This window comes from Melanerpes formicivorus, unplaced genomic scaffold (assembly GCF_026170545.1).
Source record: "Melanerpes formicivorus ecotype bairdi unplaced genomic scaffold, bMelFor1.0.p_v2 SCAF_4, whole genome shotgun sequence".
Lineage (NCBI taxonomy): Eukaryota > Metazoa > Chordata > Aves > Piciformes > Picidae > Melanerpes > Melanerpes formicivorus.
The window spans coordinates 21101964-21171279 of record NW_027142356.1 but is presented as its reverse complement, the minus strand read 5'-3'; the positions used below and the strand labels follow the sequence as shown (position 1 = coordinate 21171279).

The window sequence follows — 69316 nt, the reverse complement described above, 5'->3', positions numbered from 1 at the left end:
AGCACTGCTGCTATGTTCCTTCCTATATTGAGAACAAAACATTGTTTCAAACTGAGCTGAGGAAGTTCCCACTATGTTCACCATAGGACAACAGCCTCAAGGGGAATGGCTCTGACATTTTGGGGATTCTGTAGGACCTGAATGGAGTCCAAATTACAGCAGTGAATTGCTATGCCAGGGGCTTCATGTTCAAACTGTTTGCTAATACAGGAATTTCCCCATTCAACCTCTCACTGAGCCCTTCAAAGACTGAAGCTGAGTGGTATTTTTAGCTCAGACATCATAATGAAATAGAAATATCTCCACATTTAAAGTGTGTGTAAGCGTGATTGTACTATTAAACTGATTATATGGATGGAATAGATATCAGAGGGAAATCTAATTTCTTCCCTCAAAGTGATATGCTGTACTAACCAGATTAACATGCAGACAGAAAAGTAAATGTGTCTTTTAAGTCTAATTACACCTGGGAATACATCTTTACGGTGCAAATTTTATGTGACTGTAAATACTCTTTGCAATTATGGATGGACATAATTTGGTACTTAAATTGTTTTGTTTAAAACATATTCTTTATATCTTGTTTCATTTCCATCCTTAGATTAAGAATATAATTTCTTACCCTGAAAAACTTTAAGAAAGACATATTGTAACGGTGGCAGAAAAATGTGGCATAAATGCTGGGGAAGTAACGAAGGACTGCTCCCACAGTTTCCTAGCCCACATCAATTTGCGTGACCTTTGACTAATTCAAGTAAGCTTCAAATATATCCACTTCTTAAAATGAAATGTAAGTTTGAACGTCCTTAGAGCTTCCTAGAAAAAAATAGCCTGGAAACTAATACTTCATGATCCTCTGTTTGAGGGTATTGATTGCACTAATCAATATCCAGTGAAAGGACTTTTAATCTGCTCTGCTTCTAGTCAAACAGAAGTACAGTGAGAGTTCTGCACTCACAAAAACTTCAATTTGGCAGGGTATGTTAAAAATATCTTTAGACTTCCTTCCTTTCCACCCGCAGCTATGGAGCTGATTATAGCATCCTTAAATCCTGTCTGAATCTGCTAATTTTGCCCAAAGAAGTGATTATAAAGCAATATTGAGTCACCCTGTATATCTAGGGAAGCTGTAAAACCTAATTGCAATTATGTGCTGAACCCTTGGTGAAAGAATGAGGTCATGCAGAATGTGTAAATGGTATCGAATCTTGAAAACTAAAGCACTAACAGAGGTGGCAGTCAGATTTTTCATCCCTTATTTTCCTCTTCTTGGATTAAGATATCCAGGTTACTAGAAAATGCATTTGCTTCTCTTTGGGACATGCTGGAATTGTGCCTGAAAACCAGTTGTGCTGGGAAAGAGAAACTTTGCTGAGATGTGACAATTCCAGGATAGATTTACATAATGTGAGCGTAAATTTGTAAACAATCTCCATGATGCTTGTCACACTGTTTAAATCTATTTGCATTTGTACTGTTTCTTGTTTTCTAACTCTGCACAGTAAAAAGTTACTTTGCATTATAGGATAATTTAACCTACACAGAAGGAATGTTTTTGGGGACAGTTGCACCCAAGTGCCACATACTGAGGGAGACAGACTGACTGCTGACCCTAAGGGGTTTGGTATCAGATCTCAGCTTCAGTGCCCTGTTTCTAGTTGCCCAACAGGAGATTCCATTCCAAAACACAAGTAAAGAAAAAACAATCTTGACTCATCAAATAATAGTGTATATTGTAGGAATTCCTGGCTGATAAAATAAATCTATGCAGTCTGTGTGTTGCCCTAGAGTGGAATTAAAAAGGACAAGGGCATGTATAAGTATGAAACCTTGCATTTCTAAAACTGGACTTAGTAGATGACATTCTCTCAGCAGGAACAGTGTCATGATGCCTCAGCTTCTGTACTAGCATTTGCTCTTCCATATTTGAAGAGATATTATTCTAGTTTTAGTGTTTTATTATACTCTGCCAGTTTTTGTAATTCAAGTCCTCAAACATTTTTCTGTCTGCTATGGAGAATTGTAAGACTACAGAAAATGAATTTCCTGGCTAATTAAAAGTTTTGTAGGGAATGTTTTATTTAGCTGCGGTGCAACATGTGCCATTCAATTCATCACTGTTGAAGGAAAGTTCTGGTCTATCAAGGTTTGCTATTCAAAGCAGAACTGCTCATTTTGGTACTGAGTGAACTTTTTGTCTCCTTTTGGTTCTTGTGTATTTAGAAATCATCCTTGAACAAATCTCCCTAAGGAAGAGGCCTGTGTGATAGCAACTTGAAACTGAGCCCTGAAATGAAATTACATTTAAAATTAAATTACATATTTGTTTACAGGAATGTTTTGATTGATTAAATGCCTTAGGACTGCCAAGGTTCCTGTGTTACTAAAATAATTTTAGAAAAATTGTGATTATGTAGCATCTGTTTACTCCCATTCATTCACGTCCAGTCTGATCTGCCAGGAGGGTCCTCTCTGACCTCCTGGAGTGAGTACTGCCTCTCTGATTTCATCTGTTCATTTAGTTGTTGAGGAGTCCCTCTGTTACAAATAAAAGCACAAGGCCGTTAGTGTGGTATAGGAAGGAGTGTGACTGTTGGTGATAGATGTGGCACCAGAGGAATCTGTGCTGTTCTTGGCTGAAGCCACTTCCAGGCAGGAAAACAATAGCTTGTTTTCTTCCTTCATCTTAAAACCTCCGGATTTCAGGGCAGGAATTCCATTATACTTTGGATGGGTGGAAAAGCTATAATCAAATGCCTGTGGCAGGTAGACAGGAAGTTTGCAATAGTCTATCAAAGCAGGAGCAGCAAGAAAAAGACCTTAAAGATTCAAGAAAAACAAAACTATTTTGAAGTGTGTTTTAAGGAGCAGCACCTATCGAAGCTCAATCAACACTCTCAGGGTTGACAGCTCTGCAGCCATCCCTGCTGTTGGGAGAGGAATGAAAAGTCAGGAAAGAGAGATTAGCTATGTCTGTCATGCAAAATAGCAGAAAGAAAATTGCTTTGTGCTCTCAAACCACAGTATTTTTTTAAAATCAAAATCTTAGAAAAAGTGAGTATGTGACTTAACTCTCTGAAGTTATATACTTTAATGTTTTCTAAGCACATGAACTGTTACACTTGGCATAAGTCAGAATAGGACATGCACTTGTAAAAGAAATGCACACATTTAACCTGTTCTATTTGAAATTTATTTCAAGTTCTATTTGAAAGCTGCTGGTAGGGCCTTGACTTATGTTTATTTTAATTACTATTTTCTTTCCTTAGAAACATCCTAAACTTTCACTCAAGTAAAATAAGAGATAGTAAACTCCAGTACAGAAACAAAAAAAGTGAAGGGGGGAAAAAAAGGGCAATTGGAAGAACTTGCTTGGTAGAAAATTAGTGTTTCTGATTGTGTATACATCCAACTTTGAGCAGGGAGCCAAGGCTTGGCTTGATGCTCACAGATAACTTTCTGGAAAAGAAGGAAGTTTTGCATCATCTGCTCTCTCAGCTCTTCATGAAACACACTATTGAGCTACTGATTCTTTTGCAATCCCTCTAAAAGCCTACTAAAACAGGAAAAGGCAAAAGAAGAAACTTAGTCTTTGTTAGACCTCAAATATTGTATGGTGGTGCATTTTCTATGTAGCACGGTGCAGGACTTTTCCATGACTTAAGGTCTGTAAGCTGCTGCTGAAAGAAAATAATCATGTAGATATCTTGGGTAACAAGCATTTCTAAAGGAAAGTTTTGTGTGGTAAACTTTTTGTTTGCTTGTGGGGTTTATTTGTCTTGTTTTAAAGTCAAATTTCAGTTGAGCTTACAGTTTTGAAGCTTGAAAAGAAGAACCTGTGAGTTATTGAATCACCAGTTTTCATTAAAGAATGAGAAGGCTTCTAAAAGTGACTTTAAATATTTCAAATAGAAAGTAACTCCTGTGTCTTGTTCCATGTAGACCTGTTCATTGCACTTTACGATGCATAAGACCTAGACCTGAAATTATAAGACCTAGTTATAAGACCTAGGTCTGAAATTACGGATATTATCTGTAAAACGTTCCTTAAAACTCTAAAATAGATCCAAGCTTCTATGTAAACAAAAATATAACAGCATTCTTACTGGGATGGAAGCCCAACTTTCCCATCTAATACTTTACAATCCTCTGGCCACTTCTTTGTTAATTTCTGTCTCTCTTTGAAATACTAATCACCTACTATAACAGTAAGTGAGATGGGGTTCAGTTTGTTACAGACATATAGTCCAGTAATGCTAATATTGACTTGCGTGTCTGAACTTCTTCATGTAAATTATCCCAGCAAGGTCATCACTGAGGACAGGAATACCCTAACCACAGTAAATGTGGAGTCAATGTATTCTCACAAAATATCTTTCCTTCCTGATTTGAATACACTTTTAAGAAATTCATTTTGTGCATTTACACTGAGAATCACTTTCCCAAGTTTATATATTCACAATTGTAAATATAGTACTTGATTAGAAAAGGAATAACCATGACCCAAACTTTTAATAACAATCAATCCTTTCAGACTGAAAATTTTCACTTATTTTATATTGGTATCTCTGAAATATTTACCTGGAAAAAAAATTAAAAAAAAAAAATAAAATCTTGTAATATGTTTTCTTCCACTACAGAAAAACAGATATTCAGGAGATATCTGAATGTTCCTTCAAACTGGTAGTCTAAAGAGGTTGTTTCCAACTAGCTTTCCTGTCTGCTTGTTTGTCTTTATTGCTCTACAGGGATAAAGAGGTTTACTTTTAGTTCACTTTTACAATTATTTAGTCTGAGTTCTTGTAAAGTGATGCAGTCTTAAGGAAACTGGTTAAAACCAGTGTGGTTTTTTTGTTGTTTTGTTGGGTTTTTTTCAAAGCTTCTGAAAAGTCTTGTTGACCAGGAAATTTCTGAGGGGTTGGGTAAGATTATGAAGTCATCAGCCTAAAGAGGAAACTGCTGCTGGCAATTATGGGTATATTGAGCAACTGCATTTTCAAGTAATCCTTGTTTGTTTTTAGCTTTTACGGTAACCTTTCATGAGGCTTCATGTAGCCAGTGTTACTTGTGTTGGGTGAAAACTTGGCTGTGAGATTTATTTTCATTTTGTAAATCCTTTTGTCTTTTCAGACCTTTTTCAGACCTTTTCATTACCTGTGTATGCACAACGGAGCAGAAGTTGAATACCAAAAGCAGGGAAGAGCAGAGTACTTGTCTGCATGGATATCAGGAATATATGCAGTTTTAGTTGGTAGTAATGGGAATTTGGCAAACAGTTTTTATTTTTCTCACATCCTTTTCCTTTCACGATGTTCCTTTGGGACTTGCTCATAAAGAACTCCAGGAAGAAATTTCCTGAAGTCCCTCAGAAAATTTCAATTTGGATTAAAGGTTATGCTTGGCACCAAGTCCAGGACCAATAATGAATACAAGGATGGACTGCTCGGTACACACTGCTATTATTCAAGCTTACAAAGGCAGCCAGGCTCCAGTATAACAGGAATCTGAGATTATGCTTTCATCTATCAGTTTCAAATAATTTAAATTCAAACATTTATGCCAACGAGGATATAAAAAATTCATACATGATAAAAGTGACCCTGTGGGGTTTTGTTTGTTTGATGTGGGTTTGTTTTTTTTGGTGGGGATTTGGTTGTTCGGTTATTTGGTTTTGGTTTGTTTGCTTAAAAAGAATTAATTCTAACAGACTTTAAGCACTGAACCATTATTTTATTATTTATGAATATGATCTCAACTAAAGATAATCTGGAAGATACAGAGAAAAAGATACTTTAAATTTTCATATCAGTAGACATTGTAAGGTTTTGAATAAAGAAAATCAGCTCATGTTAAATGAAACATTAGACTTCACAAGGGATATTTCCATTACTATGATTTTTCAGAAAGTCTTTTAGGTTATAAAACATAGAAAATGTGTGAATAAATTCTCTGTGTGGCTTTGAAAATATTGCCTTGTAGCTTAGAGGGCACTGGAATGGGGTAGTTTCCATATGGAAAAATTCTGTCACTGGTGGGGCTTGGGCATCTTTCATCACTTCTTTTCTGTGGAAAACAAGAAGAGGTAAGGGGAGTTGCTTGGTCTGGATAGGAGGCAAGGTAAGTATAATCTTTTTGGTGGTGCTCAGCAACAGGACAAGGGGCAACAGGCACAAACTAGAATGCAGGAAGTTCCATCTGAACACGAGTAAAAACTTCTTTATTTTGTGGGTACACAAGCTGCCCAGAGAGGCTGTGGAGTCTCTTCTTCTGGAATCACTAAAAATCTGCCTGGACTTGTTCATGTGCAGGCGAACTTGCTTTAGCATTGGGATTGGAGTAAATGATCCCCAGAGGTCCCTTCCAAGCTCTACCCTTCTGTGGTTGATTCTGTCATTCTGTAATCCCCCAGATAAGAAAGAGGTGGAACATATACTGATAGAATCTGTACTGTCTATTTAATATGTATTGCCTATTAAAAATGTGCAGCCAAACTCAGTCCTAGCAACAAGAAAAATGTTTTAATTTAAGCAAAATAAATAGGTTAGAAATAAGGAGAACCAGTTAGTGACTTAAAAAGAATATTTAACACTTTCCAGTGAGAACCAGTTAGTGACTTAAAAGAATATTTAACACTTTCCAGTGAATTATAAACACAAGAATTAAACTAGCTGGTGAAACACAGCTTTTGCAAGTGAGAAAATACATCAGATGTGATGACAGACCAAACAATAATGTTTTCTGCCTGAGTAGGACTTAGCTCTAATTGGAGTCTAGTTTCTTTGGAATTCCATTCAAGTCAGAAGTCAGAAAATTTGGTAACCTAAACTAGTAAACTCCCATTTCAATGATCAGTGACATATCTTATCACCATCATGACAACTGCCTGAAAATGTCTTTCTCTGCCTTCAGTCCTGTGGGCAGATATTCTGTAAAGCACTAGCAATGTTCACCATGTTTTTAACCACTGATATTTTCTGTTATTTTTGTGTGTAAGGTATTGTCTAGATAACTGGCGTTATTTGAGATCTAAACAGATTGTCAGTCTTGCTTTTAAAGCTATCTGCCGGTTAAGCTATCCTCATAATCCACCTGCATGTCAAATTCAGGAATTGTGTTATAATATCCTTAGATACATGGAGATGCCAGGGATTGTGTAAAAATCTCTTTGCTTTGCCAGAGCAAATAAATGAAGGGAAATCCCTGAGGGTAATAGGTGAATGGAACAGGTGTGATAACTTTACTTCACATTCACTCTGCCTCATACACAGGTGCCATGCAAGAGATTTCAGTGTCTTTATACTTAATCAATAGTCTGCTACAGAAAAGTATATTTTCATATGTGAGCAGCTGAATTCAAGTCATATAAATCCTAAGGCTCCTGAAAATTATACAAGATGACAAACACAGGATAATTTACTTTATTTTTTTTTTTTTTTCCAGTTGAGGCATACTGATCAAGTTTAACATCACTTGAAAACAGAATTGCAGTTTCATACTTGTAGTCTTTTACCTAGTAAAGTGAGATTTTTTTTCTCTGCTGAAAAACACTAGAGAAAGAAAGAGAGAGAGAGAAAGAAAGAAAGAGAGAAAGAAAGAAAGTGAGAAAGAAAGGAAGAGAGAGAGAAAGAAAGAAAGTGAGAGAGAGAGAAAGAAAGGGAGAGAGAGAAAGGAAGAAAGAAATGTGTGACGTGTGATGTGTGTGTGACAGGAAGGAAGGAAGGGAGGAAGGGAGAGAGAGAAGGAGGAAAGAATGAAGGGAGGAGGGAAGGGAGAGAGGGAAGAAGGAGAAGTTGCAAACTGGATGATTTCCAATTTACGTGGGTATAACTGAATACAGAATTAGCTCAGATTTGTCTTCATTTAGAAACACAGGCCCTCATCCAGATACCATTAAGAATAATGAAAAGTGCACTTCACTGATTTCACTGACAGTGGATCAGGCCCATTAAGAAAAATTAATTTGTTATCAGACTACTGACAGTTTCTATGTGGTCTGGAAATGATGCAATCCTTTGTAGACCAAAATAACATGTTTTTGGAACTTCTATATGAATTCCAAACAACAAAAAGAATCGTTGATAAGTAATTCACAATTAAGCTAGTGCCTGCATGCTGTTGTGTTTGTTTTACTGAGCAATACTGCTGGCAGAGTATAATATGTCTCTTGGTTATCCACCAAAAGGTAAAGAAAAGTATGTGCAAAGACTGGGATTGTATTCCCAACCTATCAGTCACTGTGACTGCACTAACTTTAAAAAGAAAACAATTACCTGTGGTATACTTCCAATAGATTACTCCTATTCCACAGTCTAGGGAGAAACAGATAAAAACCTGGTATTGTCTTTTCCTGACACTAAATGGCTAATATGAAGTTAACTCAAAATGACTGTTTAGCTCTGGGGAAAGAATAGCTGCACATTTTTTATTTAGAGTACCAGAGGGGTTGAATTTGACTTGCACTTAGAATTGGAATATTGCAGGATGTGCCAGTGTGAGTGCTGTGTGGGGAAATTATTTCTCTCCTGGTGGAACTAAGGTTGAAGCCACTTATGAGTGCCCTTGATTTATCTCACTTGCAACATTACCTCTTCTTGCATGTATGGAGCAAATCAGGTATTTGCTCATGTATAATTTTTCAGTAGACACCATGTGCATATATAGTCCTAGGGCCATACAGAATTAAAACACATCAAATGCCTGTTCTTTCTGTTTTGCTTTACATCACATAGTAATGTCAATGCAAACCTAGTGCTCCTTAAAATAGGATTGTCTCTTCTGCTGTTCAGAAAGGAACAACACATCTAGAAAGTGTCACCAATTTGCATAAGCCTAACCAGTAAAGCCCAAATCTCAGCCTAGTCCATGTCCATGAGTGGATATCTATGTGTTTGTTTTTTTTTTACAGAAATGCCTCTGCTCCTTAAAGAGAGCAAGAGATGTATTACAGGAAAGATGAGATTTTAAGTTTGGTTTTTTTTCTCCAGCAACACAGTATTTTTATGACACACCATGTTTACTAGCTTTTGAAGAATTTATGCTTACTGAGGCAGTGAAAGCAAGAGTCTCACACAAATTCTGGGAAGATTTTAGCAGAGAAAATGCTAATAGTAACTTCACTGCGAGTTCATCTCAGGAAAAAAAATGTACAAATAGGCCAATTCATTTAGGAGATGACAAAACCTGACCTCACATCTGAGTTGAATTCACTTCTGGGATGCAAGAGCATTGCAGTTCTGTCCCAAGGCAAAGTCAAACAGCTTAACTTTGTGTGGTTTTCCCTGGGACACAAAAAGGAAGCACTTCTTTCAGAGCAGATCTCTTGCTAAAAATCAGTGGCCAGCAGCACTGTTTCCTAGAAGATCTGAATGGGAGATGCGCGGGTGGAAAGAGCTGGAGCTGCTTTGGATGGCTGGATTGCTACATGGTCAATGCAGGCCAAGGCATCACCTAGGTTTGGGTGTTTTGTTGACTGAAATTCAAATGCAGCTCATATTTGAACTTAACCACCAGTAAACATCACTGTCCAGTTCTTACGAAAAAATAGAATTTAAAAATAAAGATCTTTGATGTGGCCTATTTTATGGTTATTCTAATATAAGCTTTTGACTACACATGTTTACACTCCTATGTTTGCTTTTGTTTATTCTTTACCACTTTAAAAACATCACTGACTGCTGCTCTGAACTCATGTTGTAAATAGCTGACTAGCAACAAAGTTGTTCTGAAGGACAACAAAAACAACAATAAAAAATCCTTTAGCTGACACTGATGACATAACTAGACCTTGAAAACCTGGATTTTTCATTAACTGTGGCTAAGCAAGGACTGTCCATGCTTTTGAACTAGTCAACAGGTCTCTTTTTTTTGTTTGGTTTGTTAAGAAAGTTCAATGGAGCATTCAGGGATAATGGTAATGGTGCAGAGAGACATGGCTTTTTCATTCTTAGTACCTCACAATGAGCATCTCAAGATTTCTGGGTTTTCCTGTGATCTATATCTCTATAAAGCTCCAAGACAAGGTACTTATTAAAGGGAAATATTTGGTTAATTTTAATGTCTTTAATAAAATAAACAGCAGTTAAGCATTGTCACACAGTTCTTAAATCCATCTTACGCAAAAGGTCCAGGACCTGAAGTAGATTTAAGAAAACTCTGAAAAGGAAGTCACTTCATTTTTGAAATTACTTCATATTTGAATTGACTAATCTAGTTACTGATCTGAAAATTCAGAGAAATCCCTGATTATTAGTATTTGTAGAATTTAGACAAAAATTTAGAGGCAGGAGTGCAGAGAAGGGGCCCAAATACAACACTGGAACTGTGAACCTGATGCCTATTCAATTTTGGGAAGCTATCATGAAAAGAAAGGAGGCACGTGAAATTTTAACAAGGGACAGGGCATAACACAGTTGTTTCATCAAATTGTATACACCTAAAAGAGGAGGTGCTAAGAAAACATGCAATATGGGCTTGTCAAAACACACCAAGTCAACTCGTCTTTGACAGTGCAGCTAGCCTACTGTACAAGTGAACAAAGTAGTTGTGAAATAACTTGTCATTAGTAAGCCTAGGCTTTATTATCTATCTCAGCATAAGCAAACATTCTAGTTTGAACCTTATTAGTGCTAATTTAACTTCCTTGTCATCAGCTTTTAGCTCAACATAACACCACAATTTGTTCCCTCTCCCTTAAGCAGCATTCCTGATGCCTGGTACACTGGAGTCACAGTTCAGCTGGGAAGGTCTTTAGCTTGTGATTGCCAGCCTAAACATCTAACGTAAGAGGTGTTACTCAACTCCTTTATGCCAGTTGTCTAAAAGGGCTTTATCTAGAGGCCTTTAATTCCAACTGGAGCTTTAGTGATGGGCCCACCCAGGCGGTTTGGAACAGACTCCTACATGCTGACAATGAGTGAGAGAGTCCTGATATCTCCCACATGCTGTGTGTTAGTGCCCAGGCCCTTGTGCAAGAATCAGAGAGTGGTATTGGGCTGGCTGACAGCAGTTGTTAAGGTTAGATTAGTGCAGGTGCTGAAAGACTGGACTGGGAAACTCCGTAAGAGGAATTGAGTGAGGAATACAGTGGGGCCATAGTGAATGGCTTTGACTAAAGTAAGGACAGTTTGTGTAGTAGATAAGGTCCAGGCAATATGAGGTCAGAGAGACTAGGGCTTAGCTAGGGATGTATGTCTGAGATGTGGAGGTGTAGGAGCTGGAAACAGTGCTGGACAATAGACTGCTGTGTTTGTGTCACACCTTGCTGCAGCATGCCACCATTGAAGAACCACAGCAAAACATTCAAGAGGAGCATCAAAATGGCAGCAAATGGCAGCAAAATGTCTCCTATAATCTGTCTTCCAAGACTGGAATCAGATGATGTTCCAACCCAAACTATTCTATCATTCGATGATCCTATGTCTTGTAGGAGAGAAAACTATGCTAAGGATGCAGTAAAAGGTCAGTAGGTTCTTAAATATCAAATGACCACAAATGCTAAACCCTCTGGCATCTCTGTTTGCAGTTAGACATAAAAGAAAGAACTAGCAGCACAAGAACTTTCACCACAGCTTTTTTGAACTTTCAGTGCTAGATTTATTTTTAATGTTGATGTAAGGTACTTAATTTACACTGTACATTTTGGGCATAATGTGTAAAATACTAATTTCCACAACAAGCTGTCATTGTAGGATAAATGGGATTTATAGAAGGATTTCTGGCTAACATGTTTTTGGAAGTTTCTCTTCTGGAAATTATTAGTTGCTATTATAATTTCTGAGAACCCACGTAGTGTAATAACTAGGCACCAAGTATATAATTATGATTACTCTGAAGTGTGTTTTTCAAGCTAGGAGGACATGGCCTTTCTTGTATGCTTAATTGTATTCAAACCATTCAGAAGTATGTTCCATCAAGAGGGCTCATGTTGCAGTGATGGATCCAACCCCTAATTTTCTCTAATATTCCCTATTTAAAATTTCTCCTTAAACAGTGTGTCACATACCGGCATTTGTGCCTCAGGCACCTATTCTTGCTGAGGACATTCATTCTCCAGGGCTTCCACTGCTGTATAGATAATAGCTCTTCCACATTTAACAGTCTTCTTTTCACTCCTTACCCAAAGAGTCAGCAGTTGGGCATCACCAGTTCACTGGGTTTACTGAAAGAAAAGTAGCAAGACTTTTATTTCAGGTGAATTTAATAGTGCCTTATAGGATCTTCGAAGGCAGAGTCTTTAACCTGCATGGATCCATCACACTGGTGTTAAGTGTGAAAATCCACACATTCTCCTAGGCACTGCATTTATTATGATGGTGTCCCTTCTCTGAATTGCTAAATCTGGATGAGGAAACAGGTCCTAAAGTTATGGCTTACTATAGCACAAATGTAGAGAATATCAGGGTTTTTTTAGACTGACAACCAAATCTTGAGAATCTGCTGAAATAGCTATCTGAAAGGCAAAAAGGATAGGTTTTTCTTCAGATATCAGGCAAATTATTAATTTGGGGACTTAAGCCCAGTTTGGAGTTGGAACCTGGGATAGGCACAATTCCTTATAACACCATGACAGTGTGCTAGAAATGTTCCAAATACTGCAACTGAGCATCTTGTGGATTGTAAGAAATTTGCCCTGTGGGCCTGTGGCACCGTATGTCTAGCAGGTAGCTGACAGCTGTTCAGACTGAGTGTAAATCAAGAAGAATTTAAGTAAAATGCAGATACTACAGTAAAGCACATCAGCAATGTGACTGAGGCAGAACGCATACCCTATAGTGGGCAAAAGGAAATATGACAGTGCAGTCTATTCTCACTTTTATCCTGAGGAACAGCTAACATAGTCAGCCAGGAAGAATCTCAAATCACACTAAAAACTCTTATTAGCTGGAATTGCCTTGACTTGCACAGCAAAGACATCTGTCTCCTCTTTTTATTTTGTAAGAAGAAGAAATAAAGGTAGGTACTTAATCTTTTGTAGCACTTTGCATGCAATAAGTGCCTTTAGAAAGTGTTTATGAGTCTGTATTGCAGCAAGTATAGAATATGTTGTTGAATGACATTTCAGTAATTGCTCTCTTTCTGGTTCTTTTTCAAGGTACAGCTATATTCTTTATTGATTTCTATAGATATAGCTGTGGTATAGTTATTTCATGAGGCATACAGCTCGTGCCTGTAGCATGCTGATAACAATTGCTAATCATGCATTAACTCTTCACAAGTCATTTACATCTGCCATTTATGCATGAACAAACACTGCCTCTGAGAACTTTGAAACTGACATGCTAATCCTTTTAACTGCTGACTTCTATCTCAATTCTTAAATGACAGTATAATCCACAAAAGAAATTATACTGGCACTAAATGTGTTCAGCCAATTAATAATTATGCAGCCATACAGTTTAACACAACATATACGTTAGATGTATATGCATACAAATAGTCATCTTTTGAATTATTTTTTTCCCCAGAAAAATTCTGGGACAACCTTCCTGAATTATCCAAGGTTTATTATCTTACATGCACAAAAATGAGCCTGAACAATTTTAAAGAGAGATTTAGCTGGTCTTCTAATATTACTATAAATAAAGGATTTTGTACAAAACCTTATAACCCTGGGCAATCTGTTCCAGTATTCCTTTACCCTCATGGTAAAGAACTTGGGGTCATTGACATAGTACTTTCATTTTAGCAATAACAAAGCAGGGAAATAAAACCTTGATGTCATACACACAGCTTGACAGTATTTTGCACATGGAGATCCGTCAGCAAAGGCATAACTACATAAGAAATGCAAGCAATAAAATGCATAAGCCTGCAAGGAATCTACATTCTGAGCAGCTTATGCAATCCAAATTTTCTGTATATCCACGACAGTTTTAAGACACGTTTCTACGTCCTGTGAAATGCTGCTACTATTATAATCAATATATGCCATTGCTGTGTTGACTGTGTTGACAGCTATTTATCTACAAGACACATAAGGCCTGTGCAACCTGTGCTGGATTCTATAGTCCTGCTCTGGCAGGGGGTTGGACTTGATGATCTTTGAAGGTCCCTTCCAGCCCCTAACATCCTATGATTGTATGATCCTAATATAACCCAGGCATATTGTACTTACCTACTATACCATGTTTGAAGGGATACATAATTCAAATATTTTTTGTTTGATTAATTTTAATAAATGGTACACTTAATTGTGCATGCAGCTCTCTCAAAAGCCTTTATTTTAGAGCTTCCACCAAAGCATAATAGTCTGGATTTGCCAGCATTCAGACTGACCCTGTAAGGATCATCTGTCACACTCAGTATCTGTAAAGGAGAGAGAGATAAGGGAACTGGAACATTAAGGAAGACAGGCTAGAATTTTCTTCATCTGATGGTTCATCTGTTACTTTGCTCACTGCTGAGTTTGCTCCTTTAAGTTTCTGTATTTCAAAATGGAATGAAAATCACTAGTCGTTCTAGAAGTAAGGGCATAAGGAACCTTCCACAATTCTGGGCATTGGTACCAGAAAGGAGACACCTTTCATACCAAACACTTTTCTAGTCCCTCTTTCCTACAATGACCTACGATGCAAAGAGGGTATACACCTCTTTACAACAGCAGAACAGGAAAAAAGAGCAAAATGCTTTCAGCATGCTTCAGAAAGCAGTCTTTCTTAGAAGCCTTGTAAACCTCTATACTTTCTGGATATCACCAAACCCCTCACCATGTGACAGGTGATTGAAGTAAAACACTTCTGTAATTACAAAGATTGCAGAACATTAAATCCTTTTTAAAATTGTATTTTCTGTTTGTGCGGATTACATCAACTCAGTTTATAAGAAAAACTAGTTTGGCAAGCATTGAAACTAATGAAGTCTGATTTCCAATCAATGTGGGGCTTGAGGCTGCCTGGATTTTTGACCTAATTAATCTGAAAGCTAAGGCTGTTAATAGAAATTTTAAAATACATACTCACTTTCCTGGAGGGAAAAAAAAAAAAACAACCAAACAACAACAACAAAACAATAACAAAACCAACAAACCAACAAACTTGATAAAGGCTTCAATAACATTTAATCAGCTATTTGACATTACAACGTCTGGTTTTCAGCCATAATTCCTCCTGTAGTAAAGTAGGTACTTTATGAATTTTATATTTATTTGTGTTCAAACAATCTGTAACACCTTTCTCCCAAGTGGATTTTCTGATGTCTAGTAACCACTCATGCCAGCCTGCATTCTTTCCCACATTTTTTGCCTTCTGCAGGAACATTAGATGAATCTATCTTCCCAGCTAGCTCACTTGGCAAAATACACAGGACTTCATCTCTCTGGGCTCTCTGATCTTTTTTTTTCTTTTTTTTACTGTGGTATCCATCAGTTGAAATAAATTATAAGTTTTCAACAAGCTGTTTGAAACACGCACACATACAGAATGTTATTACACAAAACTCATTACCTTAAGAAAATAGACTAAAAAAAGTGACAAAGCAGAATAAATTCTGTCTTATACAGCTACAACATATCTTTCATGTGATTGAACAGTGGATACGGACTGATGGTTCTTCAGCTTTCCATGTTCCATTACTGCATACCGAAGGATTAACATCCCTGGGCTGATCATTAGGAAACACCTTGTTGTATTTTGCATATGGTTTACACAGCGATTTTCTAGTGATCAGGATGATATCTAAGATCAGGAATTCCTGGGAATTAGTCCTGAAAAAGAGAAATTAACGTCAATAGATATTCCCAACAGTGGACACAGAAGCATTTGCAAGAAGAGGAAAGAAAGCAAAATCCACCCTTGCACTCTGAAATATAATGGAAGCTGAGACAGAAGTGGATCTGCCCTGATACATTAATTTACTAGTAAACTTCTCTTTGGCTTACTTTTCCTCAATAGGATCTCTGAAGTGCAAAACACCACCAAAATCAATCAGCAGAACCTGTCCCATTACTTATGATCAAAGAACTTGCTAGTACAAGGCTGTTGTAGGAGGCATTTTTTGCCAGTTCTTGCCATTTGGACGTTGCTAGGTTGGCTGGCACTGCAATGGGATATTTGAACAGTGTGTGGGCTGTCCTTCAAAGTCCTGTAAGCATGACAGCTTTGGCTTCTTCTGGCAAGTGCTGAGCAAGAGGGTGTCATGAGCAGTGTGATTATTCTGTCCCTGCCAGACTGACAGGAAGGTGCTGCCAGGTAAGAAACCAGTTCTCTGTGACCTTGACCAGGTTTTATACAGTGAGAGGCAGAAGAGGCATTTCCCACAAACCCTTCCCTGCCAGCACTTCCCTGAGAGCTGACATCTATTTCATTTAAGTGCACAAAACATGACTTACTGAAGTATATCTTGCAATATCTTATATTACTTGTGAAGCATAAAAACCATACTGCTTAGATATCTTACCAAAGCGTGTCCCTTTTCTTGTTTTGCCACATATATTATAGAAAGGTATTAGCTGTATGATCGTATTTAATGTGAACCTGAAGGGCTGGACTGTATTCATTTTCATTTCATGCCTTGTGATGATGAGTTACCTCAAATATTCATCTGTCCTTAGGAGTTTACAACCATAGCTGCATCAGGAAGCACTTGAAAATGCCAGTGGATTTGCAGACAGCCCAAAGGTGGTCATTAGGTGCTGCGCATACAAAAGGAGGTAGCAAGCAGCCAGGCTCTGTGGCTGCAGGAAGCATCAGGCAGAATGTGGAGCCTACTGTGGCTGCAGTGGCTCAGGCTACTGTTCCTGACAGTAATTTGTTTTTCTGCTGCTGCTACTGTGTGCACTATAGATGCTTGTTCTGCTCTTGTTAAGGCCTTCTTAACACAAACAGGAGACACATCCATCCTCATATATTAATCATATTGCTATCTTATTTTTCATGTCCCTATCCCCAGCATCACAACAAAAGTGCAGAAAATTGGAAATGGCAATAGATACCTGGTCTCAAACACATCTATGCCAGTCCTTCTAGAACAAGTATAGCATCCTGGTTTCTGTTTCTGAGGTAAAGTTCAGAACAGTGTTTTAAAAATTAAGCTCTATTTTTTTTTCCCTTTTTTTTATTTCTTTTTTTTTCCCCCCTCCCGTGGAGACAGTGTTATGGGAAGGCTCTGGGCTTTGATTTGTGTTTCAGGAAACAACTAAGAATTGTAAAATCATAGAATTATTTCAGTTGGAAAAGACCTCCATAAGCATCAAGTTCAACCATTTAACAACTTCATATTGTTTAATTTGCATAGTCCTGTATTTGATCTGGGAAACTGTGTCTTGAGACATCTCTGGCCTTAAACTGACCCATGGCAGTAGATTTTTCCAACTGCATGTATATATATGTATTTATGGCAGTATATGTATACTGCATGGTAGAAAATTCTGAAGGACACGAGATTATTTTTAGAATGTGTCTATAATTCAGTTAGGGCAGGAACATTACTCAGAAGGTAGAGCGGAGGTACCCTACATTTGGATATTAAAGAATCTGCGCTCTGCTTGCTGCCCTTTGTGTCATATGCACCAGGTCATGTGACCACTTCTTTCTCATTTGCCAAAGAAGTTACTTTCTTCACATTTTGTCTGCCATTACATTGCTGCCTAAACCCTATCAGAGCTTGCAAGGTGTTGCAGAAAGTGTGTACTGTATTGCCCTTCATCAACTTGGAACCATTCCGAAGAATAAAAATATTCTCCACTCTTTTGTGGATGGAAGCTCTGTCACTGTATACCAGAAGTGATAAGAAATAAGTCTGAAAAATAGAGAAGATTTGAAAATGCTCATAATTTTCAGTGAATTGGTTGCTAAAAAGAATGTGAGACAGTGGGGACGCAATCTCTTTGAACTGTAATGGGAGGCTGGGCATTTGCTAACCTTAGACTACTTGTCTGTATAATGATGTTCGTCCATCTACAAACTTTAGGCCATATAGCTAATGTAAGCAAGAAGTTCAACATGTATTTGCTTATGTCCAAGAAGCTCCAGAAATAATTTTATACATGAAATTTCCATCTGTGAGGTATCCATTTATAACACATGTGAAGTCTATAGCATCTGGAAACCCAACATTCTTTGTACCAAGGATGCACATCTATCCCCAAAACAAGTCTTCCCACTTTTTCACACAGAGCCTTCAATTTAAAAGAAGCAAAAGTAACTATTGAGAAAAAAAAAAAAAAACCATATATGGATATATAAAACGAAGGCAGTATTGCATCCCGTCTTCCTCCCATCCTCCTCAACCCTTCTCTGCTACCCCTTTTCCCTGCCAACTCTATTCAGCGTCTTTGGACACAGCTATCGGCTGCGTCCCTCTCCCGCCGGACACCGGGGTAATGTTTCCCCAACTCTTCCTCACATCACACTGTCCCGTCATTGCTTCGTCTCCGGAGGCGGGAGGGCGCGGGGAAAGCGATGGGTGCCAGCACGCCGTCTGCTTCCCCCGGCCCTCCCGCCGGAGACGCCGCTCGCCCAGTGCCCATGTGCGGGCGGGCGGCCGGGACATGCTCACTGGGAGAGCGCCGCGCCGCCGCGCCCGCACATGCTCATTGGTCGCGGAGGGCACCGTCGGAGGTAGGGGCTGGTTCCGCCGGTGGGGGAGCCGCGCTTTCGCTCCGACCGGGCCGCGACATGGCCCACCGCCCGTTCCCCGGTCGCAATTGGCCCTGATAGCGGAGGTCGGGAAGGCAGCAGCGGACCGTGTGGCGGTGAGCGCTGGGCACCGGCGGTGAGGGCCGTAGCAGTGGTGGGGCTGCGTATGCCTGTGGGACCAGTGCCCCACGGTGGGGCGGGTGGGGGCCCTGCCCGGGAGCCTGCTTTTCGCCGGGCGGAGCCTCCAAGGCTCCGTCAGCACCTCGGCCAGCGCCGGTAGCGGCGGGGCCGGGTCGAGTGGTGGGGTCGGAGTGAGCGGCGGCGGGACTCGGGAGTGCAGCCCCGAGGGCAGCGCCGGACACGTCCCACAGCTGCGGTGGGAAGCGATCCCTGCGGAGAGCCTTGCCCGTTTCGTCCTCCCGTTCTCCTCACGGTGGTTCCGCAGCACTCGGCAGCACGGAGGCCGCTCCCTCCGCGGTGCTGGGGCCGGTGGGAGGCCTCTACCCGGGCCGGGCAGGCGGGAGAGGAGGTAGCGGAGCGACAGGGGCAGCTTCGCCACCGTTACCTGCCGGGGAGTACTGGGGCTGCGGCTCCCGAAGGGGACCGAAGCATCCCAGTGCCCGCCGCAGGTGGGGGGCGGGAGAGAGAGGCAGCCACTGCTCCTTAGAAATATTTTTTTACAAACTAAATAAAAGTAAAAGGTGCAGTTGGTGCTGAGGCAACTGCAAGGTTTCTGTGGGCCTAAGGAAATGCTTGAGAATAATCTGTGGGATGGGAAACAAATGTAATATGCTCGGGGCTTGGTGGGGCGGTGACCAGAGGCAGGTGGAGCTATCTCTGGCCAAACAAAACCCCCAACTCCTGGCCTTCGGGGTATGTGCTTTCACTCATGAGAAGTTGCAACGGTACACTAAACACAACATAATAAAGCACAGTGTTGCTGGTTGTGTTTAGTCATCTTTGCAAGGCCCTTTCAGTGCTGGCTCTGCAGTGGGAATACTTTGTGCAAAATAGCCATTCGTATTTAAATTCTGTCCATATAGTTAAATCTGCAACCCTTTCTCATAACATCGATATGATTGCTATTTCATCTATGCAAGGTCACAGAGGGCTGGCAAGTTGTCTGTCTTGCTAAATGACTGGTTGGCCACATTTAACAGTATTGAATACAATTGATACATGACACAAAAATTTCATCAAAAAATGAGTAACTGTTTCCAAGTTTCAGAGGTTTTTGCATTAAGCAGCCTTTGAAGGGCATCACATTTATTTCTTAGACAGAGTGCAGCAAACTTGCACTTAAATCTGTTCTTCTCTGTCACTCTCATTGGAAAGCTACCTGACTCTCAGAAAATTGCCAAAGTTGTTTCTGTATCAGAGGTATACCTCAACAGATTACTCTCCCAGAAGACAACTAAGATCAAGCTTTTAATATTTTTTCTTTTAAACAAAAACCAACCAAACACATTTGTTTACTTCTTGTAGGTTGTGTTACCATTTGCTGTATCTATGCCTAACATAAAACTCTTTCTTTTATTTTGCCACAGACTGAAGGTTTCTCTGAAGATTAATCTTCAAGATGAAGTTCTTACTAGTAGTTTTCTTTTTTGTCTCATTCTCCTTATGGGTTGAAGAAGTCTATTCCAAAGAGAAGTCTTCAAAGAAAGGAAAGGGGAAAAAGAAGCAATATCTATGTCCATCGTATGTTCCTTGTTTCTTTTATGCTTTTGTGCAATGGTGATTTTGCCATATTTTTAATAGTGGAAATTACATGGCAGTTGAAGTAGAAGGTGATGATTTTGTGTTGAAATAATGGGGTTTGGGGTTGGAATGGAGGGATGAGCATTTGACCAGCCTCATAACTAAGTTCTGTCAATGAATATGTTTCTTCTGCAGCTGGTCCTCTGTTTTAATGAAAAGAGAAATCTAAGCCATCGTAAAAATTGTTTCTCTTTGCAGGGGGTGGGTGGAATTCCAACCTGGTGTCTCGCTATTTATGTGGGGAAATAGTAATGTAGTCCCATGGTGCCATGCTGTTTAGCATTGTGTTGCAGGTGCACTGAGAAAAACTAGGAGAATTTAAAACTGTTGTATGGAAATTCGGTTTCTGGTTAGCTTTGTTCTGTAGGGGAAGGATTATCCTACATATAGTCTTATTGCACATTGAGTAGAGCTAAGATCTTCAGCATCTTCCACCAATTATTTACAGTACAATAACTTCTATGGAGATGGATTGATTATTGCCATAAAGTGTGCACTATGGAATAATCTTTCTGCAAATATACAGCAATGGAATTTCTTGACTGAATAGAGAATATATTCTGGACAGCTATGATTACCTGCTATTAAAACTGCTCTCTCTTTCTAATGCCTACCACAATTTAGGTTGTGATCCATGGTACAGTTACAAAGATTTTATTTGTGAATTGTGAATGGTCACTTTTTTTGGCCAGCCTTGGTCATCCTTTTAGTGTTACAGTGTAAATAGCTGAGGAAAAAAATGATGGAATATAATAAGTTGCCAAGAAGTGTAGAAAAGCACTATGCCTCAAATGGTAAAACTCTTTAGGTAAATTTAAACCACATTTTTTTCTTTGCCCATAAAAGAAGATTAGGAGATGAGAATGACTATTTAATGTTAGTAGACTGTTTCCAAAGGGAAGGGGAAAAAAAAAGAATAACCAGATGGAGCACGTTTCTCACATTTATCATTTTTTAAGTATTTGCAGTGATGTTTATTTGTAACCCAATTTTTTAAAGAAAGTTTCTACATATGGTGAGTGTTTTATTTTTTTATTGTTATTTTTTGTATCAAACCTGGAAAAATGAGATAGATCTTAGGATTAGAATACATTAAGATGCAAGTCTCAGGTGTGATTGTGACTCATCTGAAATGACCCCCACCCATTCTATCCGCTTTGTAGAGTTAGGCTGAGCTCTGAATGGAGCTTTTGGTCTGAGTGACTGTGAGGATTTGTAGCAAGGAGAGAAATGTCATCATTCCCAGGACAGGTATCAGAATGGAAGTCCTCAGAGTATGAGTTACACAGTTGGGAACTTAATCCAGATCTTCCATGGTCTAATGGAAACAGCCAGCATTTCCCCCCTGTTCTTGACTTGGTCTTAATGAGAATTCAGAACATTGGTGTCATTTTATACTGGCAACTGGGTGGATTTTTTTTGGCTGTTTTCCTTTTAACCACAGTACTTCTCTGTATCCTGTCCTTTTTGATACCACTTATCTTGCAACCATTAAATATGATTTAACTTGTCACCAATATACTTGAAAAGCACTGAATAGATGCTATAAGTTTTGAAGTGATACTTTTACATTGTAAGCAGTTAAAACTTTCCACAAAAATACTATCAGAATCCAGTATTTGTCTGATGTATTGCATGTGCAGTGTTGCTACCCAGAATTAATTGCCATAGAACTAAGCCCTGTGGGATTTTCTGAATACTGAACAAGTTGTCTGTATCTTACTTGGCTGAAGTTCACAGTTTGAGAGACAACCACTTGTAATAGCAGGGTTGCAGGATTGCTGCTTCTGTGGCTGGCACCTAAAAGATCTCTCATGTGAATAAGCAATGAAAATCAATTCTGTCTTTCAGAAAAAGATATCTAGTGCTGTCTTAGCTCAGGCTACTGCTGATGGCAAACTTTCAATCATCCTAATTTTTTTATAATCTCCCTCTTCTTGATTTGGTGACACTCTGCATTATAAAACAATGCTGCCTACTCAATAATTATTTTTTTTTTCCTGGGGAAAAATGTAAAGAATATTTCCTCAGAGACAAACCAATATCCAGGACAGTGGAGTGGGAATTAAGTGACACTATAAGAGTTTACCCAAAATAATCTGAAAGGTAGCAGTTGAATGAAAAATTTGTTGTAAATCGTGAAAGAAATCTTTTGGAAGAGTGTATTGTATCTTGTTAGAAGTCAAGGAATAGGATTTTGCTTCACTTATGAGGTGGAATGAAACAAAATCCTAGTGAAAGTATACATTTATGAGTTTGAATCTTAGTATACTTTTAATTTACAGTTGTTACTGGTACAATAAAATTTAAGGCTTAATTATAAACAATTATTGCTTTTTGTTTCCTTACAATGTGTGAAAAGCTAAGTCTTACTGTCTCAAGAGAACAAACCCCACATTAGTAGTTGTATGAATAACAGTCTTCTCTTCACAAACTTTGTAATGAAATTGAGATGCATGCAGATAATTTTTCAAGGAAAATTTATACTGAATCTGAATCTGAAACTTACTGCCTGAGTTCCTTAGTCTGATGTTAAGAAATGGATGCTTAGAAGACTGGTTTGGGACTTGGGCATTAATTTATTTATATGAAAATAGAGCATACCTGAACTTTTCCATTTATGGCTTTCTAGAATACAATCCTTTCACCAGATGTGCCCCTCCGGCATTAAATTAACTGCTATTAGAATAAGGAGAAAACAAGCTGATTAGAAACCCCATAAAAAAGTTCATTATTGTCTAATAAACAGGTATTTGCTTCCTTCAGTTTCAAAAATTCTACTTTGTAACTTCTTCATTGTGATTATTCAGAGCACTGTACTTCTCGGAGCTTTATGTGATAGAGACTTCATTGGGTATTTTCTTTTCATTTATGCCTGAAATTGTTTTTCCCCTTTTTTTTTTATCAAGGGGTTTCATGATGTTTGATCACTTGGTTCTTAGTTTGATTTAATGCTTGCTCAGAACAGATGTAAGACTTCGCATCTTACATTTAGAACTTTTTTTTTCTTTCTGACCTCAGGCTTTCCAAATGACACAGACTAATTATACTTGTGTCTGATTCCTGAATGTTCATTGATTAACAAAGAAATTGATATATTAGGCCTAAAATCCTCTAATAGGGCATTTTGCAGCATAAATGTGAGCGGCTGGCTTCCACAGATGTGTAGTGCAATAAAATATAAAGCAAGCTATTTCTTTATGGAAAATATTTATTAAAAAGAAAAGGAAGGAAAGAAAGAAAAAGAAACAAGTCCACTTCTTCAAGAAAAGAATTATGATTTTTGTGGATTACAGTCATCAGTTTGCAAAGCTTATTTTGAAATTCACTATACTGAATACAGATGATTTTGATACAGCAACAGGTGGATTTAGTCATTTCATCTCTTTTTTGATGGAAGGCTGCCCATCCGCTGTGTTACCTTTGTTACTTCATATTAGCAACTTCATAATTTCTTGTAAACATGGTGGACACTTAGCTGTGACTCTTTCTAAGAGCACTGCTGAAAAATGTTTTTCCTTTTGTTACATCATGTGAAATACTTCAGTTATGTTTGAGCTGCTGTTTCAGTATTTCAGTATTTCAGTATCACTAAGGTTGGAAGAGACCTCAAAGATCATCAAGTCCAACCTGTCACCACAGACCTCATGACTAGAGTAGTTGTTATTCTCCTTAGTTCTGAAGGTCTCCTCTCAAAACTACTTGTGAGATCTCTAGACAAATGCAGGAAGTTTGCTTATGACAGTGCTATAGAAGGCATGAAGATAGAATAGTGTCAGGCAGCAGTTAACACAGTCAGTTGTGGCTGTGCTCATAATCCCAATTATTCCTATTATGGTTTTAGAATGACTGAACTGTTGACTTGCACAGTCAACAGCTTCATTTCTGAAGATCCCCCGGGGTCTTTAATGCTACTGCAGTGCTAAGAGTATAATCTCAATCACTAAATCTCATTTTTTTTGTCTGGATATCACAATTGTGCTTTATGCAGTTTTCTATGTGAAGACCTACATCCATGTAGATTAGATTAATAGAGTAATTAAACACCCTGTAGTATCTGTAGAGCTTTTCTAACCCACAAATCAGGAGTAAAATCATATTTTGGCTTGTATTCAGTAAAGCTTATCAGCTTCTTCAGGAAACTGTGAAATGGCCCTCTAAGCCCTCCAGAAAGCATGCCTTGTGCCATCTGCCAGGGCAGAAGCTTAGAAAGGTCACAGATGCCAAGGTTCAATAAACAGCTTCTTTGAAAAAAATAACAACAAAAGACAGTATAACTAGGGAAAAGAACCTTTGATGTGTTTAAAACAGTTTTCTGAAAGCTTATCCTGAAATTTCTTTTGGTTATCTGCCAGCTTCTGACACACTCTTCCCGTAAAGACTTAAATAGAAGTTAAAAGTGAATCTTGTATCTTGGATCCTTTCCACCCTCCTGTGGACAAGGACTTTGTAAATTTATGTCCAGATTTTGGGTATGCATGGCTTCTCTGGCTGTTGTATGTGTAAATGTAAATCTAATTGTAAATGTAAATACAAATGGTGGGAGAATGGAATCATCTCTGGCTTCATGCCTGTCTTGTAGAAGACACTATTGATAGTTTTGAACATTTTCAAGTATGATGGGAGGATTGATACAGTTTGTGGGAGAAGATGGAATGAAGTTGAAAGACAAGCCTGAATTACATCTCACAGTTATTCTGAAGATAAGTCCTTTGGAGACTCCAGGTCTGGTTCCTGCAAAAATTCTTTTGCCCCACAGTAAGAGCAGCTGCTCAATGGTTTCATTATTCTGTAGATCGTAATTTTCATGGAAAGCTGTGATCCTGGACAGATAGGGCCACATTGCAGGAAGTTTTTGGAATTTGTTTTCAGAATGAATAAAACTTCTAGAGATTAAAATATAAAGCTATATAACTATATATACTGGAGGTGGTTAGCAGGAGACTTGATGCAGTACTCGGTGCCATGGTTTAGTTGATTAGATGGAGTTGGATGATGGGTTGGACACAATGATCTTGAAGGTCTCTTCCAACCTGGTTTGGTCTATTCTATTCTATTCTATTCTATTCTATTCTATTCTATTCTATTCTATTCTATTCTATTCTATTCTATTCTGCTATATAATCTAAGTAAAACAATAATTAAATGTAGGAGGCTGGCTCTTGATCAGTAATTCTCCCTCTCAGTGGGCAGTGTTTGTGCCATTCTGAATGCTCCAGTGACAAGACACTACAGCTGGGGGGGAAAGTTACAGACTTCATTTCATGTACAGTCTCTGGACTGAGAAAATACTTGGATCAGCAGGTTAAACTACACCCCCTAAACCTAAGCATGAGGGAAACTGTAGGACTAAATTCTATTCTCAGCTCCACCAAATAGATGAGAATTCATATAGAATGTATCTCCACTTAGGCTTTCCACTTACATCTACACTTACACCACCATAAAGGTGGTTGGGGTTTTCCAGGATTCATGTATTGTCTCAATACTTACTGTATTTGGAAAAAAGACTTGGACAAAGAACATCTGGATGCTGATGATGTTTCATGTGTGCATACAATATAAGGACACAACAGGACACCCATTATTCACAAGGGTAATTTAGGTGACGAGGAGTTCAGTAGGATGCAGAGGTGCTTAAGATAGGACCAAACAAGCTTATTTTAAGAAGTGGAAGCACTGTTAGCTTGCTGTGAACAGTACTAGTCAGGCTGGGTGAAGTATCATTGGGGTGTGCAATCTCTGTAGCAGTCAGGTGAATCAGTTTGCTTTTCTGAAGCTTAGGGAACAATAAGAGGGTTCTTCAGATCACCGTATAAACTCTCCTTAAAGTGCTCAACCGTGCCTGTTTTGAATGTGAAACTAAAGCTGGATTGGAGGCTTCTGATGGACAAATTCTGAAACATTGACATTAATTGAGGCCTTCATACCAGCCAACTTCTGCAAGATTGCTTACGTGCTCACATTAGGAGACTCTGCTCTCTTATCTATCTAGAAGAGAAAATGAAAGACAAGTTATTTCACAATTTAAGTGCCAAATCAGAGTGTCTTTTTCAGCTTCCACTATGAAGGGACCTTTCTTTATGTCCATCATACTGCATCATCTCCAAATTTAGATGCTGAAGTTACATATCTATTTTCAGGTGTTTAGCTGTCAACTGCATTTATGAAGGCACCAGAAACAGTCATTCAGAGTTCAGTTCTTTTGATGTAATTTTAGTGATATCACTCTGCATTGGAGGCATTGTAATTATTCTTCCTAGTGATCGAGATGTCACTTGGTACAATTTGAAAATGTAGTTATTAAGCATACTAGACATCACTGAGATCACTCAATAATTACATACTATCTTGTTGGTTTGCATTAACCTGGCTTTATACTTCTTGTTATTGCACTCAGAAAATCAAATGCCTGCAAATCAGTTTATATCAGTTGTACAATCCATGGTGAGATGGCAGATACTGTGTTTCCAAAACTGATTGTTACCATTCTCAGGTATACACTGCCATGTTATGTGACTAAAAGTCAGTTTCCATCACATAGATTAGATAAACTGTACTAAAATCTGTTGTTTCAGCATTATATAGGTGTTTTTTTCTGGAGATAACTGAACAATGTGAGCTAGGATATATATTTTTATCTGTCAGGTTATCCAAGCTGTGCTCTCTAACACACACCGGCAACAGAAGCAGCACGCTTCGTGACCAGACTGCAGTGCAGTGTAAGATGGTGTGTGAATATGTCTCTATGACATGTCTTTCTGCTTTTTCCTGCTTGTCACCCCGTAAATAAAAAGTATATTTATGTTCTTTTCTAAAACTGGAGATTCCTCAGCATAATGGGACCGTAAGAATAGGAATCAAGGCAGTAGGTGAGTTAATACAACGTCAAAGATTTTAATCCCACTTGTAGAATATTAAGTAGAATATATGTTTATATTCCTTCCTCCATTCATCCTCCTGTGTCACTGCATGTGACAAGACCTCCTTGTAACTTCAGTGAGCTCTGAGAGAGTAAACCCATAGAGATATAATGCCTTCTGACACATTTGCTGAACACAAATGTAATGAAGCTATATAAATTTTAAACCAACTGCAATGTACGCTTCCTTTGCCGTGCATATCTGCTTATCTTCTGGATTTTGATTAGTGAATTATGAAAATAATTCTCCGTTGTCATCTAATGAAAATGTTAATCATGTTCTTCAAAGGCAGTGGTAAAATATGTAGAGCTGCAGTGGGAGAGGAGATGGACACCTTACTGTATGTCCTGTGAAATACAGTATTTAAAGTAATTCTTTTACTCATTAGTGATGCCAGAAGTTACCTCCTGAAGACCAGAGAGGGGCCAGTCGTATCACACAGAGTTGTTATGCTGAAAAATAACTTCTCTTTGTTTTTTCTCTCTGACTTCTAAAAATACTGTGTGTAGAAGTAGGAATTTTTTTGAGAATACTTCTTGGGTTGTTTTTTGTTGTTTTGGTTGGTTGGTTGATTGTTGGTGTTTCTGGTTTGTTTTTTTTTTTATCAGAAAAAAAATTAGAAATCCTATTTTGGGTTTGTTTTTTCTGTGTGTTTGAGGCTTTATTTTTTTTTTCCACCCCAGAATTATTATTTAGGCAAAATTCTTGTTAAGGCTGTTTCTGGTTTTACTATTATTTGCTTTTAAATTTTCTTTATAGCAACTGTTGTAACTGTTGAGGCTTCCGTTGCCTTACCCTTTGGTATTCACCATATCTTGCTTAGTGGAGGTCAGGAGGAAGTTTTACACAGAGAGAGTGATTGCCCATTGGAATGGGCTGCCTGGGGAGGTGGTGGAGTCGCCATCACTGCAAGTGTTCAGGAGGAGACTTGACAGGGTGCTTGGTTGCATGGTTTAGTTGATTAGGTGGTGTTGGATGATAGGTTGGATGCGATGATCTTGAAGGTCTCTTCCAACCTGATCTATTCTATTCTATTCTATTCTATTCTATTCTATTCTATTCTATTCTATTCTATTCTATTCTATTCTATTCTATTCTATTCTATTCTAATTACTGTGAAAAGTGCTGCCACATTTCCAGGTCTTAATGTTTCCCAGCAGGTCTGCATACATTCAATACAAGTTGAAATAAATGTATTAGGATAACAGTGCATGCTGCAACTGGTGGAAATTGTAAGGGAAATCTTAGCCTATTTATCAGATTTTCACAAATGTGAAAATTGTAGGTTGAATAATTGGCAAGTAACTTCTGAACTGGTGTGTTATTGTATGGAAATCAAACAGCCTTCAGCAAATTGAAGTTCTGTTTCTTTTAGGAAGAGAGATCTCAGCTGAAATTCCATTTTTCCTATGTCATCCATATATTGGCAGATTAACAATTTGCCTATTGTTAATTCATTCCAGAATAGCCAATTAAGCAGGGCTGGTAGTGGCTTTAGGTAAATATCTCAGTAGCATGTATGGGCCTTGCCTGTTTCTCCAAGCACTTAACCCATCCCATTCACTGTTTCATTAACTCACTCTGCTCATCTATCACTCTGAAAGTGGCATAACCTCTTAACTCACCCAAACTTACACATATAATTTAATGACAGGTATTTTCGTCAGCAAGGATCTCTGAAGGAAATCTTGTCCTTGTGACAATGTTTAGTCGCATGAGTGCTGTTCAGTGATAGTAGTTCAGTGACAGCATGCTGTAAAAGATCACAGTGAAAATATAACTGATACTCAGCAGAACTTTCCCAGTAGCTATTCAAATCACTTCATCTAAAGTCACCTTTAAAAAAATACCAGTTACTGACTCTCTGCTTCTTCTCCCAACTCAGACTAGCCACTGCTGTTGAATTTCACTTGATTCTTATAGAAATGAGCATAAATATGTGCATTACACTTGTATAAGATCAAAACACTACCCAAAACCTTGTGGAAGATGTGGTCAAGATGCTCTTTGCGAGACAGCAGTGCTACCACCTGTTCTTCCCATCACTCTTCCCAGCACAGTACGTCTTCTTTGCCTGATTCATAGGCGACCTTTGAACAAACAGCCTGAGCAGATACTTTCAGTAACATCATCTCACAAAACTACCACCTTGTTCCTCTTTATTGTACACAGAATAAGGGTGTACTAGTGTAAGTTACAAGGTATGTTACTAAAAGTCAAAAATTCCTTAATTAGTAGTCTCATTGTAAAGCCATAGTAGGTGCTACCCAGCAGGTCTTGTTCATTTGCTTCTGCTGTTTCCTGTACGATTTTAGTTTAAACATTTGATTTTAAAGGTGGGGTTATTCATAAAAGCTTTGCAAGGGCTAGCATCTGGTCTTCAGTTTTTAATCAAATGGTGATACCATGTAGTGGTGATAGTTATTAATTAATGCATTTCCCAGTAGCCAATAAGGAAGATGCTGAACAGGAGCTACTATAATTTGGCACTCTAAAATCAGGTCTGATAAATTCACACAACTTTAAAAAAGCCCACAACCAAACAACTGGTCAAAATCCTTTTTGAGAGTTAATATTTCCTTCAGCAAATGTTTGGATAATGCTGGAGTCCCGAAGGACATGAAGGAAACTGAAGGATGAGAAGCAGCTAGCAGTGAAGTGAGATGTTATGAAGAGTAACTTCCAGGTCTGTCAAGCTGATATTGATATGGGAAAGAATAATTAATAAAAGAAATTGAGCAGGGTAAAGGAGGCAATGGCAGCTGATACTGATTATGGAAAACATTTATCAATAATAGTGTTGATGTATGTAACTTACACTTCTCTAGAGTGTTTGTCTTATTTTTACATGGTGTCTTGATTACTAAATTATAATGACAGAAAGTCAGCAGAATAATCATAATAAAATGGATGAAAAAGCAATTACAAGAGAGGATTCAAAATTGGGGGAACATCACTGAACAGGTTCTACAGACAACATAAAAATTCGTTATCAACCTGCTAGGTGCTTAAACCACATGGGGTGGGAACTAATGCTTATTGCATTTTATTACACACAATTTCATTTTACTCATGTAGCTACATTTATCTGTCACAGGTTCTTTTTAATTTCAGTGATGGTTTTAATTTAACATCCAGCACAATAGCAGCAAGGTAAATGGAGATGTTTAAATTCCCCCTGCAAAACCAGAGGAGAGTCCAAAGCCTTGTTTTCCATAACAAAGCTTTTATTAGCACTTTTCAGAGAGATTATGCAATGGCTCCAGCTCTCTGTGGAATAGCTGATGCTGGCATCCAAGAGCAGGAGTCTGCCAAAAGCCTTTGCATGGTTTGGCACCTATGAAGTGGCTGTCAGTTTACTTATGTTCCTAATCTGACAGTCACTAAAAATAGTTCAGATGTCTGCTTTCTACTGATGAAGAAACCGTGTCCCTCTGGATATTTACGTTAAGAGGGAAAGGAACAGTTAGTGCACTGCAGTTTATTTACTTCTGAGTTTACAGTTAAGAGTGTACAGTGTGGAACTGAACATATTTACTCGTGAAATGACATTTATGGCATGACTTTAAGTTTAAGCACGCAGTTGTTTCTGTCTTAACAGTAACAAATGCACTTTTTTTTACAGCCAGCAATCAGCTGAAGACCTTGCAAGAGTACCTGCTAATTCTACCAGCAATATCTTGAATAGGCTATTGCTTAGCTATGATCCTAGGATAAGGCCTAATTTCAAAGGTTTGTCAGTTGTTGTTTTTTTAATCTTTGGAATATAGCTTTTGTTCTTTTCACACATAGAGAACTTATGTGGAGATAATATTTACAATGTAAATTTTTGTGTTTATTTTTTAAATGGAAATATCCCTAGATAGTGTGAAGCTGCAGAAGACATTTACCCCTTTGAGCTTAAAGGTAATATCTTAGGATTTCCTGATCATAAAGAGTGTCATGCTTTATTGTTATTACTACTACTACTGTTAATTTTAATCTTTTTTTTGTTAGTAGAATTAGATTTTGTATTTTTTTAATGCCTTTTTTATCCTTACATTTTAGACTTTAGTAGTATTTCTTTACAAGATTTTCAAAACTTTCTGCAGACATCCTTAAAGTTGTTAAATCCTTTAAATATATGTTAGTAATACAGCTTACACACTTAGGACATTCAAATAAGTAATGAATTTAAACATGTTCTCTGACTTTAAAACATCTCCTTGGTATTCATATGTCGCAGAAATCTTCCATGTAGGCAAATGTCATTTCCTTACATATGCAGAAAAGGTTGGAATACATATTCTCTGCACAACCTCTAACAAATAATGCATCTGTAAGTTACACTTTCCAGGAATTAGATTATTTCCTTGCTGGAAAATGGCATAGACAATTTTATTACATTACAGACACTGCAGTTTATGTAAATCTTATGTTTAAATATATGTATCTTAAGAGATATTTCAACATACATGTCAATACTATTAGAAATGTTGAAATCTGTAATCTTTATTGTGCTTTTGACCATTTTCAGGTCTTTTACTTTATAAATATGTATTTTATAATGTATTGTATAATTTCTATTTATAAAATATGCTGTATTTATAAAATATAGTATAAAATATAGTATATTTAGTAATTTATATAGAATCATAATCCTATATATGAGCCTTGTAAGAAACAGTAAACATTTAGCCTCTGCTCTACCTGTTCTTCAGCATGACCAGCTTGTAATCACAAAGCATGCTGCAGATTTCTTTATATTTTTGATTGTCCTGCTGGCAGTCTGGTAAGAAACAAGATGGAAGGAAAAGGGAGGATGTGTAGTGTTAACTCACAGGGAGGTGGAAGGAAAAGAACATTTTTTGACAAGTGGTTTGCCTGTGTTAAAACATTCTTCACACATGAGTGATTTTCTTGGATGGCACTTCCTATTTAAATCTGGATGAGATAATACACTCTTGGCTACTAGTGATGTGGTGGGTGCTCTGTCACATTCATCAGGCATTAAATAAAGCATTATGCTTATTGCATAACCAAAAGTATCACACTTAACAGGTCTGATTAAAAAAAAACCAAAGCAAAACAAAACAAAGCCATCCCACAACACAAAGTGACATAGCTGCAAAAAGTGAAATTTTATCTTGGTGATTTTCTGGTGAACCATGAGAACAAGTCTGAATTTATGCATTACATGTACACTGAAATATTTTTTACAGGCAAGCAAACTAGTAGGTGAAGCATATACAGTTTTGTACTGCATTTGCTTACTCTGTCAAAATAGTCTTCACGTATTTTTATATTCTCTTTAGTTGCTGAAAATAGGAAGAAACCCACTGAATTAAGTGTTGGTAACTGTGCAATTGAGATCAGATACATGCATCTAGTGTACATACTGACACTCTCAACATAAAGGTGCTAAATAAAAGTAGTGGACTATGATTAGTTCCCCCAACCATCAGGCCACTTCTATGTGCTTGGTGATAACTCTCTGTTAACACCATATTAAATGACTGCCAATCAGTTCCCAGAGGGTGACAGAGGGCAAATGTAGCAGCTGTCATGCCATTCCTCTTTAACTACAGGAATCCTGGCTGTGTAAAAGAGGAAAAAGTTCAGGTCATCCTGATATCTTCACAGCTACTGGCGTCTAGAAAGTTTTCTTGGCAAATTGGTAGTCCCTTTAAAATGGAGTAGCTTTCCAACTCTCTAGCACTAAGGCTAGATAGCTGTGAAAGCTGCATGCAACAGTTTTTATCTGCCTGTATTCATAATTTACAGTTATGTACCTGACTTGCACAAAAAGGTATCCTCTTACAATATAAGTAAATGTCTCATCATAAATCATAAGCAGGTAATTTGGGATGGCAGAACATCATTATGACCTTGACAGTTAAAAAATGTCCACCACTCAAAATGTGAATTGCCTCTATCCATTACACTGTGTGCAGAGGTAATACTGGATTGTGCATTCTGTGATAACAGAAAATCATGGAATTCAAAAATTATTCAAATTTATGATCTGTGAAATGCTTTAAGCTTAGCACTCTGGACTAAGGTTTCATTTTTTCTGTTTCCTTATCTCTAGGTTGAAAAGGCTCTCTGTGATTTCCATTGACTTTCAGTGGAAATAGATTAAACCATAGCTTTTGAAAGCTGCGTATATACTAACTTGAAAAGATAAAATTGTGTGACCCTTTAAGAAGACATTTCCCATTGTGATACCAGTGTAAAGGAGCTTTAAAAGAAGGATTATGCACTGTTACTGGACCATGCAGCTCACTAGAATTTTTTTCTATTTTTTTTTAAAGGAATTCCAGTCGATGTTGCAGTCAATATCTTCATTAACAGCTTTGGGTCAATTCAGGAGACAACGATGGTAAGGCTGAAATGAAATTAACATAGCACACGTGGAGATTTTCTTATTAAATTAAATTTCAGTAGAAATGATTGTTATGATTGCAGACTCTGAGAACTGAGATAATGGCATTAGTCATAGACTATGCTTTATGCCATAAATCTGTAAACCTGTTTATATTTGCCTACAGATTGTTGCAGCTTTCAGAATCTAATGTATATGAAAGGAAATCCATGGTTTCTAGGATGCAAGAAATACACTTATTTCTATAAATAACTCAATTCTGGGGAAAAGCACATTTCTTAGTATGACTTCAATAATCTTCCTTAGAGATAATATTTAGGTTACTTGGAGTATTACTAAAGAAAATACTAGGACTCTTTATGAGAGAAAAAGAAGATACATGCATGAGGCTGAAGCATACAGGTTCTGTCTTTTATGTAGATAGGAGGATAGGAGTAAATTGTGCAGGAATAGGAGGAGTAAAGGCAGTAGATCACAAATGACCGTACTCTTATTTATTTACTGTGTGAAAGAGAGATTAAGTGGGGATGCATTCTAAAAATGCATTTTCTGTTCAGTCAGAAAATTTCACCATGGCAGTAAGAGCACCAAATAATCCTTGTTACATTTTTGACTGTCTCTGTTTCTGGAGGAAATAAAATTTATTCCAAAATAAGGAGTAGTTTCAGGAAAGCTGTTTCCAGTATTCTGGGAGTGGAAGATCTTTTTTTGCAATGGTATTTTCAGTAAGTACTGTCAGAAATATTGCCAAAATAATTATATTTAATTGTTGAAAGTGTTCTGATCTAATAAGAGGCTTTATTTTGTGTAAAAAAGAGGGGAGTACTCCATGTCTTGCCAGTATGTGGAAAGCCATGCACCCAGAATTGGAGGTCTGAGCTGCTCCCTGAGCATCCCATTTAGAAATAACTTTGGTGATCTGCTGTGTGGAAAGCATTGAGTCACTTCCCAAAATCAGGCTGCTTTTTTAAATGCTGTGACTGAGGCAACACTGCTACTCATAGTGGCACAGAAGCAATGAACCATAATAATAGAGCACCTTTTGTTGTTGATAGATCTAAGTACCCACTTAATATTCAGAACCAGCTTACATGGTGTTCTCATGATATTTCAGCAGGACTGCAGAGCCACTCAGACACATGTGACAGATAAATCAACTTTTGAACAGCTTGGCCAGAAATTTCTGTTTCTGTAACTGGAAGTGAATAAAAGATTTAGATTTAATTGCAAATGATAGTAGGTCAACTAATGGCATTAATGGGAAGTGATATTAAAACAAAGCAAGTAAGTATGCTGAAGATACCTCGAGGTTTATTTCCTGAAAACAAAAAGGATACTGAAGTTTAAAGAGGGGCAGGGAGGAAGAGCAGGAAAGTAGGAGTTAGAGAAGTGTCTAAGATGTCAGGTATATTTGGCCAGATAACTCTTTCAAGTTCCTGAAATTTATTGCATGCTTTAAAAATTTACTTTCACAGAGGTTTTTTTTTAGAGTTCACCCAGATCCAAATAGTAACAAGACATGACTGTAAATTAAGTATGCTGTCTATAGCAATGCATGTGTCTGGGAATTCCTGATATGATCACTCACAAATTTACTAGGATGTTCTGCAGGATTAGTCATGTTTTCCTCCATATGTCAGAATTGCAGACACCTTATTTTAATATCCTTATTTTAACTTATTCTTTTATTTAATTTTCTATGTCCAGCTCATCACCATGTTTATGTGAAGTTTGTATTACTTTTTCTTTGCCTTAACGTATCACAGGAAGTACTGATGAAGGGAATGGTCAATCTATTCTTCCATATGTCACTTGGGAAACTCTTCCTGTTGTAATGGACTCTGGGTCCTGTGAGCATTTAGGAGCCATAGCTCACTAGAGGATAGGCTGGAACTTGCCTTCAAAATGATCTGAGTAATGCACCAGACAGTAGAAGTGGGTCACTTAGAATGGGATAAAACTTCTACTCCAGAATCACAAGAAAAGTGTTTCCTGGAGCTGAAGCACCACATCTATGAAGGTCCAGAGGGGCATCTTGCATTCAGAAAGGAGTAACATTTGCAGGCAGTAACAGAACTGTCTGTGTGGAAGAAGAGAGCAGCTGTCTGCATTTCTACTGTTTTAGGCATTGGTTTGAATCATGAGGAATATTGATGTCTTGACTGTCTCTAAAGTTACCAGAAGCTACTAAGCTGGTTGGAGAAATAGAATTACTGATACCAACGTCTGTGAAATTATTTCTAGGTATTTCAGTCAATGAAGTATCGTGATGATTTTTGGTTCTGTAGATATTTCTGGATGTAATAGATGAATTCATAGGTTTTCACAAACTCTATGTGAGGGTAAAGTGTTCTGACATAGCCATGCTATGTCATGGGTGATGGAAGGGTGGAGAAAAATAGCCATGGGTGCTAGGTGATTTGAAGTGATGTGGTGGGAGAAGGCCCAATAAACAAATGTGTGAAGGGACAGGGAGAAAAGGCCACATGGCATGCTGATCTCCTTCTGTTCAGGAGGATGTTAAAAGAGATGTAGAAGTAAACGTCTTCAACAAGATGTACTGTATCCCACTCTCAGAAACAGACAACTCTGAGATTAATATCTGGAACTTCTTACTAGTCAACAGACTCCCAGATTTTCCCTCTCTTTGATTCTGATAGTTCCTGATGTTTTGGGAATCCCACAAATTTATTTTACATTTTCTTTTCCCCTTGCAGTCCTTCTGGTCCTATGAAGTTGACTCATTCCCAACAAAAAAGATTATCTCCCAGTGGGGCACGTTTTACTTACTTTTAAGTGAGAAGATGATTTCCTGATAGAAAAGCATATTTCAACAGATTTTATTTAATATTGGTTTGAAGCAAGATAGGACCAATAGTGTGTATCCTATGCTCAAGAGCCTGTTAGAAAAAACTGAAGTTCAGATGTTTGCTGTGTCTTGGTCATGGTATGTTGGTGAATACATAAAAGAATTGAAATATTATCACAAACATCAAACATGTTCCCTGGAGAAACTAAGCAAAATGTAGTTGACTACAGAAAGAATAAGAATTTATACATCTTAAATGAAGCAGAGCTTATATGCTACTTTCCAGTAACCTCCCTTTATCTTGAATCCTGTAATTTATTTCCTTCCAGCTCATTAGACTACTTGTCTAGTATCCTTATACTAACTCTGCCTCTGATTTTACATGCATTTTCTTAGACTACAGATTTGTGGGATAGTAAGGTGGTTATGTCATAATTAGAAACTGTTATAGACTGGATAACCAGGCAAAGATTTCTAGGGATAGATCCTTTCTGGTATAAATACTCATAGGGCTATAATATTTTGGCTGTACTGATGGTCTGACCCTCCATCTACAGAATTTATATTCAAGGTTTGTCCTTGCAGTGTAACCTCCTTTCACTCACTTAAGTGGCATAACACTACTTTCTCCTTCTCCTTCAGTTTAAAACCTTGCAGAAAGGTCTTTTTTAATACTTATGTATATAAAGGAAGTATTTATTTCCTTTTTTAGTCTCTATGTTATTAAAAGACAGTGTTACTATGTTTCCTTTATTTGTATGAGTGCAGTTCACACAGAAAAAGTTTTCAAGTTAGCAGAGAGAAATATATTGTCTGTGCCTGATTTGTGGCCTGAGGAGTTTTTCTGGCCACATACCCACTATTTAGTTGGTTGCATTTGAAATTTTTCCTAAAATGCCTCCCCTTTCAAACTCCTGACTTCTGTTGGAGTTTCATGGGAAAACAAAGCCCTGTAACATGCTTCTGTGATTCTATTTACCTGCCAGGTTCTCCTACCTCTAATGCTCTTTTTCACTCCCCACCTCTAGTTTCAGGGTTTTTTACTGCTATTTGACTCTCCTTTATAATAAAAGGCTGATCATTCTGAAATATTCAAAGAATGTTTGCAAAATGTATAGGGAGTAGACCATGTGCTCCTTGAAGATCACTTCTTCAGCTCCTGTCAAGCCTAACTGTAGTGGATGTACTAAATCTTAAAATTCATTGCCCAGATATGAGAAGACTGGTTGCATACTTCCTTCAGAGTAAATTTATACCAGATCAGTCTATACTGCTGCCGGATGCTGTAGTAGTTCATAGTCTTCTGAGAAGAAGCCCTTCCACACATCATTGCCTGGCTAGCTACACTTTTGTATCCTGACATCGCTTTGTTTCATTCTACATTTTCTATATTGCCTCAAGTATGTGATGATCTTCCTCTCCAAGTACCCCCTGCCATGAGTTTGTAATCATTTAGGTAGGTCTGGGCAACGGGCACAGACTAGAGCACAGGAAGTTTCACCTAAACATAAGGAAACATAAAGAAAAAACTTCTTTACTCTGACAGTGACAGAGAGATTGTAGAGTCTGCTTCTCTGGTGACTTTCAAAACTCACCTGCATGTGTTCCTGTGCAACCTGATCTAGGTGAACCTGCTTTGGCAGGGGGGTTGGACTAAATGATCTTCAGAGGTCCCTTCCAACTCCTACTATTTTGTGATTCTGTGAACCTACCTATTTTGGGTTAAAGAGATTTTATCTTCCATTGACTTACATGGCAACAGAATTAAGTTCTATTAATATGTCGCAACTTCTCATTGTTTGGTATATGTAAGTTCATTTGTAATAGAGCGAGGTAGGAAATAGAACTGCCCCCACCTGATCTTACTTCCAATTCTTATTTTGCCAGTGCATTCTGCTTTTCAGTGGTGTAAACATCCTCTTCTTCTGAATGGGTAAGCTGAAGGGAAGCATTGGACACTGCTTATCGTTTGCCTATGGCTTTGAGAAGACACCTTATTTTTGTTAAAATCAGGGTAATGCACTTGTGGGGAAATTAATTTTGGAGTAATTAATAGTTTAATGCTTGTGAGCATGAGTAGTATGCAGTATTTATCTCATATGGTTTAAAGTAACTGTTATCACTGCAATAAGAAGTGTATATGGAGTGGGAACTTCAGCAAGAAGCAAGCAAAGTCTATTGTCAATTACATGCATGTAATTGGAAAGACACTTTCTGAGATACTGACCTGAATTCCTTTTCTCTTCCAAAGCTTTGCTTCCAGTACAAAGTCACTTCATATTGACTATTATTTTATACTTCTTTACTTTGACAAGGAAATAAAGGTGTTTACATAAATAAGAGTCAGACTACATTGTTATTTTTTTTCCCAAACTGGGTTGCCAACAAGTAACGTATCTCTCAGAACTATGCATATTAACAAATATTGTGTCATCTATCTCTCAGAACTATGCATATTAACAAATGCTGTGTCATCTCCTTCTACTTAGTTTGGATGCTTTGCTTTTCCTTACAATACAGTAAGGAAAAATATTACACAGTACAATGTAATAAAGAAATACCTGGGCTGATCTGAGTGGTGGACTGGACATGGGAAAGTGGGCACTGTATTCCAGTTAACAGGGTAAATCAACAGGATAAATTATTGTGCTCGAAGTCTTAGCCCAGTAAACTCTGGAGTTAGCATGACTGTCTCAACATGGCACTTCCTTTGGACAGTAAATGTGCATTCATTGTAGTAAGTACAACAGAAAAGAAGTCACATCATATCGATAGTAAAACGTGAAAGAGGGCATTAAACTTTAGAAATTAGTTTGTTATGCAGAATACATTGACAAAACAAAAATAGGTGGAGAACCTTCACTCTCAGATTTCTAGCACTTTGCTATAATTGTAAACCAGTATCGGTGTTTTCACTGCTCTAAGTGACACAACCCTTATCTCAGAATGCTTTGTACCTAACAGACAATTAAAAAAAAAAAAAATCAAAACACACTGTTGAAGGTACTAGGAAGACTGGAGACAGAAATCATCTTACATATAGAATTTATGCTTTTTTGTTTTGTTAGTGTTTTTACTTTATATAAAAAATATCTTGATTCTTTTTTGTCCTGTATGTGATCTGTCTGGCTTGCATAGTTACATAAAAGAGAGGCCCTAGCTTAAATGTAAAAAGCAAAAAGACTTCAAGGTAAGTCTGAAAAGTCATAACTGACATACTGGGTCAGATTTTTTTCCTTTGGCAGCACACAGCTTTCACTAAGGACAGAATGTGTGCAGGTACTGTTTTGCCCTGAGACACATGCTACTCCGATTCCCCAAAGCAAAATTAGGTTCTCATTGAGTATAGCTCTACTACTGACCATCCTTGAGAGAGTGTCCTACTGTATCCAGAAGGAAGTTTCACCTGCATAAAGGCTTAATTTTCTCTCTTTGAGACCTACTCTGTTACTGGCTTTTCTACATGCTACACAAGCTGGTACCTGTTTTTCCTCAGTTGCCAGGATAGTCCCAAGTCACCATTACAAGGTCTGAGGCTGCATTCTGGTTGTGTAGTGCAAAAATCTATTATCTATCTGGTCTGTTTTCTGCTTCTATAGTGAGATATTTTTCCTTCAGTGTGCCACTTAACCAAATTGAGAATAAGCTGGAAGTTACACTCACAGGATATCCTCATAGAAGTGATATTTTGCCTGCTGCCTGCAGCAATTTAGCATAGTGAAGCTATGGCCTCCCTCTGCCCTGCTGCATGCTTTCTTTTTGCCTAAGGGGACTACTATCAAGGGGATGCAAAAATGGTTGATGTGAGATCATTTGGTCCTTCAGAGAGACTTACTGTATTCAAAACATGAATGAGACAAGTTGTACTTATTAATAGTTAAGTCTATTAAACTTAACACTAATGTTATTTGAATAGTGATTAGTATCTTTGTGATAGAGAAATCAGGGCATAAATTGCTTTCCTCTTCAGAATCTGGAGGAATGGGCTTCTTTTTTCTGTGGGTTTCTGGCTAGACTTTTGGCTGGTCTAATATTTATGCACTTTTCCCATCAGGATTATAGAGTCAATATCTTTCTAAGACAGAAGTGGAATGACCCCAGACTCAAACTGCCCAATGATTGGAGAGGTTCAGATACACTGACAGTGGATCCAACTATGTTTAAATGTCTTTGGAAGCCAGATTTATTCTTTGCTAATGAAAAAAATGCTAACTTCCATGATGTCACACAAGAAAATATCCTTCTTTTTATATTCCGAGATGGCGATGTCCTAGTCAGCATGAGGTACTTTATTATGTATTTCTGCTCTTTTTGGAAATGGTGTGGTTGGAGATATGTATGCTGTGTGAAACTTAATAAGTTCATACACTTTAATATTTTAACTTTATCTGACAGTTTGTAAACAATACTGCTATAAGTTAAAAGTATGTAAAGAAATCAGGTGAAGATGTTTTGAAATATGTCAGTTGATAACACAGCAGGTAGTAGGCATTTGAAGTGTGTGTATGCTTGTGTCATCATTACTCAAAGCATGAACTTAACATAATAAGTAAGCTGTTATTACTGGAAACAAAGGTTAAACCCATTTGATAATTGCCTATGTTCCTGGAAACACAGTGAAATGGATATGATATCTGAAGGAAAGCCTTCAACAAACAGTGTAATTTGCACACCACTTGAATGTCAACTAAAGAAAATTGTGATTACTTACCAATGATATAGGGAAAGGCAGAAATTACAGATTTGTGAATACAAATGTTGTTGCAAAATTACTGGGACATAAATCTGATTAATTTACATGCCTTACCAGATACAGACATTTTCAGAAGACCCTAAAGTTTCATTTTGTTGCTATTAACATATACTTTCTTGTGGTTTTACTTAGTTTAGCAAAGGTATGCACCGTGACATAAAAATAATCATCTGTAGAAAATAGGAAATTGGTTGATTAAAGATCTGAATTATAGATCTGGAGAGTTTATAGACCAATGTTTTGTACAGATAAGGCTCCATCTCCTAAATTTTCTTCTGGTGTGAATGGGAACATACTGCCCTAGTAGAGGAGAACATGATTATTCAAATACATTGCACCTTTACCATTAAGAGGGAGCCACTTCTGAGATTATGGACACATGGGCTATTTCTTCCTAGAGGAGAAGCAGCTAGGAAAAAAAAGAAAGAAGATGGGAAAATCTAGATTATTTCTTTCTAAATCTAAATCAGGATGAGAAAACTCAGTCTCAAGTCTTTTGCCAATGGTGATCAGCAAAGAAAATACATTGGGCAATCATTTGGCACACACTGAAGTTCCTGGTGCTGATTTCAGTTGTTTCCATAGCAGATTTCTGTGTCTGTAGAAAATAGCATTTAAAAATCCCCATGATTTTTCTTTTTCTTAATGCCACATAAGGTAACAGGGTAGCTCAAACTGTTTTTAAATTTTGTTTCAGATTGTCTATTACTCTGTCATGCCCTTTGGATTTGACCTTGTTTCCTATGGATACACAACGCTGCAAGATGCAACTGGAAAGCTGTATGTAAATCAGTCTGTGCATAAAACCACTTGATTTCTAAGCATGCATGAGAAACAAAACCATATAAATTCTGTATTGTTCATGTCAACATTTTAAAGAAATATTGAAATTAATATTCATTTAGTCCTACCAACATACATGTCCTTGTCAAAATGTTTCTTACAGTTATGGCAGCGTGCACTCTAGGTTTAGCTTTTACTATCAAATGTAATTACAACTGATGAGTTTTATAAAAACATTGCAATAAACTTAGTAAAATGGGAAAAATAATCATTTGGGATTAAAAAATCCATGGTTTCCCCAGGTAGTTTTACCTTCCACAACCTGTGCTGCTTTCTAGGTTGTTTGGGTCTGATTTATTGTTTGAAACTCTTGATACAGGGGCCATACTTGATGCCAGTGCACTGAGAGCATTTAGTAGGAAACCCTTTAAAGTGGTTTCAAGATACGTTGTGGCATCTCTTGCTTATCAGGCATCTCTTGCTTATCAGTCCTGGTCTCTAGATAATTTGATTTTATGAAGCAGCAGCCAGATCTCTTCTCTGAGGGGCTTCATGCCATACTGGAAGTTGCAGCCAAAATGGTTTTGAGACCCATAGTCTTCCTGCACAAGGGTACCTACGCAGGTACAGGCTTTTCACAACACTCCAATCTCTGCTGATCCCAATTACAAAATAATTTTGTTTTCCTGAGTAAGGGCAAGTGTGAAGCAGAGAGAAGGAAGTTGGCTTGCTCCAACCTGTTCCTGTTGTAGTACAAAAATTTTGTTCCATTGTTACTCCACCAGACTGGATGGAGAAGGCGAAGCTAGGAAAGGAATGTCAATATCAAAGAAGGAACAAAGTTAACCAAGGAAAGCAGGGCATCCTACTGGGAACAAATTATATCAGAGCTTTACCATTATTCGACTGTCAGCATGTACCTGTAGAGTTGCAGTATGTACATAGTCATTTTGGCATTGCTAATAGGCATATGCATTAGCTGATGTAAACCCTTGTGGTAAACTCAAATCGGTTTGGGATTAAATTGGAATTAAACAGTAATCTTAATGGAAGTTTGCTCAACCTTTCTTGGTCTGGATGGCTTTACGAGTATTGCAGTGGTTCTTCAAGACAGAATTGCTCATTTGTTGTTTTACAGAAAGAACCAGATTCATCACAGCAATTGAGCTGTTAAATTCTTTTGAAGTTATCAGAAATTGAGAGCTCTTAGCACTCTAAAAAATGTCTTTATTCAGTGTAGTAATAATGCTGATATGATGTAATGTAATAATAATATAATGCTGATAATGTAATGTTCTACTCACCAAGTTCTCATTTAGGCCAACATAAAAATTCGGTTGTTGGCTATTTAATTTTTGTGTTTAATTCTTTGAACAGGAAATGGAAAGAAAAAGACTGAAAGAAATAGGATGGATATATGCTAGATTTTCTTGCAGAGTTTACTCTGATTAAGATGATTCTCGAAACAGTTATTATCTTGTTCTTGCAGTTGGTTACACAACTGATGACTTACGGTTTATCTGGCAGTCTGGAGATCCTGTACAGCTAGAGAAAATTGCTCTGCCACAGTTTGATATTAAAAAGGAAGATATTGAATATGGTAACTGTACCAAGTATTATAAAGGCACAGGTAGGTAATACAAGTGAATTGCATGGTAAAAGACTTTTAAGCTTCTTTCAATTACTGTTTATAATGAATGGCTAATATTTCACTTCACATCTTACATTTTATGAGATAAAATACATTACTTTTAACCAAGAAGTAGTTCATATAATAGTAAATATCCTATATGATTGTGGCAAACTAATTCTCACGTAGAAATATCTAGGCTGCAAATGAGATTCAGTGTTTATCTTGGTTTTGCTTGCACGTCTTGTGATCTTACTATCACCATTTTGTTTCTATAGTCCTAATGCCCTCTTATGCTTGTAAGTATCTAAATTTTCTGAAAAGTTATTCATGTAGTCACAGCAAAGTGGAATAATTTTGGTTTGCTCTTTCAACTTTTATTTCAGAAGTCAACAATATTAGAGTGTAACTTCAAATGCTTTGCTCTGCAGATTCTTTCTTTCTCTAAGTGCTCTGGAAAGTCTGTCAGAGAAATCTGCTTACAGTCCTCAGGCCTGTAGGATTATTTTCTGTGTGTGGGCACTAATTTATCTAATGGTTTCTGTACTCTGGCTTCTAATGTTTTATCTTTTCTACCTTGATTGATTCCTGTATATACTTATATCCAAACTACTTACTTACATGGACAATTGCAAGAATTTCTACAGCAACAGAATTCAGCAGGACATATTTTAATCACTGCTCTTGAATCATATGAATGCATCTTCCATTCAAACTCAACAAGTACAGTTGTGGTTCTGTAGCTTCTGAGGATCCTTTGCACATTACTCATTAACTATTCAGCTGAAGTTGAGGGTCTGTTACTTGCAGTTGCTCCTGATCTTGTTCCCAAGTCTGAAGAGATCTCAAGTAACTTTAGTATATCTTGGAGTGAAGGAATTTAATGTGAAAGTGATAATGAAAATTAGAATGTGGGTTGTTTTTTTAACCTCAGAATGATTAATTCTTAGCTGAACTACGTAATTCAACATTTCAGGTGATTTCCCTTTTCTAAGTAATATGAAATTAGCTCTCTTCAGGAAAATTCTGCATTTGTGAAAGCATAACCAACAACTTTCAGTGATTGCTGTCAAATCTAAGTCAGGATATGATAGAGGCTTACTTAGTGGTGAGAAAAATGTTTTGTTCCTAATTAAACAGTGAATTTACTACAAATAATAGGCTAGGAAGTAGTGAAAAGTTAAAGGAATGAATCTTTTAATTCCCAGCTCAAATTCAAGAAATGGGAAAACTGTAAAACTTGCATTTTCTTGGAGGGAAAAAAAGAAATATTTACTCAAGATTGCTGTCTTGTTATGGATGTTATCATGACATTTTGAGTTGGGTCCTAGATCAAAAATTAAACATCTAAAAAATCTTTAGATATTGTAGGTACTTTTAGGAGTCTTAAAGAAAAATCTAAGAATTGAACACTTTACCATTGATCAGGAAAGAAAATCAGGGGTGTTCTCTCAAGTTTCAGCACCTTGTGACCATGAGTTGAAATCAGACTGTACAAAATGCTCAGTAAAATGGTCACATTTAGGGTGCATGTGAGTTGAACATCAGAGAAAGAACATGAGAGAGCCATCAGTGAGTGGAGTGACAGCATGAAATTTTAAAAAATTTTCTTCATCCTTTTATTGCAAGTATTTTTTTTTTTATATATATAAAATTAAGAATATGTTTGTTAATCCCATAATTAAGACTGGAATGAAAACTTCGTTAATGTCAGTGGAACATTTTAGTACTCCAACATCATTTTAAAGGATGTTTTCAGTAATCAGTAGTTGTTTGGTTTACTTTCAATTCTTATATTTAAAGCATTCAAAAAAAAAAAAGTGTCTTTGCACACAAACAAATTCAGTAAAGGATTTTTTCAGTTAACCAAGAGACAGTGTGGCACATGGAAGCAGATTTTCAAAATTATGGCTTATGGGAGAGATTCTTGCCAATTGCAAAGAACTTGATCTTAATGCCTATTTATGTCGGCTGACCTTTCATCATACCTACCTGAGTAAGAAAGAAAAAGAGATAAGGAATTTGGGGTGAATTTTTGTGGCAATAAGGCAAATATTTAAATTTGCAAACTATCTGTTCTTTATTTATCAGTATGTATGAGAGATCCAAAGATATCCTCAAGAGTGGAACGGTGAGGGCAATAGATAATATTCTCTGCCTGATGAAAGATAATACAAAAGCATATGGAATTCATTTCTGCTGTAAAGCAAACAAATAAAGTCCCTCGTTTGAGAATAAAACATGGAAATGTCTGAAAACTATTTTGAAATTATAGAAGGGAAATCTGTCAGGCAACAGACATGTCCTGTAAAATCCACCTCCATATTATGACGTTGCTTGATAATGGTTCCAGCGTTTGTGTGATAAGCACACTGTCTCTGCTTCTCTCAACCTGGACAGATCTGATGTTATCCATGTGTGGATGATGCTACAGACACTGTGGCAATGTGCAGTTTATAGGAATTGAAGAGAATATAATGAACTATAAAATACCATAGATTTCTATTTCCTTAATGCCTGCATTTCCTTAATATTTTATTGTTTTCATTATTTTTGTTATTTTATGCCCAAATAGAACTTTTAAGATGACTTAGCATTCTACAGCACTTAGCTGATGAACTATAGAAGATAAACAGATACATTTTTGACAGATTCTGTCTTCTCAATCAGCTTCTTACCAACTTGGTTGACATAGACTGATTTGAATTTTGAAGTTGTAATATCACAAAGGAATGCCTTTATGAAGTTGTTTTCACAATGCTAACATAAAAATGCAGTGCTAACTGAGTGAAAATATGAACAGAATTTGTGTTGTGGTTGTCAGACTCCTGATCCATCTATTATCGCCAGCAAAGGCTGTTGTATCTGCAGCTTTTTTCTGTATTGACTTGATCTTAACACATATCATCTGAAATGTTTGTGTTCTTTAGATTCTCATCTTAAAAGATTTGAGGCAGTATTCTTGGTTTTCAAAATTTACAGTGTTTTTAGAGTCTTTTTAAATACTCTGCACTAATTTTAGAAGACACCTGTATCAGCTTTCAGTACTGGGGAAATCTCAGAATTGCATTCAGATCACCTCTTTCTACACTAATATTTCTTAATTCCACTTTTTGTACAAATTAATGCTAAGTACTGTTTTCAGACTAGCTAAAGCTAGTGTGACTACTAGACCCTTCAAGGTGGACTGCATCTTGAAGCCAGCATGAAAATGCTAGTCACTTTGACTGCCTGATACCCTGTGAGATAATGGAGAGTGCCTTATAGAGCACAGAGAGTACCACATGCCTGACCACACTTGGTGGTTTTACAGATCTGTTTTGAACACTTGTTTTTTTTTCCAGATTGAATCCTTTTCCTTTTTAAAGAAAATAAAATACATGAATTTTTGCTCTCAACTTAAATAGAGAATGATCTGGAAGATACATACTGGAAGAGGCTTATTTACAAAACACATTAAACATCAATGCATTTATTTCTTTAAAGGTTATTACACTTGTGTAGAAGTAATCTTCACTTTAAGAAGACAAGTTGGATTTTACATGATGGGTGTTTATGCTCCTACACTGCTAATTGTTGTTCTGTCCTGGCTGTCATTTTGGATCAATCCTGATGCAAGTGCTGCAAGAGTCCCACTGGGTAACCTGCGTATACACATACCATTATTTTAATGCCATTGAGCCATTCTTCGTTGCCTTAACAGCATGATGTTGGTCACTGAAAGCAACTTCACTTCCATTATCTACTCATCATTTTCGTGGAAACCTCCTCATTCATGTCCTGTAAAATCCACCTCCACATTATGATGTTGCTTGATAATGGTTCCAGCATTTGTGTGATAAGCATGCTGTCTCTGCTTCTCTCAACCTGGACAAATCTGATCTTATCCATGTGTGGATGATGCTACAAACACTGTGGCAATATGCAGTTTATAGGAATTCCAACATTTAAACAGTCAGTAAGAAAGCAGGATGATGAATATGGCTCTAAATAACTGCCAGTTTTTCTGAAGATTAGTAGATACCAAATGATGACTGGAAAAGAATTAGCATACTTTATTTCATTAGAGACTCAGTTCATGGGAGTGCTTCAGGCTTGTGCATTCGTGCTGCTCAGCACAACATGGTAGGCAGGCCCTTCATTTATTATTAAATAGTGGGACGTGGAGTCAGTCAAAACAATATTATCTTGGCTAATTGGGTTGTACATGGGACTCCAGCTCTGGGGTGACCAAACCCACTGACCCCAAGAGCTCAAGGAAATGTAGAGCCAGGCTCTTGCACTTTGCTTATTTGAATTCCCTTTCCCATGCCATGAGTTCTCCCTTTCCATGCTCTGGCTTCCACATCCTCCCCTTTTCTCTGGCACTCCCACCTCCCCAGTCCATACTTTCCAAACCTTTTCCATATTCCAGAAGGTTCAGTGCACCTCTTGGCAAGACCCCAGGGATACAGTTGTATAATCCCTCCAGCTGCCTATGTCCCTCAGGAGCCTCTCATCCTCACTTGAACCTCCACACCCTCATAGGACATGGCTCCTGTGCAGACTCACCTGCATGAACACGAGCTGATAAGCACTGGAGACCCTTGGAGTCAGGACCTGCCATAGCACCTTACCAGTCTTGTATCTGTGACCTGCAGTCTTACAGCAGTGGGTAGCTGAAATCCCTGTGTTAATAGTCATCTGAAGCAGGAGCATACTGAGTTTTTCGGGTGGAAAGGCATCTGCACACTCCCCTGGCCTAACCCTCATTGCTCAGGTGATCTATGATGCCTCTTCCTCTCCCAGTGATATGACAAGCAAAATAAACTAAGAATTGCAAAAACTACAACATTTGAGAAGGATGTTCAGATCCTTGATTTATCCAGAGGAGGGCTACAAGGCTGCTGAAAGGGTTGAAAGGAATGTGGACTGCCCGTTGGAATTGTCTGCCCAGGGAGGTGGTGGGTTCAATGTCCCTGGAGGTGTTTAAGAAATGACTGGATGAGGCACTTAGGGCCATGGTCTAGTTGATTAGTTAGGTTTGGGTGATCTGTTGGACTTGATGATCTTGGAAGTCTCTTCCAACCTGGTTGATTCTGTGAAAATATTTTTTTCACCTGATTATCTCTAATTAGCTTAAAATTTGAGTTGTATTTCCACTTTCATAATCCTGCACTTCAAAAAGCCAAGTAGACAGGCTTATTAATTATATATTAGATCTATAAGAGGCATAGCGCTGATATATGTAGCCTGGATGTCTTTGTGACTAAACCTACATGCTTATTTATTGTTGATTTGTTTCATTTGTTCTGTTTATTGACTCCTCATATGTATTAGCATTTCTCAAATAATGCATTTCAAAGATACTAGCCATTGTCTTGGTTATGTGACTTTTCCTGAATCCCCAGAGAAGAAAAAAATATATAATCTTTAAATCTGACCATCCGTTGGTCATGAGTCAGTATTTAGCAAAACAAGTTGTTAACACTGTCACTGTAGTAAGATTTGTGTTTCTTCAGTTTGCAGGAGGGGGACAAACCAACTCCTCTAGCTACATTCTGGAAGATAATTGACTCTGAATTCTAACGAGATTAGCGTTTGTGTGTGGAGTGAATGGTATCTAATCCCAAGAAAGTGTTGCCAGTGGCCGCTTCCACTCTCATTGGCTAGATGCAGATCTCATCAGATGAGAAGCAACTTCAGATTTACTCATGAATATGTTAATGCAGTCATCCCTAGAATTAGGTATAGTGGGCTACTGCTCTGCATGGCAAGACTTCTCCCAAGTATACAGGTGATTTAGGAATACAAGGCACTTTGCAAGCTGGTAAACAGACTGATTAATATTCTGAGGAAAGGATGTATGCCTTGATGGTGCTCTCTCAGTCTCTCCTCATAAGGCACCAGGCATAGTAATACTCACATATTAAGATAGTAAACACTTTTAAACCTACTTTAAAGGTTACTAGGAAAACAATTATGATATTCAAGTTGCTGAGCCAGTCCATATCGTTGAATAATGTGGTTATTCAGGGTAAGGGTAGAGGCTGCCTTTCCTAAGTCTAGCGTAGACATGCAAGGTAGTTGTTACAGTACACTGCTAGAAAATAAACAGCAAGCTGGCACTTTATGGCAGAAGGGTTCTGTGTATCTTAAGAGGCAGTACAGCCTTCTTTGTACCTGTTATTGCAAGTAGGAATCTTTGGGGTCCATAATTAGTGTTCATCCCCAGACAGCTGGTGGTGATCAGTGAAAAAATAATTTTGGTTCTCTTCAATGCTTACTTTCTGTCCTCGGGGGAATATTTGTACCTGAATGCTTCATATATAGTAGATGGAAAATAAGCCAGAGTGGACACTGAGGATTGTCTGTTCAGTATTTACATTCTGATCTGAGATAGCACATCTGGCCATTCTATATTCTTCCAATGGACATTAAAAAATCCAGCTTTGCATTGATACCACACAACTTTTATATGTTATTCACCAGTGAGCTGAGTGGGGTTTGGTTTTAGTTACTTTTCTACTCTTACTTGTTTATTTTAATGACCAAAAAATCCAGTGGACGTCTTCCAGTTTTAAAGGTTGTATATCACTGTCACTGGAGGCTTTTAAGAGGAGACTGGATGAGGCACTTGGTGCCATGGTTTAGTTGATTAGATGGTGTTGGGTGATAGGTTGGACTTGATGATCTCAAAAGTCTTTTCCAACCTGGTCTATTCTATTCTGGTCTGTTCTATTCTGGTCTATGCTATTCGGTCTATTCTATTCTATTTCTGAATAAAGCATCATATAATCTTATATTTTAAAATTGTATGCCTGTAATAATTTCTTTATACTTCAGTGTTACTGCAGCTAGTAAATTGCCCATTTGAGATTAATACCAAATAAAATGTCATATCTATCTTATTAAAATCCAAATGGGAACAATAGCAAAAGAATGATGTGTTTTTTATGATCAGCTAGAATTAAACACTTCCATAGGCCAAGACAGATACTTTCAGTTTCATTAACATTTTCACATCCTCAGCTTCTCAAAGTGGATCTGAAGAAAATGACCACTCTATGAATTACAAAATTGTTGTGCTTTGGATAACACAAGTGATCAATATAAGAAATGTGGTTGAGACTATCTCCTTTTGGCCAGCATTGTTTATAGGCTTCAGTTGCATTTCATGAAGCTGCCCACTCAGAACTAAAAGCTTTTATCATTAGTGTTCACAAACCCAAAATAGGACATTCTGAACTGGAAGTTGAACTGTTTCCCCTATATGACAGCCCTCTCTAAAGTTAGCTTTTCCCAAATGTAGCTGTTCATGCTACTATTTCTATTTCATAGGAGCCTGTGGGAAATCTTTCTTTAGGATCAGGCTTGTATTTTGTCTCTTGTGATGTGAGCTCTATGTTGATGGTGACATTTGGAAAGGATAAATGCTTGTTGAAACCCAGTTTGATGATGAGTTTAACCTTTCAACAGCTTTAGCAGATGTGGGGGATTTTTTCATGATAAGGGTTTCCTGAAATAGCCTTTAGAAAGCTTCCTCTATATCCTGGAAGCCTGAATAAGGGACTGTTTGTAGACCCTCAGTCACCTCAGTGTTTTCATCTTCACAATGAATCAGGACACAAACTTTTTTGTGCTGGCACAGTTTTACTCTTCAACAAAAACTTCCCTTTCAGCTAAGGTTTGCCCATCGCACTTGTGGACAGCTCAGTCAGAGAATTGCTTCTGCTGTAAGCCAGTTCGGATTGCTGGGACAATAGTAGCTTAACTTAAAGGACTTGGAGTCTTTTAAGTATCATATATTTACCTTCCCTCTTCCCAGACTTACATGTACGTTGTAAAATAAGTCTTTGGAAAGTCCATTTCCCAACTCTGTGATGGGGCAGGAAAGCCACAACAACCAGTTTAGCCTCAACTCAATAATTCAGCGTTAGTTGCAGTATCCTATCTAAGTATCCTGTTCAACTTGTTCATTAGCTAAAGGCATGTACACTTTGTATACCTGCTGCACCAGCCACATTGTGAAGTCCCATTCACTGTTACAAATCATTCACCATTGTCTGTTTCAGAGGAAGAGCACACCCAGTGTTCCTAAGGGTAAGTTTTCTTTAGTCATTGTATTGTTTTTCTTTCCATAGGTATTTTCTCAGTGCTCAGCTTGGCATCTGAATGTACCACTCTTGCTGCTGAACTTCCCAAAGTGTCTTACGTGAAGGCCTTAGATGTCTGGCTGATTGTTTGCCTTCTCTTTGGGTTTGCATCCCTGGTGGAGTATGCAGTGGTTCAGGTAATGCTAAACAATCCAAAGAGAATTGAAGCTGAAAAAGCAAAGATTGCCAAGGCAGAGCAAGTGGAAGGGAAGGGTGGAAATGCTGCCAAGAAGAACACCGTGAATGGCACAGGGACCCCAGTCCACATCAGCACTTTACAGGTAGGAGCTGTGAAGCTGTGTATGCAAAATCATCATTATCCTCTATTAATGCAATTCCAAGAATATACTGCTGGAATAGTTCTGGATAATGTTTAATCTTAGAAGTGGCTGAGACATTAAAAATATCATTGGAATTAATGGCTAGCAGACTGACCAATTGGTCTCTAGTGACCTAAGGTCAGATGTGCTAAATGAAGAATCTTGTCTTTTAATATCTAGTGCCATGGTTGCTGCTGAGTTTCAGGTAAATAAAGTAGCAAGCAGCTTTACAGCTGCTGTTTTTCTTGTAACAAATAGCAGCTGTCGGATTGTAACTATGCAGAGGACAGGACTCCCAGTCAGTATTTGCTGAGAGCGTACTCAAGTACTCATCTCATTGCTTTCCCCAGGGATGGCCACAGCTGTCCCACATTGCATGTCAAGCATCTCTGAAGACAGGGATCCAGAAGTTTTGGTATTTGTTAGCAAAAGACAGGTCTCTCTGTCTGTCAGACAGTTCCTGCACTTCATGTGTTGCCAGATAGAGTTTGTGGGTAATTGGATCAGTTGTCATTATATGGATAAAGATGAGATGTACATCTTCACTCAGCCCAAAGTTTTCCATTATGTTTCTAAATTCTTGGTGTTGTAAAACACCCTGTTTGTGCTCCAAGAGTTATCACATGTCTCAGACCAACTGTCCTCAGTCCTGAGTGCTATGTAATTGGCATTTATTCTGCGGAAGAAAATGCATTATGCTACAATATGTGGAATATATATTTGGCCAACAACTTTCAATGACTCAGCAATTTTGATGTATGAAATATAGCTATTGGGCCAGATCCAACCACTAATACTGGTAGTATACAATGTGACCTGAGCTTTTCTTTAAAGAAGGAGTAGTTTATGCCACAATGGCAGAAAGCCTGTCGTAGTATCATGTTGGTATTGCCCCATAACTAATTACCTCCAGTTGAGGGAGCCTCAGGTAGTGCAGAGCTCATGCAATTAAGTACTACCACAATTCCCATCTGCTACAAGAGTCTCCTGGGAACTGTTTTGGCAGCAACCAGGCTCCCCTTAAAGCAACCTCACGAGTGCTTTAACTTGTCTCACAACTACTTCCCTAAGTCCAGGCAACCTGGGAACTGAGTAGAAAGAAAGATAACTGCTACCTCTGCACTGAATTAGAGATTTTTGTGTTCAGCAATTTGCAGGTCCTAAATTCAGCTCTTCATTGTGACAAAGTAGTTGCAGCTGTCCAGCAGAGCAGCATAAAATATATCTACTTCTATTTTAAATTCATAACAAATGTAAGTGTTCAGCTTGATCAATTATGAGACTAACGGTTTTTCAGTGTTGTGAATAAAATCAAGTTGCTAAATTACTAAATCTTCTCAGTGTGTGCACCCTTTAAGGTGCTTGCCATTGTCATAACTATAAGGAGAATAAAATTATGACTACTGTCTTCTCATGACCCAATTTCCTGAACCAACCATGGGCAGTGAGGGGGTCATACTAGATTCAAAAGTTCTCTTGGAGTAAATTAAGGTGAGCTATGATCAAACAGCTGATGAGTTCTGTTTAGTTGATCCAAGGAGCTTTATCACTGTTTGAGACAGTAGAAAGTGGGGTCTCACATATCCTTTAATATATTAATATTTTTTTTCAAGAAGGCAAGTTTGGATGTACATTGTATTTTAAGACCTAGTCATTGTCCACAAAAATTAAGCAACACTCCCCGTGAATGGTGTCTAGCAGTAGGCTGAATGGTTTTAGGATTCAGACCTCACTCTACCCTCCATGATCTTGCAAAGTAAGCTCCATCATCTCTTGTTTGACCTGCACTTTTCAGGGCCTTTCCAATTTGTTGTCAGACACCTTTACCATTCTAATACCTATAATTGGTGTAGGACTTATGTGAAGTCCTGGGCACACATAGCTTCTGATGATCTTTATACAGATCTTTACACAAAACATTTGTTTACTGAATCATATTGGAAATAGATGTTCATCGCTGTAAAAATTGATCATGTGGCTGAGTGGTCTCCTCCTCTAAAGGCAGAGGAGTTTGTATCCAGCCACCTGCTTTGAAATATAGCCTATCTGAGGGAGGGTAATTTCTGGGAAGATCACCAGGCTGAGATAGAAAAAGGTCTCAGCCTGATGAATCATTTGACATCAGGATATGGTAGGACAATGATGCTAGATTTCATATATTTGAATGCCATAAAACTGCTTAAGCTGAAAACTCTGAACCAGCTACTGTGTAGGAGTACTTTGAATGTTCTCAGCCCTGCACAAGCCTGTACTAAACTCCTAAATCAAAACAGGTCTAAATCTTTCAGTAGCTCTGACTCTTATTCCAAAAGTAGATCTGCCTCACAAATTTGGATTGCTTTAATACAGCCCTAGCAATGATCAAGTTAAAAGTGCATTTGTCATACAGGAAATATGCAAGGGAGGGAAACATTAAAGAAACAGGTAATGTAAAAAAACCTGTGTGTTGAAAGGCATAGAGAATCAGAAACAGAGAGATTCCAGAGTGCTGTCCCAGACCTTCAGGTGCTGTTTCTCATCAGAATTAAGTAGGATTGTGTGTGAGGAGAGAGGAAATTTTGTGATATATATACCTGCAAAGACTTAGGTGAACCAATGTGTAGCTTCAGGAGAGAAGGACAACTTAGAATTGCATCCTAGAAATGAGTGTGCATCCCACAGAAATGTTCAAGGATGTTCTCTTTCCCCTTAGGACATAAGACAAAACTGATGTAGTGTGTAGCTGGAAATCTCACCATAGTCAGGCTTGGAATAGTGAATAGACCATATGGGATTCAAAGGTAAACCCAACAGGAAAGTCTTAGAATCAGAAAACTCCAAGTGAGGAAAACAAGAAAGCATTAATAATTACATTTATGTGTTTTTCCAGCTTAAATTAAGCACTTGATTATTATAGGACTTTAACTGAATGTTGCTCATGGATATCTCTAAGTTATTAGAGGGGCTTCAACTTTAATTCACTTTAAATTGTCCCTGATCCTGATGCCAGGCCAGTTTGCCAGCATTCTCCAAGCAGCAAATTGTTTCCTTGCTGCCTCTTTCAGCAATAAAGTCTCAGCAGGAGATTTGAGGAAGAGGCCAGTATGTAAGGTACGGGGGGGTTGCTGGGGTGAGAAGGTGCCAATTGTGAGAAGGATCAGAGGAAGTGCAGGGAAGTAAGTGAGGTGGTCAGGCATCTCTGGTTGCAGCCCTTCTGGAACAACTTGTTTTCATGTGCATTCTGCATTTGTGAAAGATCAGCATGGCATCTGATCTGGAGATTTGGCATGTTTCTTTCTAGTGAGAAACAAGCCATAATGAAAACACACGATCATATTTAAAAATCAAGCAGCCACTGCTCCTTTTTTATGACAAGAAATTGGGTAAAGGGATAAACTTCTCAGTATATCCTAAACACTAAAAGCTTGATGGCGTTCATAGTTGAAGGTGAGGAGAAGATATCCCCTGTAACAGAACCTGTACACCTGGAAGTTTTCCACAGAAATAATTTTGGGCACTGTCAGTAGAGTCAGTGATCATAACTGACAGTCACCAAGAGTGACAGTGAAGGTGGCAGGATGAAAGCAATTCTTATTATTTGACAGTCACCCCATGATGGAGAAAGGCTTCCATGGATGCATAGCTAGTTCTGCTCTGCACTAAATCTTGCGTGCTGGCTGACGTAAAACCTGAATTTTGTCAGCATAGGCCAAACCCCTGAGCCTGTGCTTTATGACTCATGCTCCCTCCAACAAAAACCCTTGAAATGTCAGTGCCATTTTAAGCCCAGAAATTTATCAATATGTCTGCCTGATTAATGTCAAGTGGTCCATCTGGCAAGATCACCCTGAATCTGTAGGAAAAAATGAGAAATTCAACATAAGCACTTCTGATGTGTTTTTCTAGGGGCAGCAATGGCTGTGCATTGACAGGCAAGAAGCCATGAGAAAGTACAGTTTGGATCCCTTAGCTCATAGTAGCTGGAAGTAGATGCTATTCTAAGCAAAGGAGAAAATTAGGCAACCTGATGGTAACTGCTGGCACTGGCTTTTTACTGGGAATCCTTAGTAGGAGTTTATGTGTGTTTCCTAGCAATGCAATATCATACAGTGAGAAAAACAAGCAAAAAGGGAAGTGTTTTGAAGATGAATCAGGGTTTTTTTGCTTTCACTGGTGGCGTAATTGCAGGCAGAGATTGCACTGTTAACTCTAACACCCCTCAATTTGAAAAGTCACATTTTCATTGAGCCCATATATAGAAGCTGTCCCCCCCAGATAATGTGCTGAGGACTGGAGAGAACATTTGCAGAAATGGTGGCTCTGTTGGGTGATAAATAGTGCTATGCAAGTGGTGCTAATAGCTCTAAACCCAGTTACTTAAGGGAAAAAAAAAAAAAAAAGAAGAAAGGAAAACAAAGGTAAAAAAAAAAAAGTAGTGCTATTGTTTGCCTTACCTTTTCAGAGCTGCATCCAGGCTCAGAAGCATGATAGGCGTTTTGTTCATCTCTACTGATATATAATGAACCTGACTACTGTTAGTGGCCTATGGTGACCTGATCTTCCCATATTGTCTTTACCCCTTGAGTGGCTCTCCAGACTCATATTTTTCCTGTAGAACCACCAGAAACCCAGTTTATATTTTCCCTTGTGCACAAAACCACAGGCTGCAGTCTATTTTAATAGTTCCTGACAGCATTTCAGGTACAGAGCAGGTACTTTCTGCTCTAGTGACTCACGTATCTATCCTTGGAGAGAATTCAGAACATGACTGTAAAAAAGGCCTCAAGCAATCTGCTTTGAGCAGGAGGTTGGACTAGATGATCTCTAGAGGTCCCTGCCAAACTCAGTCTATGCTGTGATTTTGTGGTATGTTATATATAAGTATTTTTTATCCTGTACTTTGCAAGGAATATTTGGAATGTGATAGCAAATTCCTGCTGAGCTGCACCAGAAAATATACTCAGTCTGAATACACACTAATGCTAAACTGTAATTACTTTAATGGTGTTTTACATCTATCATTATGGCAAGAGCAAAGGAAGAGCACAAAACAAGCGCAAGAAAGATTAATGAGAGAGTTTCCTTGAAAACTTCTCCTTCAGCTTGTATAGAAGACTTTTAGGCAACTGGCAACACTAGTGACAAATCTGCATGCCAAAAAAAAGAGGTTAGGTGCAACAGGAGCGTTGATTTTGTGGCAGAAAAGACATGCTATGTAGGGCAGAGAATACTGCATTACAGTAGGGAAGGCACACATGCTGGGCTTGAGAGGCTGCCAGTGCTATAGCATGTTTGAAGCTTTTCTAAAAATTATGGACAATATATTTCTGCTTTTGAGAATTCTTGAATCCAGCATGATGCCATCCTGATGGATGAAGAGGACTTACCACAGGATGAAGAGTCCTCTAGAAAGGAACTTTATTCAATTTGCATGAAACAAATTTAGAGGAGTTCTGGCATTTTTGGTGATATGAATGGACAGATATCACACATTTGAAAATTATTATTTCTCTTCTGGGTGGAAGAATTTAAACAAAAATACATGAGTTAGGCTGGTGAGGTATCTATCAGTGTTCACAACAGCTACAGACTAGAAGGGAAGTCACACTAATTCAAAAAACCAAACCAAACACACAAAAACCCCAAAACCAAACCAAACCAAAAAACCAACCAGCACAACTGAAAACAAACTCTGTAAAGACTTTTCAAGCATTTCTCTTTCCTGCTCACTGACAAATGGAGAAGTTGATGGCAATTAATATAAACTGAAATCCAGAAAATAGGTGTGGATAATAGGTGTAGGTAACAGGATATATGGTTAGCATAATTGAGGGCAATAGGAAATCACTTTGCATGCATACCAAGAAGATCTGAACTAAGAGTAGTGCTCCAATGCTAAGTAGAGATGCTGTAAGTATCAAGGATTAGCAGAAAAGGCAAAAGTGTTGAATAAACATTCTGCTCTGTGTTTGGGGAAAAGCCAGAGATATTCAATCAGCTGATGAAATATCTTTCATTGACAGTAGCTAATGAGGACGTTAAACAGTTGCTATTAAAGTTAGACATTTCATAATTGAGATTTCAGCATAAGTTGCATCTGAGATTTTTTAAAGAGCTGGTCCATGAAAGCTGTGGAACATTAATGCTGATCTTTTAATAAATGCTTTAAAACTGGGAGGGTTCCAAAAGACAGCAAGAATCTAACTTTATGCCAGCAATTTTAAAGGCTAAATGACATAACATGAATAATTATAAGCCTGACATCAATCAGTGGAAAATATTGCATAGCTAACAGGTGTCTGACAAGTAATTTTTATTCATAAGTATTAATTACCATTGCTATTATTCATATTTCAGCCCCATGTTTACTAGTAAATTTGAATAGGTCAGTAAAATGAAAGCTGATCTGTGTGTTTATTCATTTAGTCAAACTGGACATAATTCTTTTAAAGATTGTCAATTAGCTTGACAGGAGTAACAACATGGAGGTAAGAAAGTCTTAAGAATGTTTGACTTGGCTTCATATGCTGACCCAGTTACGTCATCTGAATTATGCAAAATCAAGGGTAGATTTGTTGCCATCTGCAACTACCAGCAGTTAATCAGGCTAACTATAGTCGTGCTGCGTGATTGAATATTGAAGCCAAATAAATTCAGGTTAAAAATAAAGTACATATGTCTGTGGGGAACAGGGGCATGAAAAAAGTAAATCTCCACCTTGGATGTTTTTAAAGGAAAATCCAAGGTAACTAGTTTGAGCAGTGAATTTAGAGAGTGATGAGAAACATCAGTAGCAGCAGAGGCAGCAATGAAGAGTTAGTTCCCACTCTCTGCCAGTCTGCATGCACAAGCAGCACTCCTCCTTTCTTCTCTTTCCCTGTCTGCTTACCACATTATTCCCCTAACTCTGCAAGCAAAGGCTTTCTGAGCTGGGTGTTGTCCTGCTGCAGTGTCACACACTGCAACTCTGGAGCAGCAGCAGCAGGTACTGAGCTTGGCAGTGAGCACCAGTCAGCTTGAATTTTTCATAAGGTAAGAAAGGATCATCACAAGGGGATTTCTGACTTCTAGGTATAATTTTTAGGTGTTTCTGAGGTGTTCATCAAAAGGCAGGTCTACTGTTCAACATACCAAAACTAGACAAGGTGACCCAGTCCTGTGAGAAACAGGAACTAGCTCTGTATTTTGGGCCAAGAGCCACATCACCTTCCAGTGCCCTCCTCAGCACCCCTGCCTCCATGCTAGAGGAATGAGAAGCAGCTGCCAGTTCCACTGGGGACGGGGGGAAGCCCTGCGCTATTCCAGCAGCCTTTCCTTCCCAATCAGCTGCTCTCGATCCTTTGCAGGACATAAGTCATAGATCTGGTAGAAGCAACCTGCAGGCTCTGTCTTGCCCACAGGTCATGCTGCTGGAGCAGGGTAAGGCAAATGGTATCAAATATTTTCCAGGGCCAAGTTCTCAGTCAGGAAGGAGACAAAAGGATGTAACATTTAAAAATGTTTTACTTTTTTTACAAGTATTCTGTGTAGTGCTCTAAAATCAAGTCTCGTGATATCATTTTCCACAGAAATTATTCCTGTAGCCTTTGGTAAGTGTCAGGAATATTGTTGTGCTTCTAGTGCAAACCAAGACAGGGTGAATAAAAGGCAGATAAATTACTTTTAATATAATATCACTTTGTTTAGAGACAGCTGTATGTCAACTGAAGTATATTTAGGTTAAAACAGCAGAAATATTGGAGAGTTGGAGGTGCATGAGAAGAAATTTAAACCTATGCCTAGGCAGGGACTGGATATAGAAAATAGAAGCACATTAGATTTGTAAACCAAGGGAAACAAAAGAAATTGTTTTTAAAAGTAACATATATGTATTAAAGAAAAATTTGGGCCAGGTTGCTCTTTCAAGGGAAATTGTGTCACCCTTATAAATCAGTACTCCATCTGACACTAAACTAAGCAGAGCTCTGTGTGAACATGCTGTGAACAGTCTTCTGCTTATAAGGCAGAGGTGACCTAGAAGCCATTCCCTCAATTCTCTGTCCTACAAGTGAATGAGAACAGACTTGAACAGCCTTTAGGGAAGCATTCTCTAGATACTGCAGATGGAACAGGAATATTCTGTATTGTAAATGAGAGTGCTTAGCCTACAATTAGTGTCATGGGGGTTTACAATATATTGCTGGTAGTATGAGGAATGGACTACACATTTGCAAATCTAAAAGCAGGCCTATAATTTCACACATGATTCTGTTTCAAGTAATGGTCTTACTAAACCTTACTAGTTTTGACCATGGCAAAAGTGTAATATTCCTGTGACTCTTCAGTCAACATGCACCCCAGTCCTGCAGCTTACCCTTTTGTTGCACAAGGATATGAACCAACTGGAAGGAACCTCTCAGATCACTGACTGAAAGCCCCCATGTCACCCAGGGTCACATAATCATGTTCATACACGTCTCAGTCACCACCTTACTAGGCCGTTTGCCCTGATACTCCAATGTTGAACACTGTCGCAGGCTGTTAAGAATTTTTTGCTCCAGAATACTTTGGTCTGGAGGACAACAAGTACTTTTTAAAATTTAAATGTTCACTGCCTGTGTAAGGTAATTGTCTGGTCTGTAAAAGAGAATGGTTTACCTGGGGTTACCCCACAACACAGTAGTAGTTGATACCCAAGAACACTGCTGGAGCTATAGAAAAGACAGGTAATCAGCTGCTGGATTTTGATTTCCCAGCTCCAGTGTAAGGATGGGAAGTGCTGAGAATGGTGTCACATCTTTGTTACCTGCCTTTAGAGAGACACCAAGGACTGCAGGTACAAAGAAAATGCCTTCCCATGGAAAGTGTAACCCTAGGATGAGATACAGGATCTTGAGCTGGCTACTATGTAGAACTAGAATAGGCTTTAATTGTTGCACCAAACACAGAATTTTAGGGTTAATTCCAGGCCTCAGTAAACTGCAAATATTGAGTAGTATCTGTCCTGCAGGTTCATCAGCACAGACACAATGTCCAAAAATACTCTCTACAGAAATATTCTCTCCCCTTCTATCTTAAAATGAAGGAGTCTAACTATAGCAGGGTGCACAGCATGAGGCACCTTGTGCATGAAAAATTAAACAATTATGAATGTTTGGATTAGCTTATATGATTGAATGATCATCCTTAAGTACTTTATAATGCAACGATTCAGCAAATTAGGCTGATGTAACATATCCCTATCAGCAGGTAATTTCCTGCATGTTTGTTTGCTGTGTTCTTTAGCAGCTGCATTAAGTTTCTTAATGAAATACTGTGAGTAGATTGTGATTCCCCTCGCTCTTTATTTCATAGGTTGGTGAGACCAGATGCAAAAAAGTTTGCACTTCGAAATCTGATCTGAGATCCAATGATTTCAGCATTGTGGGAAGCTTGCCAAGGGATTTTGAATTATCGAATTATGACTGTTATGGGAAGCCCATTGAAGTCAACAATGGGCTTGGGAAATCTCAAGCCAAGAACAATAAGAAGCCTCCTCCTCCCAAGCCTGTTATTCCATCAGCAGCAAAGAGAATTGATCTTTATGCAAGAGCACTGTTCCCTTTTTGCTTCTTGTTCTTCAACGTCATATACTGGTCCATATATTTATGATAAATCTTTTCTTTTTTCTTTTTCTTTTTTTTTCATATGTGTGAATTATATCCCATTTCATTACCCCTTCCCAGTCATGAAGGCCACTGTGTGAAATTATTTGCATTTGCAAAGCAATATGTTGCATTTTGATGCCATGCGATTGTACTGAACATGTGGCATCTGAAATTTGAATGAAAGCATGACACTGCAATGTCTGTGCTCCAACCAACCTTGTATATAAATGTACAGCATACATCCTGCTTTAGGAATATATATGAAGGACAGTGCGTACTACATTATAAAGATGATTAACGCTCTTCCGCTGTTAGTAACATACAGAGATCTAAAGTGTTTCTGACAATGAAACTGATGTGCACGTTGAGTATTATTAAAATCAGTATTCTAGTATATGTAGCATTTAACAGCTTCTCTGCTGACTTCCAGAGGGGGAAAAAATAAAAACACAAAACAACAGGAGGATGAACATCTTGTTCTTGTGTAATTTTAGATGGCACTGTTGAAGAAAACAGCTAAGATGCAATTTGCATTAATTAGACTTTGTAAGTGAAGGCAATGTTGGATAAGCTGATCTTGTCTATGTGGAAAAATAAAGAGCAGAATTACTAATTTTGTAAAATCAGCTCATTTAGGGAAAAAAACCCAACACAACAAACAACTCTCGTATGCATCGAGCAGGCACACTTAAGTGTGTGACAACATGCTGACAATAAAACATTGGGCCAAATTTTGACTGCTGTTTCCTTAGGCACAAACTGGATGCAATATGTCAAAATCAAACAGGCCACTTTCTAGACTGAAGGTGTCAGAAGTTTTGGAGAAACATCACAAGATGAAGTTTGGAATCAGGTTGTATTAATTTTTTTTATATTACTCCATTCACTAGTTCATCTTCTGTGGCACCTGCCAAACCTTTGGTGTATGTCACGATTTTATTGCTGTTGTATTGGATACATCTCACTCTGTTTGCCTTGTTTATACCCTTGAAAGCTTTCAGTTTCTACAAACAATTTGTTTAGATGAAATCCCATTTTACCACTAGCTACACTTCTTTTATTGTTTGCCTGTCAAAATGCAGATGACCAAAGCTACACCTAGCCATCAAGAGAAGTAAAGATGTGTCCATCTTCAGGTCTAAGGTCCAAGAAGCTGAGTATACCATGAGCCCTTTTGCCTATGTATTAATTAATGGCTGCCTTCACCAACTCATTGATTTGGCTGCTGCTTTTTGGAGAAAAACATAGAATCATAGAATGGTCTGGGTTGGAAGGGACCTCTGAAGGTCATCTAGTCCATTCTATGTATGAAACAGTTCTGATAGGAGACTGCTCTCTATTTTCCCTATGATATGGGGACTACTTAAACATAATCTCCATGAGTGTGTGGGGCAGGGCCTTTGGTCTCCTCTGGGTGTCATGATACATCGTTTCATAAGGGCAAGTCATGAGATGAAATACAGCCAGAAGAAAGCTGCTTGTGTGAGCAGCACGTGTGCCCTGGAAATGCATAGGGACTGAGGCTCAGGTATTGAGAGCATCCTGTTGAAAAACATGTCTCTGCCTGTAAAGCTGGGGCACCAGAGCCAGTTAAAATATGAAAAGACAGGTCTCACTAATGTGGCAATTCACAAAAGGAAATAAGGATTATTGACTCCTCCTAGTCTAGGAAGGGACTGAATCAAATACGTGAAACCTTCCATCATGAGGAAACAGACACAGTAATATCTATGCTACATTTCTAGCTCATCCAGGATGTGTTGAGCCTATGCAGGCCATGAGTGGACTGTTGGATCACTTGAGTATTACCCACCACATGAATATTGGCCACATATAGCAAGCTTGCTCAACCAGAAGGTCAAAAATGGGAATATAAAAGAGTGAAGCATGCCACTCTGGCTTAAATGGGCATTTGGTAGATCTGCTCGTGCCCCAGGTTTTTCCTAACTACTGCCACTTTGTGATCAACAGCCTGATTGCAGTGATTCAGGTTGGGGTTGAAGAGCTCTGCTCTTCAGAATAGGGTCAGGTGTTTTCAACCAGCTTCCTGGCGACTTTCTTGTGGAGATTTCAGGGAACCACTTTACCCTGTGGTCACAGTTTTCCCTTTGGATTTCTTTCTTATATGAGGAAATGGAAGGGAAATCTCAGATGTTACTGAGCCATATTAAACCAGTAGGGGTGGGGGGAAATGATATCCTTAAGGTCTACTTCAAAGTTTAAGTATTTCTATCTGTTGAAGTTATTCACAGAATTGTCAGAGACTCTAAGAAACAGAAAGGTTACGTCGAAGAGATGAAGGAAGGGGTAATTTTTATACATACAATCAGAGTGCTATATTTATAGATATTATTTATTCTCATACTTGTATTTTTTCTTACAGTACTGGAAGGCAAGAAAATAATTACCCTGTGTTGCAAATTATATGAATTTTGGAAGATAATTTTATTGGTAGAACTCTTCTTAAATGATTTATCTGTAATTAATGTCCACATTCTATCTGTACAATATCAATTATAGATTCTATTGTTAAATTAATCTTTGTTCCTTCTTGCTTTCCTGCTTACTTGACGGCTTTTGTGTTTTATCATAAAACATTTAATCAATAATACACTGTAATTGCTTTCCAACTCACACAAAAGAAAGAAAAAGGCATGTGTATCGTTAAGATAAAGGCTTTTCATTTATTTCTGCACAAAAACTGAGGACAGAAGCAGAGTTTAACAGCAAATTTGAAAAAAAGAAATAAAATAAACCAGTATGAACTATAAAGTATTAATTTTCTTTATCCTTACACTAGATAATATTGCAGTATTTGTATTACCTTGGAATATATGAGCTTGTCCTACTGAGCAGTAACTGATTTGTTTTCTTTTTCTTCATTTCACTAAAGGTCATTGAGAGTTTTGCATATTGTATCACATTATGGTCCTCCAGCACCCTCTAGTTGTAAAACTCTGCCTGTTGACTGATTTCCAGAACAAGGTGCAAATGTAAAACTGTACAGGGAGTATAAGAAGTTAATTGATAGTGATAACATGAAGGAGGCAAGTATTAAAAAATAAACCCAAATGTACATAAAATTTGAATAGTGCTATAGAAACTTGATGTGAAGTATGAATTTAAAACTGCGGAGATTAAAGCATTCAGCTAGTAGCAAAGGTGAGGCTTATGAAGTACAGATTGGTAACAAAATCCACATCCAGCTGGAGGCCAGTCACTAGTGGTGTCCCCTAGAGATCAGTGTTGGGCCTGATCCTATTCAATATCTTTATTGATGATCTGGATGAGGGGATTGAGTCCACTATCAGTAAGTTTGCAGACGACACCAAGTTGGCAGCAGGTGTTGATCTCCTAGAGTGTAGAAGAGCTCTCCAGAGGGACCTTGGCAGGCCGGACAGATGGGCAGAATCCAAGATGATGGCGTTTAACAAGTCCAAGTGCTGGGTGCTGCACTTTGGTCACAACAACCCCATGCAGAGCTACAGGCTGCGGTCAGAGTGGCTGGAGAGTGGCCAGCCAGAAAGGGACCTGGGCGTACTGGTTGACAGCTGGCTGAACATGAGCCATCAGTGTGCTCTGGTGGCCAAGAACACCAATGGCATCCTGGCCTGTACTCAGCACTGGTTAGGCCACACCTTGAGTACTGTGTCCATTTTTGGGCCCCTCAATTTAAGAAGCATATTGAGACACTTGAACATGTCCAGAGAAGAGCAACGAGGCTGAGGAGAGGTCTCAAGCACAAGCCCTAGGAGGAGAGGCTGGGGGAGCTGGGGCTGTTTAGCCTGGAGAAGAGGAGACTCAGGGGAGACCTTATTGCTGTCTACAACTACCTGAAAGGAGGTTGTAGCCAGGTGGAGGTTGGTCTCTTCTCCCAGGCAACCAGCACCAGAACAAGAGGACAGTCTCAAGCTGCTCCAGGGGAGGTTTAGGCATGAGGTGAGGAGAAAGTTCTTCACAGGAAGAGTGATTGGCCATTGGAATGTGCTGCCCAGGGAGGTGGTGGAGTCACCATCCCTGGAGGTGTTCAAAAAGGATTGGATGTGGCACTTGAAGCCATTGTTTAGTTAGTCATGAGGTGTTGGGTGGTAGGTTGGACTTTATGAGCTCTGAGGTCTTTTCCAACCTTGTTGATTCTGTGATTCTATGAAGATTAACCAGTCATGATGTCTGAGCAAACTGCCTGCTATCAAAATCAGTTTCTGAGGGAAAGATCATCTGTGTTTCAGATGACACTAAGTTCTGCTGCTCGCTGTTAGGAGAGTTACAAATCATTGTTTTAACATAAACTTCAGTATTTTCTTGGCTTTTAAGCATCAAAGGGTAGATTCTAAATAGTTCATTCATTTATTTCAAACTTGTGTTAAGGCCCATTAGATATCTTTCTATTTCAGGATTTTGGAACACGTTCAAACACTGCATCAGGAATTTTTATGGACATAAATTAATTCATTTCTTAACTGCATCCACAAAAAAATAAGCTATGCAGTAAGGAAGGACGTTACTTGTAAAGTGTATCAGCTGTTATGCATTATTTCCCTGTTGGAAGGTGTGAAATGTACTGTGTGGAGTAACCCACGCCTTACTTTCTCATGCTGATTCAACTCATGTTTGTCATCATTTTAGGAGCAGCTATGTTCTGGGTTTTGGCACCTCTTCTTCAGTCTCATGTTAATTCTAGCTGAGATGGTGTATGTGAGCAGCCTGTCTTTTCAGTGAGGAAGAGATTTTATTTCTGTAAGCATGCAGAAGATTGACCATTTGGAAACATTGCTAAGCAGCTTTCATTCTTCAAAGTCCTCAGATTAATTTGAACTTGGTAACAGGAACTCTGTGGGTAAAGGGAGTGTCTTCAGTGCCCTATTACCCATTAAAGCAAAAGTAGTAACGGCCTTTTGGAGTAGTTTCAATGAACGTGACCACAGAGATTGATCTGTCTGTGTAATAATTTTGAAGGAAATGCACTTAGAAGTAATCTTTATATGAAAATATTTCACTCTGAAGAGAGACAATAACTTCTTTAAGCAGTCTGTTGTAGCTGTTAAGGCAATCTGTTAAGAGACATTATAGTTCAGTTGAGACCATTGGTCTCTAATTAAAACAACTTAACCGGTGTGGTCATTGGATGAATCGTGCTGAGGATATTTATAGAATGGGTACCAATAAATTTTTTATTTCCAAGGGAGTGCAGCCTGAATATATGTACTGTCAAGTGTTTTTCCAGGCTATAGAGATAGCTTAGTGCTGAAATGAGCACAAATGCTATGTGTAAGAGATAAAGGAATGATAAGACACCATTACCTGATGCTTTGGTATACTAATTCTGGGATTAGAGAAGATCATGTGGAAAGAAAAGGAAATTCAGGTACAGACAGATTGAATAATAGTTTATTTGTGTCTGCAATTTAATTGCTCTGTATAGTAATAATATAACAGTAAACTTGTTTTTTATATAAATACAATTAATTTTTAAAAGGAAAATTAAGCTCATCTGTGAGGCCAGAAAGATGCAGAAGCTAATTCTCCTCATACAAAGCTCTACAGCTAAATTAACAATGAAATATACATAAAGCACAGTTTTAAAGACCTAAAATTGTCATTGTTGTGGATTTGTATCAAATCAATCACAATTAATCTGGGCTCTTTGTAGCACTCTGCTGCATTTTGGTTCACTCAGGAGAGTTGCCCTCCCATTTACCTCTGAGCACCTATCCTCATTCCATCAGTGGTAAGTGTCAGCAGACATCTTTAAAAAGGTTACATGGCTATTTTGAAATCCTTCTGAAAACCCTTTATTGCATTGAATATGTCTACACTACAGTCACTAAAATGTCTACTGCTAATGCAGGCTTATCCAAATTATCTTTAAACTAGCTGACTTAGGGGACAGCTGGCAATGTAGCCGTGGTAACAGTGAGCTCCGTCTGGGAAGCCTACCTGCTGGCGTAGGAAATGTAAAAATATCCTATGGTGTTAACCCCCACAAGGCTTTGTATGATGCCTTGGCTACTGCACTCAAGCAGTTCGTTTAAAGTTAGATCCTGTGGGTGTTTATCAGCCCGTGCCTGTGAAATGTAGCTGTACACTGGATGACGCACTCTGTGCTAGAACTGCTTTTCTTCCCACTGGTGATGTGAAAGATGCCACAGTTAAATATTCTCGCTGTGGTTCTTGATGATATACGGGATTTCTGGCATATTTAATTTCATGCACTGACAAGGGTGCTCACTGATAGTGCCAAAAATGAAACCAGATTTCCCAAACCAATATGCGTGTAAAACAATGAGTTGACTTTGCTCACCCGAGCATGAATGAGGTTGCCTCCTAAGTCTAGGTCATAAAACTGTCCCTTTTGTACTTGAAAAGGATCATTCTGTTTAAAGTCCCTAGCTGTAACAATAGATAGATAGCCAGGAAGACTAGGGCAGTGATTGTGCCCCTGAACTCAGAACTTGTGAGACCACATCTCAAATACCATGTTCAGTTTTGGGCTCCTCACTACAAGAAAAAGATTGAGGTGCTGGAGTTTGCCCAAAGAAGACTCAAGGGAGGCCTTATTCCTTTCCACAACTACCTGTAATGATGTTGTAGTGAGGTGGATGTCAGTCTTTTCAAGAAAATTAATGGTCTTTCCCCTTTTAAATGAAAGTGTGGTTGACAGTGACTGAAACCAACCAGTAAGGCAACATGGGCTACTAGGAGTTTCTATTCCACCAGGAAGATGCTTAAGAGCATCTAAAAGGAAGAAGTATGGGGGCTGTGGAGTAGAAAGGATAAGATTTTGTAAAAGTATCTTCCACCTGATTAATTCTTCAGGCTGTGGAACTGGGTAGTGTGGGTTTTTTTCATATATACCTGTGTATGTCTGCTTCTTTCTAAGAATATCCACAGTGGGAGGAATTGTTCACTTAGGGAAGCAAACACAAGAGTCTTTTGGCCCCAAGAAACCCTCCTGAGTTTAGTAGGTCAAGTTTTTGTACCGTTGCCCCTTGCAAAAACCTTTCAACTCAGAGGAATCCTTATCCATCGCCATAAATTGCATGAAAAATCTCTGCTGAAACTGCAGGTATTGCTGAAAGGAAAAGCTGTGTGTAGGCAGCCCGTGTGCTTCTACCTTCTTTTGCTGTAGCATACATCCAGATAATCAATAGCACTGTTCAGCTTTTCTGTTCTGCAAAGGACTCCTTTCATGGAGACTGAGTTATTTCTTTGGTGACATACTTCAGCTATCCTACCTTTCATCTCCATGCAGCCAGAGCAAAGATTGTCTGTGTGACTCTGACAGAGTTCATGAAGGCAAGCCAGCGCTGTTGTTCAAGAACAGATGAACACTAACACATGAGAACACACAGGACGCCCTTCTTTCTTAAATTTTAACATATTACCCATTTTGTTTATCTGTTTATCTACCTATAACTCAGAATATTGTGTTATTTGGATGCCATCTCACTACACGCATTATATTTTTGAGTTGTGTACTCAATCAAAAGCTGAATACCAAAAAAAAAAAAAAAAAAGTAGTCCATGTGACTTTTTTTTTTTTTTAATGTTGATTTCCTCTATTAACCTTAAAACTTGTATTTGACCCAGAGGCTAGGGAAATACATTTCTCAGTGTTTAGTAAGCCTTACATTGTCATAACAGATTTATCAGTGTCTCAG

General features: G+C 38.2%; 1 protein-coding gene across 2 annotated transcripts; it reads left to right on the top strand.

Annotated features, from left to right (window-relative positions):
• Nucleotides 1-18553: 18553 nt before the first annotated feature.
• GLRB (glycine receptor beta) lies at nucleotides 18554-64744 on the top strand. 2 transcript variants are annotated; one of them, XM_068137208.1, is made up of 10 exons: nucleotides 18554-18688; nucleotides 20120-20273; nucleotides 30882-30988; nucleotides 33550-33617; nucleotides 40484-40713; nucleotides 41880-41962; nucleotides 43455-43595; nucleotides 47082-47234; nucleotides 51719-52011; nucleotides 61363-64744. In XM_068137208.1, the coding sequence occupies exons 2-10, from the start codon at nucleotides 20152-20154 to the stop codon at nucleotides 61657-61659; spliced, it is 1494 nt and encodes a 497-aa protein (XP_067993309.1). In that variant the 5' UTR covers nucleotides 18554-18688; nucleotides 20120-20151; the 3' UTR covers nucleotides 61660-64744. The 2 variants fall into 2 exon arrangements, with proteins under 2 accessions (XP_067993309.1, XP_067993310.1); XM_068137209.1 differs by lacking the exon at nucleotides 47082-47234.
• Nucleotides 64745-69316: the final 4572 nt, after the last annotated feature.

What these genes read in the sequence shown, in the direction of transcription:
- GLRB (XM_068137208.1), top strand. Translation starts at nt 20,152, where the DNA reads ATGAAGTTCTTACTAGTAGTTTTCTTTTTTGTCTCATTCTCCTTATGG. An exon ending in AAGCAATATCTATGTCCATC is followed by an intron (nt 20,274 to 30,881) that starts GTATGTTCCTTG and finishes TTTTTTTTACAG; the next exon opens with CCAGCAATCAGCTGAAGACC. An exon ending in TGCTGCAAGAGTCCCACTGG is followed by an intron (nt 47,235 to 51,718) that starts GTAACCTGCGTA and finishes TTCTTTCCATAG; the next exon opens with GTATTTTCTCAGTGCTCAGC.